At 38.1% G+C, this 64,277-nt stretch overlaps 1 pseudogene; it reads right to left on the bottom strand.

Moving 5' to 3' along the window:
- Positions 1 to 33,243: 33,243 nt before the first annotated feature.
- Positions 33,244 to 60,145, bottom strand: LOC129147563 (ribosomal protein L18-like; annotated as a pseudogene).
- Positions 60,146 to 64,277: the final 4,132 nt, after the last annotated feature.

The following is a 64,277-nucleotide window of genomic DNA, read 5'->3' on the forward strand; positions in this document are numbered from 1 at the left end:
AAAAATGGTGGGCTATAATAAGGAATCATTCTTTTGATTTCAGGAGCATAATGGCCTGTGAATTATGTTTAAAATTAATGAAAGAGAAGATAGAGAATGATTTGAATCTCATCATTACTATTTTTCTCTTGCTCCAAGGCAGCAATGAGGCATTTTCTAAGGGATTTGAACTTTTGTGAGCAAGACCCTCTAAGCTTCTAAAAGGTCTTAATTTGAAGTTAAACCTTTTTAATGATGATTTGTTTCCCTTGAAAGAACAAGCAAATAAGCAGTTGGACTTCCTGAGAGGTTTTCATTGTACGAAGACAATTTCTTTGCAAATCTAAGGAAGTGTTCAACATTTGGAAGGACATGTATATTGTAGCATATCCTTTTGCCATGAAAGAGCCCTTCCTCCTTCAATTTTGCAAACAGCCATAAAAAGAAAGGTTATTTTCCCACAAAAAGCAATATGGGTTTAAAAAGGGAGAAAAAAAGGTGATTTTTAAACATTTCTTTTCCTCTAATAGCTTCCTCTAACACTAAACAAAGTTGATTTATTTAAATACAGTTATATCAAATCTAGAACTATTGCTTTACACTGTAGATTTATTTGTATAGTCTTCTATTGCAACATGCTTTCATTTCTTGTCAAGAAGGACTTTTCAAGAAGACAAATCTTCCAGTAGTGATGAAAAATTATTAGAAAACTGACTACATAAAATGCTAAATTCAACATCACCTTTGATAGGAGAAAGTTACCATCTCTCAGATGTTCTTATGCAAATATTCAATTCCAGTTTAAGCATCAGTAAGTACTCAGTTCTTGTAACTCAAAGGTAGATCCTCCATCTTTAATCCTTACAGTGCACTTCAAGGATAAGCCATTATATCCAGTCTGCTCAAAAAATACCAGTTGTCTTTTCTCCCCCCAAACTCAATTCCTTTAAGTATTTATTTTATACTAGAGGCCCAGTGCATGAATCGTGCACAGGTGGGGTCCCCTGGCTTAGCTGGCAATTGGGGCCGATTGGGGTTGTCTCGCCCAGTCCCGATCAGGGCCGATCAGGGCCAGCCAGCCGGGGGGAGGGACCACGGGAGGTTGACTTGCAGCAGAAGGTTGGCTGTGGGAGAGCACTGACCACCAGGGGCAGCTCCTGTATTGAGCGTCTGCCCTCTGGTGGTCAGTGGGCATCATAGCAACCAGTTGACTAGTCATTCAGTTGTTCAGTCATTCAGTCATTTAGGCTTTTATATAGATAGATAGATACAGAGTGGCTTTTCCTAGTTCTGTATTTCCCAGAATGGAGTGCATGAATCACTGATTGTATAAAATTCCATTTTCAGTGATATGTAGCATTCTCTTATTTAGTATTCATAGTTTTCTATTTATTTAATACCTACCTTATATTTATGGTATTTCTATTTACAATAGGAACACATGGCTATTTAAAAATAAGATTAAATGAAGGAATCAACTCAAAATATTAATAACATAATGTGACATATTTATGAAGCAATTTATGCAAAATACTGCTCAGTATTGTTTAAATACAACAACGACTATGATTCTTAGGTGATATAAAAAATAACATCCAAATCATTGGTAGAATTTCTTCTATTGGTCATTTAGAATTTTGCATTAGGTTCTGGGTACTAATAGAAACTAATGGGCATCTGGAGGAAGGCATTTGAGAGTTGCTCTTAAATTACAGAGAAATAAAGTTTGAGAGATTATAAAATGACAAAATAAACTGCACAAAATTTTCAGGCTGTATCAGAAATGAAGCAGTAATGTAGTGTAAATATTTTATATCCAGCTCTCCAGAAAAGGAGAGATAAAGCCCCAATTTCTATTATTTGTTAATTTTTATCATGCAAATACTTCCAGTATGGCTAATTTCAAGCTACCAATATGGTAGCACTATATTCAGGATTTAGAAGAGATATGCAACAGTACAACAATATATAGTGTTTCTATCATGCAGCTCTTACTCTAATTAATTTTAATCATAGATAATAGCAAAATAATTAGGAAGTGATTAGCTTTTATTATATTTTTAAACAATTTAATAATCCTATATAATAAAAGCCTAATATGCAAATCAACCGAACTGCGGAATGACCAGTGGAATGACCAGTCACTATGATGTGCACTGACCACCAGAGACACATTTTACTGAAAATGTCCCAAAAGAGGCTGATGACCTTACATAATGATTTTGTGGAATGTATACAGAATGTCTATGGTTAGACCAAAATGATGCCTTCCAATTCTAGAATTTAATAACTAGTATTTTAAATCAGGTATTTGCTTTTATATGTTCTTGATTTATAATTTCAAATCATGTATGCTGTGGGTGGGGGTTAGGGAAACAGTGTGAGGTGAACAAGAAGCCATATTTACAGATTTCTCTATTTTCAGAGATTTCTAAAATAGACACCAGAAATGAGGGGGAAATTGCCAGGTTTCATGGCTCTGTGTATCTAGGTTTTGATAAAAAAAAACTGAGAGGCGTTCATAAATGATAATTAACTAAAAATAAAGTTGTCTCTTGAGTGATTTGAATATGCATGCACTTTATATCAACCTTCTTTGTGATTTCCGGAGTATTTTAATGCCATTTAGAAATTCAGCTTTGAAAAACTTGTGGTAACTTAGAAATGCAAAATGCATTTTAACTCTACATGTCTTTGGAGACCAAAAAAATAAACCCAAACCATTTAATTTGTAAAAAGACACTTGCACCAAGGGCCATAGTTATATCCTACATGACAGTAATAATTTTATTAGAATGTCTAAAGAACACACATGCAATTGAGAACGAAATTAAAACATCAGTTCAATTTTCTGGTATATTTGAAGCTTAATATTTAACCTTAAATATTCTTCTTTTAGGTTGCCAAGTTAGATTGAGATTTTTATCTTACTAAGATTAAGCTATTTTTAAAACTGAAACTAAAGATATGCTATGCTAATAGGTTAAATAAGCATAAAGGTAAAAACAGATCTACTATTTTTATGGGTGTGGAGAGATAAAGAAAATCTGCTCTGTGTTTGTAGAAAAGGAGTGTTAGCTCTGCATTGGCAAAGCTGTGTCTGTATTTCTTTATCACCTAGTACCTAAGAATTTCAAATATTTGACCAATGAAGGAATGATGCTTACAATGATTTTCATACATGCCAGTGATCACTGGGCTGATGAAGCAGGCAATGAAAGTGGAAGTGTTCCTTCAAGATGCAGACAATAATTTAAAATGAGAATAATCAGCATAGTCAGTATTATTCGTGAAGCCATCACAAACATAAAATAAAAAGAGGCAAAAAGATAGTTTAGAATTTTAAAAGCATAACTATCAATATTTAATTCCCAGAATAAGAGCAAAGTAGGCATGGGCATGCAAAAGGACGCAGAGAAGAAATATGAAAGAAATAGTTAAGGAAAGATTCCCATAGATACAGATTTAAAGCAAAGATTGGTGTTTTATTTTATCCTTCGCAATATAAATTGAAATTTAATTGCATGTTATTTAGATTTGAGTTGTTTTAAAAAATAAATCTCTTTCTAATGTGTAAAAACTGAGAATATTAATTCCAGTCTTCATTTAAATAGGCAAAATATATGACTTCCTATTATCATCCAAAAGTAACAGTTACATGTCAGTAGCTTTCATATAATGATTTTCTTCTTTGGACTTCACAAATATCTTAAAAGGTAGGTATTACTGTTAGAATAAGCAGTTAGTTAGATATTAACAAAAGAGGAGAGAGCAAATGAAACAATCTGATTAAACCTAATTAGGAAAAAAAAACAGCTTTACATCCCTCCCAAGGAGTAACCAGTAACTGACATCGTTTTGCCAAATAGAACAAAACACCTGACCAGGCAGGAAAGATGGCTTTTCGTTTTACTGAGCTCATTCACAATGGAAACCGAATGACAAAGTGGCAGTAGGAGCCAAAGTGGCCACCATAAAAGGGGGAGGGCAGTAGCCTGGGGAAATCTGGAAAAAGGATTCGATTGGAGAAGGACACAAATCCCAGAAAATCCAGGAAAGATATTGGATAGGGGGAGAGCATAAGGATATGAAAACACAGGAAAGAGATTGGATAGTTTGAAAGAAAGCCTGTTCCTTCCCAAACCCAAGGAAATATAAGGAAGTGTAACAAAGACCTCAGGGCAGCCACTACCCTCTCGCCTGCCCACTCTCTGACTCTCTGAGAGTATCCTGTTGCTTTTCACTCTAATAAATCTTGTTGCTATCACTTAAAACTCTTCCTACATGAGTGTCCCTGAAATTATTTTCCCAAAATACCACAGAAAAACCTATTTCTTCCAGTTACATTACTATATCCACTTTATGTATGAGAAAACGGAAGCTGGAGAGGTTTGTAAATTGTAGAGATCACAGAGCAATGAAGTAGCCTTTAAGATTTGAATCCAAGATTTATCCAATACTTAAGCTGTTTCTCTAATACACTCATATACTTCAGGTATTACTAAGAGGAATATAAAAATACCATCAAAATATTCATACAGCTTTAGTTTAAGCTGTAATAATAAAATTATAGATTAAAAATTCCATGAAGGAAGCAAATTAATATCCAGTTATATATTAAATATGAAGCTGAGAAGTATATAGCTAATGTTCTCTGAACCTGTGGACACAAATACTTTTTTTTTGTTTTGCTTGTTTGTTTATTTTAAGTATCTGATGTACTAAATATCATAATGTTTAACTTATTTTAAAATGTCATTTATAATAGATTAATTTTAAGAATCAGACAGAAAAGTTCTTTAGAACACAAATTAGTAAAATACAGGTCCAGATTACTATCTAGTGTTACATCTAGATTTTAACAGCTTACTTTTGAACAGCACATTAGAGGATAGAGTAGCATTTCCCAAAATATGTTTGTTCCAGAAATATCTTCCCAACAAGAATGCTGGCTGGGGGTCAGATAAGTTTAGGAAACACGGTGACATATGTCTTCTTAGAGAATCACAAAACATATTAGCATTTTATAGATAAAGAGGTCTTTCAATGAAGAAACCTATTTCCTGGTATAACTTAACACTTCTCAAATGGAAGCAACACAGGAACCCCTGCTCCACCATCCCCTGTGACATCTATTAACATCCACCAAAATAGTGTTGGAAAAATTTGGTTATCTTTGGTCCTCAAACAAATCCTTTGAAAGGGACAACCTCTTCCCTACTTTCCTTCCTTCCTTCCTTCCTTCCTTCCTTCCTTCCTTCCTTCCTTCCTTCCTTCCTTCCTTCCTTCCTTCCTTCCTTTCTTCCTTTCTTTTTGAGACCTATATAGAGCACTAAGCTAACAAGTAGCAGAGCAAGAATTTGCACTCAGATCTTCAGACTATATCCAGAGATCTTTTTTTTTTCCTCTTTTCACTTAGCTACATTTCTTTATCCTCAGCAGTACCTTTGTGCTCCATTTATTTTTAATTCAAGTGTCCCATGCTGAAGGAAATTGCTTGTGTTGCTACTTTATGCAGTACTTTAGGATTCCGTTCCAATTTTAAGAGCGAAGTCTTGATAACAGAATTGCTGTGTTAAATATTTGTTTAAAGCTAAAGCAGAAAACCACTCATGAGTAACACAGGCAGTTAAATGGTACCATCTGGAGCAAGAGGCATCTGCAAGTATCCTTATTTAAGAACCAGTTTACAAATAATAACAGACCCCCTAGAATTAAGCAGTTAGCTCCTTTGTCATGTTTAACAGCATTCAAGAGAAATAATTTGCTTCATTGCCTTTGAATCTTCAGATACAAATAACAAAACATTTTGGCTCTTTCCTTAGAAGTACCAAAATGAGGACCTCTTAAGTCAATAATATTAAAAGTAACTTATAACCCAGTTCCTGCTCTCCAGTTCCATAGACACAGACAAGAAATAAAGTTTCATATTTAGAAGAAGAGCAAGGAAATTAAATTGATCTAGGTTATGACTCAAGAAAGAAAGAAGAGATGCATTTTTGGAAAAAAAAGAATCAAAGGAATCACCTTAAAACAAATAGAAATAATATATAAGTTAGACAAAGTTTCTAGTCATTATTTGTTGTAAATTATGTTTTCACTCTATATTTGTGTCTTCATAGCTTCATCAAAATCAGATTTTAATTATTTTATACTGTGTATAGCATATCATGTGTGCTCAATAAATATTTGTAGAATAAATCCCAATAAAAATAAAGATAGAGACATAGGAGTACAATACGAGAGTCTTTATATCTTTATGGAAAGAAATGCAAAGCAATTCTCAGAACAATGGAGCACAGCTCCTTAGGGCAATGTTTTCCTGTTGTAAAATGGTCATATTGGTACTGAGCACTGCACTCTGAGGTAAACAGACAGCTACTGCTAAGACCAAAGAAGGTTGTCATCCAGGGGCGGTTGGTGGGGACTGCTCTGACCACTGAAGTGGACTGCTAGGCCATACCCAGGCCTGGGAGGGTCAACATCTCTGCAAGCTGTGTACGAGAAACCAAAACATTTTTCTTTCATTTAGATCTAGCCTTTAATTGGATAGGCCCCATTGAAAGCAATTTTTTGTGTGTCAATTTATTTGTACTTCTCCCTTAAGTTAGCACTGTACAAGTGTATTAATATGAAGGACTCTAGGCTTATTTATAGAACCTAAATAACACCTATGTCTATTATCATCACAAAATACTTTTTGTTCCTCTGTAGACAAAAACAACTTTTTTAGGGCCAAATTATATTAAAAAAAAACACATTTGTAACATTTTTATGAATTTATATTTTTTACTATCACATTATCCTCAAGTGTAATGTAAATCTCATGTTCTAAATCTCACACTCTTCTAAAAAAAGGAAGTCGTCAGTCAGTGTCTCTGAGAATTGAAGGAAGTGAGGTAATGAGGAGAGGTACAATGAGAACTATAAGACAGTAAAGAACTGTAAATATTGTAGAGCAAATGAACAAACCACCCAAGAACATATATTTTCATACATGAATATGAAAAATAATATTAGAGTACTCTTCAGTCTCCTCACCTTCATGGATAAATAGTCAACGTTTCTCTTCTTTTTTTTCTCTTAATCGTTAATTTATAATACTTAATCATAAAAATGTAATAGTAAATAATTAGCTAGAAGTACATTTTGTTTTAATATCAGCTATCTGATATTGCATCTTAAGTGTTTTCTCATAAATATTTTCTGTTTCTGCATGGTGTGGGTATATCTGGTGTGTGTATATTTGAGGAGGTATTCACTGTACCAATATATCTCAAAAGAACAATTCTCTAGAATTGATACCAATCTAAATCCATTTTCTTAGAGGAAAGCATTTTTTTCTTTACCACACTCAGCTCCGTTTTTGTTTCCTCCCTGATCCCTTTGCCCCTTGAAAACCTCCAGTCCTTATGCATAAATAGCATAGAGGCCTTTCCAAGTCTTTTTTAAAAATATGTTTCTATTGATTCTATAGAGAGAGGGAGAGATAGAAATATTGATTCATTTATGGGCTGCCTCCTGTATGCTCCCTACTGGGGAGTGAGCCACAACCCTGCCATGTGTCCTGACTGGGAATCAAACCAATGATCTCTTGGTGCATGGGAAGAGGCTCAACCAGCTAAGCCACACCAGGAGGGCCTCAAGTATTATTATTAGTATTAGTATTAGTATTATTATTATTGTTGTTGTTGTTGTAATCCTCACCAGAGGATGTTTTATTGCTTTTAGAGAGAGTGTGGGAGAGAAAGAGAAACATCCATCGGCCACCTCCTGCATGCAACCCAACTGAGGATCATACACACAACCTGGGTATGTGTCCTGACTGGGAATCAAACCCACAACCTTTCAGTGTATAGGACGTCATTCCAACCAACTGAACCACATTGGCCAGGGCTTTCATTATTTTACTAGTAATTTTCTATTTGCTAAAGATAATGACTAAAAACTAGATAAACAGATGCAGGGACATCTTTGCTATGTAAATTTCATCTTTTCTTCTCAGGTCCTATCCTATCACTGGAATTTTATGCTGTCCCATGTAAATACAATTATTTAAATCTAGTTAATAGAATGAAAGGGACACAGGAGGAAGAGTTAATAGGTCAGTCGCAGTTCAAAATACAGTGACAGAATAGTCAGGAATAGCTAAACAGCTCAGATTTACCCCATTTCCTCTGCTCTGTCCCATCAAATCTCTTGCCCAACTTAGAGGACATGAGGGAATCTGAAATGCTGAAAGTTACTTTGGGAGCAAGAAAAGGGTGGGATTGTGAAAAATTCCCCAAAGTCTAGTTTCATCAAACATCCTTCTTGTTCAGAAGTGGTGCTTCAGTAATTAGGTGCCTGTAGGTGATTTATCTATGATACCATTATTGTACTTGTAGCTTTATCAGAGTGCTTTCACTTTTTTTTTTTTCCATCTCATAGTTTCACATCTCTTTGGGTACCCGGAGTGACTATACCATTTATTATGCTTATAGCTTACACAAAACTTTCTATTTTGGTTGCATTTAAGATGTCCTTTGTATGTTGTAACAGATTTAGGCAATTTGAGCAAAGAGAAATATATTTGCAAATAGGTACAATAAGCTAGCTTTGGATAAGCTAATAGGAATCAAAAGTTTTCATGTATAGAATGAATAACTGCATAATGCAGTATTTAAATATTGAGAGGAAAAGCTCTCTAAATATGCAAAGCAACTTGGGCACCATTTTTTTTTCTTTTTTTGCACAAATCCCTTAGAAGCTTTCATAGACTAATCTTTCTTCCTCAAGGTAATTGCATTTAAAGAAACTTGCAAAAAGTTAAATAATTGATTTGTATGGTCTTACATGAAAACAACTTATACTTGTTCATCATGGTGGAAGGGAGGTTGTAAATATGAAGCATTTATTACACCTGGATGGTCTTAATGAGCAGACTTTCTGATATTCATGCAATTTGCTTTTGTAGAACAATATATACATTAAATTTTTCAATTTTTAATCGTGGAGGTTGACTGAGTTGGACTTGATATTTTTAGGTCCAACACATTTTTAGTGACACATTTTTTGTATTAAGTTGTAAAACAGAGTTCTAAATTGTAATGTGGAAATTAACTTCATCAGAATAAAAGTAATGTCATGATCAGGATCTGATTCCTCTAGTGACTATATACTTTCCACAGATATGGTAAAATATGCAAATACACACAACTCACCTGCCTTATAAGTTCTTATGTAATTGTGTGAGTAGGGAAGGGGTTAAGTCAGACCATTTAGTTTCTAAATTATGTCTGGCCCTAATCGGTTTGGCTCAGTGGATAGAGTGTCGGCCTCCAGACTGAAAGGTCCCAGGTTTTATTGCAATCAAGAGCATATACCTTGGTTGCAGGCACATCCCCAGTAGGAGGTGTGCAGGAGGCAACTGATCAATGTTTCTCTCTCATCAGAGTTCCTAACTCTCTATCCCTCTCCCTTCCTTTCTGTAAAAAAAAAACACAATAAAATATATTGTTAAAAAATAAAAATAAATTGTCTGGTTTAAACTAAAATTAAAATTTATTTGAAAAAACCTGAATCTTTTCAATTTATATGAAGAAGTTATACTCATCCTATATAATAAAAGCCGAGGTGGTGTCACACCCTGCACAACATAATCACAAGATGACTACCACAAGATGGCCGCCTCAAGATGGCCGGCAGGGGATGGCAGTTGGGGGTAACCAGGCCTGCAAGGGAGGGCAGTTGGGGGTGACCAGGCCTGCAGGAAAAGACAGTTGGGGGCTTTCAGGCCAGCAGGGAAGGGCAGTTGGGGGTGAGATTAGGCTGGCAGGGGAGGGCAGTTGGGGTGATGAGGCTGGCAGGAGAGCAGTTAGGCATTAATTAGGCCAGCAGGGGAGCTGTTAGGGGTAATCAGGCAGGCAAGCAGGCAGGCAAGCAGTTAGGAGCCAGCAGTCCCAGATTGTGAGGGGGATGTCCGACTGCTGGTTTAGGCCCGATCCCTGTGGTGTGGGATCAGGCCTAAATCGACAGTCAGACATCCCCCAAGGGGTCCCATATTGGAGAGGGTGCAGGCCAGGGTGAGGAACACACCCCATGCACAAATTTCGTGCACCAAGCCTCTAGTATTACTTAATAGAAATCACTTATTTAACACTTAATGCCAGGCTCTGCACTAAGAATTTTACATGTGGCCAAAACCAGTTTGGCTCAGTGGATAGAGCGTCGGTCTGTGGACTGGAAGGTCCCAGGTTCGATTCCGGTCAAGGGCATGTACATTGGTTGCGGGCACATCCCCCGGTGGGGGGTGTGCAGGAGGCAGCTGGTTGATGTCTCTCTCTCATCGATGTTTCTAGCTCTCTATCCCTCTCCCTTCCTCTCTGTGAAAAATCAATAAATATATATTTTAAAAAAAGAATTTTACATGTGAAAGTTCATTTAATTACATCAAGAACTAAATGAGATATGTTCTATCATTGTGCTCATTGTACAGATGAAAAAACAAGACCCAGAGTTTAAGGGATCAAACCTTGTCAGGCTCAGAGACTGCACCCTGAACACACCCTATACATACTGTCTCTAAGAAAAACCTTAGAGGCATGTTTTATGCTACACATATTTCATGTACTTGAAATATAGAAAACATGCCTGATTATAATACATGGTATATGAAGACCAGAGTAGGACCTAGGGGGGCTGAGATGTTGTCTTATTCACTCACTGTTTTTCTCTATCACCTAGATCTCTATCACCTAGTGAACTAAGTAGGCATTTAATCAATTGGGTGAATGAATATACCTCACCAAATAATCATTGGTGCCTCTTGTTGGAGTGAAAGATCCAAATTTCTAATTATGACCATGTTAGTTCCATTGGTGATAAAAACAGAAATTTTCAGTTCATTTTATAAATATAAATACCTGGGCAAACTAAATGAAAAAAGAACAGGAAGGACAAAGAAAAATTGCAAAGGGTATGATTTTGCTTCAATACACTGTTCAAAGCTTCCCTCTAACTCTAAAATTCTACAATTCTATGGGGGATAAAATAAGATCAGCCTTTCTCTAGATTCACTCTCTCCTCTCCCTTTTATCCTTTTTTTGGAATAAATAACTCAGATCAACTGCTTTTTCCTCTCTTTTTGTTTTTGTTGTTGTTTTCCCTAGAAGTGGAAAGCAATAGAAATTCCAACAGTGTTCCATTTATTTAGACATGCAACAAAAATATCTTTCATCTTTTTTCAATCCTCCTACATCCCCATCTTTAACTCATAAGCCATTTTATTGAGAAATAAATGTAATCAGACAACACCACCTCATTTTTACAGATTCACCAGTCTAACTGCCAATGTTCCCCATGTATTTGGCCTCCTCTCTGTCTTTCCTCCTACTGAGGAATAGCATCACCTTGTCATTTGAATTCATCCCTCTTGCCTATTTAAAGACAATTGTCCTGAAATTATCCTTTCGATCTCCTGCACCATTAATTTCTGCCTCACTCTAAAACCATTTTCATCAACATATAAACAGGGTTTAAGTGTATCCATTTTAAAAGAGAAAAAAACTCACTTGATCCTATATCTACTCCTCTATCACAACAAGTATATCAAGAAGTCTCAACACTTTCACCTCCCATTCTTATCTCACATCACTAACATATTTAACAAGGTTTTAAAACTCCTATTGCACTTAGAAAAAAATCATTCCAATTCCTTACTGTGACCTACAATATTTTAAAGAATCTGGCTCCTACATACCTTTCCACCCTTCCTTCTCACACAATCCCACTCATAATGCTCTGCACACTTCCTTCTGCCCCTTAAAAAGCCAAGTTCTCCCCTGCTTTAGGGCCATTTACTGCTTCTGTTTTTCATGGAGCACTTAACTCTGTATCTGTTCAATAGCTAGTTACTCCTTGTTCTAGTCATATTAAATATCTTCTCTTTAGAGAGCTTTACGTGCCCTGACCTCACTATAGAAGAGGCTTGTGTTAGTTATTGATAGCTGTGTAACAAAATGCCCCCAAAGGTAGTGGTTTACAACATCAATGATGTGCATCAATAATCATAAGTTTCTCTTATTTCAATTAGAAAAGGCTGGGTTGGCTCTTCTAACGCAGGATCTTGAAGTTGCAGTTACACGTCAGCTGGGGCTACAGTCATCTGACGTTGGCCATCCCCCTCCACGGTGGCTCAAACACATGGCTACCAAATTGATGTGGGCAAGTTGGTTCCTCTCCAGTAGGATTTCTCCAAAAAACTGTTTGTGTGTCTTCACAATGTGGAGGATGGTTTTCCCCAGAACAAGCAGTCCAAGAGATCAAGGCTGAAACTGCAATGACTGACATGGCCTCAGATATTACACCATTTTCTAGTGATCTTATTGATTAGCCCTAATAAAATATGGAGAGGTGTATACAATGATGTGAGTACTGAGAGGTCACTTTGGAGCTTGCTGTGTTTTGTTGTTGTCTTTTTACTTAAATCTTGTCATCCTCTCATTTTGAGCAAGAATTCTTTGGTAGTCTACTAAGTTCACTAGTGGCAGAATAGAACAGTGTGTCTTATTCAACACTTGTTCTGATTACTAGCATGCAGAGGCTGGGAGAACAGGACAAAGAAGTATTCCCAGATTCACTTGTAGCTAAGTTTCTAAATATGATTTAGGTTTACATATTCAGGTATACTGGCATAAATTCCTATTTTGGAACCTAGTCACGTGTAAAAACAGGCAGATAAGATCAATATTACTGATCTGCCATATTACTGTTCTGGTTTCTGACAGATGTGGCTATTGTGAAACAAGTAGTTATAAGAGCAGTTCCTGATTCAGCAAAATTCTGATTATAGGAGAAGCAACAGCTCTCTGGATACCCGCTTCTACAGTATGATTTTTGGAGTTGTCATAGCATTCACATTGAGTCCCTTTTTTCAGCTTTACCAGTGATTTAAAAGCTACCAGTGTCTTTAATTAATCACTTTTTGCTCTCATTAGCTACGGTTCTGTTTTCTGTAATTAAAAACCCTGACCATCTTGAGTTGCATTAACTGAATCAGCCAAAATAATACCTTGGCAGTCTCAGATGCGCGCGCGCAGTGTGTGTGTGTGTGTGTGTGTGTGTGTGTGTGTGTGCATGTCTTACATAAAAATGATTATAACACCTATCTTACCTCTAAAGATCAGTGCCTACAGGAACATTCAAACCCTCCTTTTCTCTCTGTGTGGCTTCGAGATTTCTCTCTTGATTTCCTTTTCTGCTCCATTCAACTGATACTACTTCCCATGACTCTCTTTGATGCCCAGTTTTATTTTCCTGTTCCACTTAACTAATAATTCATCTTTCTCTCCTCCTATGCCCAAGTTAACCCATAATAGAAAAGTTAATAGTAGCAAGGAAGACAATGATTAAAAACTGTGTTCATTTAACACAGTCCGGTCCTTCAGTTCCAATGCCGTTTTTATCTGGAAAGCAAGGACACCCCAAGCTCAGACACTTGTCCCACTTTTCTTTTCTTGAATCTAAGCTACTTAATTTTTGTCTCTGCTGTAATAATATTTTCAGGAAGGGGTCAGTAATAATTTGTTTTGAAATATAAACTCATTTAACGTCAGTACTCAAAAGTCATCAGCAGCATTCATATGCTTATAAATAGATTTAAATAGAGAAAAATATATCTAAAATTTAAGCATCTATGGGTTTTCAGGGAGAGGTGTACATAAAAAAGAATACTGTAAATAGCAATGCAGGAAATTTTTTTACCCAATTTTCACTTCCTTCTTTCTTGTACTTATTAGCTATTAAAGGTCCTAGAAAAATCTCAGAAGTCCCATGTGCTTGTGGAACCCACATGAAATTGGGACTATGTTAAGGAATTAAACAGGAACACCTGGAATGACTGTTATAATGTGCTCCATAGGAAATGCCATGGCCTCCTTGTTTCTGCCCAGTGGGGCAGCTGTTTTCAGTTGGACTTTTTCCAACAAAGAGACCTTAAAACACTGCTCCTACAGCCTCAATGCACATAAAGAAAGCAGACAAAGATTTCCAGGGATGTGATGACAGAGAATTGTAGCATCACACAACTCCAGCCAGCATTTGGCAGAGCATAATGGAGAAGCGTAAAATTGCCCATAGAACTCAACCGATAAAGACTCGTACTTAGAGACTGCTTTGAAGGTGTGTGTAATAAAATAGCAGTGTAATGGGGTGCCCGGAATGCCTGGTGAGGCAGAGCTTTCATTTGTTTCACTGAGCTGAGTACCAGCGGCTTCTCTGTGTAGGTAGAGGTAAAAAAGTCATTTCAACGCAGTTTTTCTCTCCTCTGTGTAGCTACACCAAGCATGTCAAACTCAAAGGCTAACCAGGGCCAAATAAACAAGGTTTACTAGGTGTACCAGTTAATAATGGCGGATTTTGTAATAAAAGAAAACACGATAATTTCAAGAGAAACATCAAAAGTGCTTTATTCAAAGTAATGTTCATCGCTAGCTACACATTTCCCCATCTTTCAGGTAATTTGTGGATACCATCCCAATAGAACTTTTCTTGTTTTGAGGCAAACCATTCAGAGACCCAATTTTCCACTTCTTCGTACATTTTGAAGTGCTGCTCAGAAAGTGTGTGTGCCATCGATCGGAACAAGTGGTAATCTGAAGAAGCAAGGTCTGGTGAATATAGTGAGTGGGTTAATACTTCCCAGGCAAAATCTTTAACGTGTCTTTAACTGGTTTTGAAGTGTGTGATGGTGCGTCATCATGAAGCAAAATTACTTTGCCATGTCTTCTGGCACATTCTAGTCCTTTCACGATCAAAGCGTGGTTCAAATTGACTATTTGTTGTAGGTAGCAATCAGTATTAACAGTTTCACCTGGTTTTAGAAGCTCATAATACACCACACCTTCCTGATCCCACCAAACACAGAGCATTGTCTTCTTTCTGAAGCGATTTGGCCTTGCAGTTGATGTTGATAGTTGACCTGGATCAACCCATGATTTTGTGCATTTGGGATTCTCAAAATAAATCCACTTTTCATTGCCAGTCACAATTCTAAGCAAAAAAGACTTTCTTTCATGTTGTTGAAGCAACATTTTACTGATGACTTTTCAGTTTTCCATTTGTCTTTCATTCAGTTGATGTAGCACCCATTTTCCTTCCTTTAAAATCTTTCCCATTGCTTGTAAACAATCAGAAATTATTTGCTGAGCAATGTTTAATCTTTCTGGAAGTTAGTTTTGAGTGTGACATGCATCTTCATCCAATAATGCTGGTAATTGTTGGCCTTCAAACTTTTTCAGTTGAGCAGGACGTTCTTGTCTTTCACATCGAAATCATCACTTTTAAAGCATTTAAACCAGCGTTCACAGGTATCTTGAGATGGAGCATGTTCACCATAAGCTTCCTGAAGTATATGATAACTTTTTCTTCATAATAAAGTAATGAGTTAAAACTTCCCGCAAATGCTCTTTTTTTGGCATGAAATTCGACATTTTTAAGCGTAAAAATATTTATGATGTTAACACCTTCAGCAAATTTCACATATGAAGTTTTGAAGCTTGCTGTATACAACAAAATAGCATACATATCAAATCGCATATATGTCCACATATGTGTAACTCCATCTATTGAAAAAAATATGCATTATTAACTGGTACATCTACTAAGTTTATATGGGCTGCAAAAAAACAAAAGCTTCAATTTTCATAGAAACGTAGGTTTATTTCGATAGAGACATGCTAAATACAAAGGGCTGAAATAAATGAGTAATCGTTAACATAAAATAATAGAACATTTTCATGAAAATTAATATTTTTCTTGAACATTAACTTACCAGACACTGAATGACTGCACAAATTAATCCTTTGCACTCGCTTGCTTTTTTCTCGATTCCTTTATTCTACTCGGGATTTAATTTTTTCAATACCCCAGATTTTACAAAGCACGGCAGTAGAATAAAAAACTGGAGTTTCTTTTCATACAAACTTATTTATTTGGATTTTTTATATTTCAAATTATTGATACATTCAATAACCATCACACTCGACATCCGAGTGCAAAAGGTTAATAAGCGTAACATAAATAAACCTATTTTTCTTGTTCTCTGAAAGCGAAATATTTCCTGTTGTGCACACTAAACAAGTCAGTACAGACTAATGACGTGGCCATCGGCTGCTAAAATATTCACTGCTAGTATTAGTGGAGAGAAATGGTGCACCTGCGCATAAGGTGTGTAAGGGAAATGAATGCACCACGATTATAGTAATCAGTCATTAGCAAACGTTGTAGTTCATTATTAGTAATTATGCATAATAGGATATTATAAAAATTAAGTTATGAAAATTTTATGAAAACATTTCTTACATACCGTTATGTTGGCTGGGCAGCAAAATTATTCATTTTTGGCCACTAGTTTGACAGGCTTGAGCTACACAGTTATGCAAATGTAAAGGCATAAAGTCATTCCTAACTGAATAAATTTTCTGAAGATTTAGCAAGGCTGCACCTAATTCTTTGTAATCAGAACCTCAGAAGTAGGTGCACTAATTTGCACAAGGAACCCTTGGTGAATGAAGGAGGCAAACACTCAACTACTTTTCTATGGGAGTGGAAATTAAGTAAAACTATGTAATGGAGTAAGGTAGCCCCCTAAGTTCTGCTGACACACAGGCCCCTTAGGGGAATTCACTTACAGGGAAGAGAAAGAACATATGATTGACCCAGGCTCAATGGGGTTCCTTAAGGAGGGAAGGCTAAAATTGTTCTGGTTTATGACTGTAGAAAGAGTGACAAAAAGCTATAAACTTGGGGCTCAAGTATAAAGCACAAGAACAAGCATAATTTTCATGAAGATCTGAACCATCTAATGGACCATCACTAGGGAACCAATAACATTCAATAGTAACTATGGTATAAAGATGCAATGAACCTGGTCGGTGTGGCTCAGTGGTTGAGCATCAAGAGGTCGCTGGTTCAATTCCCAATCAGGGCACATGCTGGGGTTGTGGGCTCTATCCCCAGTATGGGGCATGCAGGAGGCAGCCAACCCATGTCTCTCTTGTCGATGTTTCTATCTCTGTATCCTTCTCACTTCCTCTCTTTCTAAAATTAATAAAAACATGTTTTAAAGTTGCAATGAACTGACTGGACCTTTCTGGTATCTCTTCTCTCCACCTTCCTTCAGAGTCAGGTCTGACTTGTGGGCCCTGACAACACCTTTCATGTCCAATGTCTTCCTAGCATGGCTTGTGTTTGTATCCAGACTATTTTGCATTATATTATAGAAATATGATGGTGCAGATGACATAAAGAAACTGAACCCAAAACCTAATGACATAAAGAAACTGAACCCAAAACCTAGATCTAAAAATTTCTAAAGACAGTTTTTACAGACTTAAGGCAATTACTTCAGAATTTTAGGGTATGGTTAGGATTTAAGAAACTTGGTGTGGTGAACAAACCCTAACATGACCCCTAATAATTTCCACCTCCTGATGTCTCCTTGTGTCCATGTCTTTATGTAATCTCCCTTCCCTGAATGTGTGTAGGATCTGTGACTTGCTTCTAACCAAGAGAATATGGCAATGGTTATAAGATGTCAGTCTCATGATTATATTACACTAGAGGCCCGATGCACGAAATTCGTGCAAGAGTAGGCCTTCCCCCAGCTGCCAGTAACAGCTTCCCTCTGGCACCTGGGACCTGGGCTTCCCTCGCAGCCCCGGCTTTGTCTGGAAGGTCATCCGAAAAGATGTCTGGTCTAATTAGCATATTATGCTTTTATTATTGTAGACTAGAGGCCCATTGCATGAAGAGATTCGTGCAATAGGCCTTTCTTCCCTTGGCTTCCAGCACTGGTTTTCCTCCGGCACCCGGGACCCAGGCCTTCACTCCGGCCAGAGTCTGTCACCTTTGCTGCAGACTTCGGCCAGAGTCTGCCATCTTCGTCTTCACTGCAGACTTCGACCAGAGTCTGTTGTCTTTGCTGCATACTCAGGCCGGAGTCTGCCATCTTCGTCTTTGCTGCTTCGCTGCAGACTCCAGCCAGAGTCTGCTGTCTTCATCTTTGCTGCAGACTCTGGCCAGAGTCTGTCATCTTCGCTGCAGACTGCCATCTTCGTCTTCACTGTAGACTCCGGAGTCTGCAGTCTTCCTCTTTGCTGCAGCCGGAGTGCTGCTCCTATAGATCCCTTCAGCCCCCACCCTCCTTCTCATAGCAGACGTCCTGCCTGACCCAGCCACTCCATGCCTGGAGCAGCTGGGCAGCCGCCATCTTTGTCCTTCTAATTTGCATATTCCCTCCTTATTGGCTGGTGGGCATAGCAGAGGTATGGTAAATTTACATGTTTGTCTATTATTAGGTAAGGTTACACAAGACTCAGGGTTGGAGAGTGGAGACAGACTCTCCTTCTGGCTTGATGAAGCAGCCATGTTAAGGAAGTCTATGTAGCAAGGAACTGGAGGTGGCCACTAGTGACTGCATGTGTCCTCTAGGACCTGAGGGTGGCCTCCAAAAGACAGCCAGCAAAGTCAGCCTCAGTCATACAGGTATAAGGAAATGAATTCTGCCAAAAAGCTAAAGGAGTGGATTCTTCCCCAAGTAAGAGCACAGCTTAGTGGATGCCTCAATTGCTGCCTTGTCAAGCCCTAAGCAGAGGACCCAATACACCTTGCCCAGACTCCTTACCTACAGAAACTGTGAAATAAGAAATGTGTGTTCTTATAAGGCACCAAGTTTAAAATAAATTGTTACACAACAATAGAAATCATTACACTTGTGAAACCTCCACTGAGGACATCTCTGACCTAAGGCTGTGCCCCTGCCTGGCAGGGCTTGACAGGGGACCTGAGGCTGTGTCCCTTGCCTGGCGCCGAACTGGGGGACCTGAGGCTGTGCTCCCTGCCCAGAAGGGTTTGACAGTGGTGGGGCTGATGGAGTTTGGGTCTCACCCAAAGAGGGTGGGGCTGGCCGGGTCTGGGTCTTCTGTGTTTTTGAAGCGTGGGCAGGGACTTGACTCTAGGTCCCACAGTGTGCCCCAGACTCTGACAGGAGGGAGATTTTCATATACATTTTATTAATTTTCTTTCATCTCTGACACTTCTATTATAGAGAAAGGGCAAATAGCAATATTAAAATATTTCCTCTAATTAATTCCCTTTTAATGTGCACGAATTTTGTGCACCGGGCCACTAGTAAATCTATAATAGTCAGAGTGCTATATTTTATCACTTTTCAGAACTCCAAGGAACTGATCTGTGTCTCTTTCTTTGGTGGAAGAAAACACACAGCTCCTGGAGTTAGAGTACAAAGTATTATACACTGAATATTATCCTATATAATAAAGATGTAATATGCAAATGGTCATTACGCCATGAAGCATAACGACCAACTGAGTAACGACCAGATCACGGATCAGTGGGAGGGTGGGGCAGCAAGCTACAAGCAGGCAGCAGAGAGCTACAGGAGGGGGCAGGGCAGCAAGCTATAAGGGGAACGGGGGGGGGGTGTGGAGGGAGCTACAGGAGGGCGGGGCATCGGGCAGAGAGCTACTGGAGGGCATCAGAGAGCTACTGGCGAGCTACTGGCGCACGGATTCGTGTGCAGGGCTACTAGTATATTATATACTGTGTGCCCCCAAATTCATATGTTGAAAGTATACCCTCCAATGTGATGGTATTAGAGGTGGGGCCTTGGAAAGTAATTGGTATTCAGTGAGAACAGGTGGAGCCCTAATGAATGGGATAAGTGCTCTTATAAGAGTCATGAGAGACCTTCCTTTCTCTGTTCTGTCCTCCATCAGGTAGGGATGAAATGAGAAGTTGGTAGCCTGCAACCCAGAAAAGGGCTCTAGCTAGAACTTGGCCATGCTGGCATCCTAATCTTGGGCTTCTAGCCTCCAGAACTGTGATAAACACATTTCTGTTGTTTATAAGCCACTTAGCCTATGATGTTTTTATTATAGTAACCTTAATAAACTGAAAAACAGGTAATAGAAATAAAGCTCTAAGTAAAGGGAAAAAATGCTGAAATAGCAAAAGAGGAACCTTTGCCTAAGCCCCATTTGCTCCACTTTGTGGTTATCATCTGTTAAAAATCCCTAAAAATCCTCAAAGGAGTGGTGTGCATAAGAAATCCACATGACTGGCATGGAAACCATGCCATCTTGAAGGGAAGAGCAGCTGTGGCTAGGAGCACAGCCTCACCACCACCCAGACTGGCCTTGGATATTCCCCCAAACCACACAGTGAGCCACAGAGTTATGCCACCCCTGGACCCCAGCCACCCTGCTCTCTCCCTCTCCCAGCTGTAGTGAGTCGCAGAGTTGCGTGCCACTAAGGCAGCAGTCTCTGGGACCACGCAGAGAGTTGCACACCTGTGTGACTTCACAGGTGACCCTTGCAATGGGAGCCAAGACTCCAAGCAAATCCACAACGGCTTGCACGACAAGGTCGAGGGTAAGCCACATACTCAGACAACCACATGAGGAGACTCCATCCACCAATGGGACAATAGCATTCAAGACCCAACTACATCAGGAGAATCCAAATAACTCAAGTAAGGGGCTTAGAACACCCAGCTCAGGAGATCTGAGAGACTGCACCACTTGGTCCCACAAAACATCTACTACATTGGACCACTCCCCAAAATCTGGGTGGTATAGCAGTTTGATCTAAGACAAGTGTTGGCAACGATGTGGAGAAAAGGGAATCCTCATACACTGCTGGTGGGAATGCAGATTAGTGCAGCCTCTGTGGAAAACAGTATGGAGTTTCCTCAAAAAATAAAAAATTGAACTCCCATTTGACCCAGTGATCCCACTTCTAGAAACATATCCTAAGAAATCAGAACCACCAATCAGAAAGAATATATGCACCCCTATGTTCATAGCAGTGTAATTTACAATAGCCAAGATTTGGAAATATCCTAAGTGATCATCAGCAGATGAGTGGATTAAAAAACTGTGATGCATCTATATAATGGAATACTACCCAGCTATAAAAAGGAAAGAACTCTTACCATTTGCAACAGCCATGGATGAACCTTAGCATTATGCTAAGTGAAACAAGCCAGTCAGAGAAAGGTAAGTATCACATGATCTCACTCATAGTGGAATTTAATGAACAACATAAACTGATGAACAAAAATAGACCCAGAGACATAGAAGCATCAAACAGACTGTCCAACCTTAGAGGGAAGGCAGGGGAGAGTTGGGGAGGGGGGGTAGGAAGAGTTCAACCAATGAACTCATATGCATATACTAGTATGCATAACCCATGGACACAGACAATAGGGTGTTGAAGGCCTGGGGATGGGGGGGAAGGTAGGAGAGGTCAAGGGGGGAAAAGGAGGACAGATGTAACTTTCAACAATAAATTTTTTAAAAAAAAAACCTACATTATATTGGATTATGCATAAAGGAGACTTTAAGTGTGATATAATAGAAGTCCTACTCATATTCACAAGGACTCAGTGATTAATTGGAGAAATCCTCAGGCATTATCAGATAAATACCCTTCATATGTAATTTATATGTGGTCAGAGGTATATATTTTCATTATAATCATTTCAATAATTTTTATTGCCTATAAGAAGAAGTCATCCCTATCCCCAACATCCCAGTATCACCCTATAGGAGATCTTGGTTCATGGTAGGAATAGGCCTCAGATTTTCATCATTCCATTAAAGCCCCCCAAATTCTCACTTACTTCCTAAGTTTCTGAGAAAAATTTTGGGAAGTCTCTCTCCTCCCCAGTTTCTCTGCTTTCCCCCTCCACAAGTTTAAGCTTAAAGAGAAAGCAAACCCCAAGAGAGTAGAGTGAGAGCAGGAGTTGTCTTTTGGGGTCCTAACGACCTTAGCAGTTGGCACATAAATGTGGCCAAGAGCTCCACAAGGCAAGGAATTCAGAACTCAGAAGACAATAACTAGCAACCTCATTGAGTTTCAGCAAGAAGTGAGCAGTGTCTTCCAACATCACCGGTGACAACACAGCACAAATTAATCTAGTATCAGTGGAATGTCTTGCCACTTCATCCAATGTTAAATACTTCCTCCCCATAGCTAGTTTAATATATAGATTCCTTAACTAGTGGTCAATGTCTCACTGTTAGCATCAAGAACCTAGTGTTCAGGGTGAACAAAACCAGGTAGGCAGTGATATTAACAAAACACTGTTGGTTCGGTCTGAATGTGCCACAAGTTTTGAATGCTGCAGGGAAAAGAGAGGAAGATAACTGTTTTAGTAGAAATAGTAGGTAGTGGTATAGAAAAATAAACAGGCAGGTAAACTCCTGAAACTAGGGGGGCGAGGTACTTAATCCTGCCCCTTGAAAGCTTCTATTCTGCTTCTGGATCACTGCCTAGCTTCTGACCTCTCTCAGACAGACCCCCTGGCAACAGGTATTGCCACTGCTTTTTGGGATATGGGTCAATAAGAGTTCCCACTTCCCAGTCCTTCAGGGGAGGAAAATCCTCAGTTTTATTGCTATTGGGGTGATGATTTTCTGTTTTGCCAAGCTGGATCTCTGAATTCATTTTTTCCCCTGAATTCATTTTTGTCTCAAAGGAAACATTGGTTTTCAAGGTGATTCAGTTCTACTAGACTGTACAGATTTTGTGACATTATTGGATTAAATAGGCCTTGTGGGTTTACCTTTGGAACCTGGACATCATTTATAACTTTTCTATGGGGAAAATGCATTTCAAGCTCTAAATTACCAGATCTACAAAAAGTTCATTAGTAAACCAGTAATGCCTTTTCTTTTCTTTGCCCGAGAGAGAAGCAACTACACCAATATGAATTGCATTCTCATAACTAAATTCTTTTATCAGTTGGAATGCTTTCTGTAAGTAACAGAAGATCCTGCTAACTGCAGCTTAAACAATAAGGACATTTATTATGACATTCAGCAAGAAGTCCACAGAGAAACAGGTCTAAGAATTGGCTCAGCAACCTAACAATGCCTTAAAGTACCTAAGCTCTTTCTAACCTTCGGCTTTGCCATGCTCTGCATGTCATCAATCTCTCTCATCCCCAGCCCCAAGGCAGCTGCAAATCTATGCATTAAATCCCCATAACAACATCCAAGGGCCTGAAAGGAAAGGGGATTGAGGTGTTTTCTCCTCATACATATTTATTTTACCAGGAAGAAACCTTTCCCAGAAGCCTTGCAACAACAGACTTTCTTTTAAGTCCTGTTGACCAGAACTCACTTACATCCAAACTCCTGGTGAAAGGGGAATGAGATGATGACCTACCTCCTTCATGTTTCATGCCCTGGGCTAGGAGTGGGCTTGTCTCCCTGAGCACATTCTCCCCAAAGTTCAACAAAATTATGGTTTCAGCAGGAAAGAAGAGGGGACTGGTTGTTCATAGGTAACCAATACCATATATCACTCCAATTTTACTCCATTTTATTTCCTCTTGCTTAAGAGGTTTACTCTAGATTAGTAACATATGGCACTGGGCTACAAAGATGAGACTTTGATGGGAGACAAAGCACATTAACAAAATGTGTGCTAAATTGCAATGCTATGGTTGTGCTGCATACTCGATGCTGTGAAATCATATTCCTGAATAGACAGTATACATAATAGTGCCACTTCGGATGTTAGAGTAATTCACTGAGCTTAAAGACATACAGTGTGGAAAGCTCCCTAGTGCTAATTATGCTCATTTTCATTGACCAATGTCCAATGAGCCAAAAGATAATTCCATGTGGAATTCACACATAAACAAGAATGTTAGTTAATATGTGACTTACCATACATTGAAATTGTGGTAGCTTTTCAATGATTAGTGACCCAGAAAATATTTTTCCAGGGCCTGTTTATAATGTTGTTGTTTTTTCCTCAAAATAATACCCCTTGAATTAAAGTTAATATAAAACCAACAACACAATCACCAAAGACACACTTCTCCAGTAATACTCCCAGATATACTATTTAGTAAAGATCATTATTACTCTTTTTGTAAAGATAAGATTTTCTATCACAAGGGTATGTAAAAGTAATTCACAATGTAGAAAACATATCTGAAGTCACCTTCTTTGTCTCGATGTGGCATTATAACTCCAACCATAGGCCCCAAAGATAAGAGAGCTAGGTTCCAATATCTACTCAACACAAGTGAAATAATCTAATATAGGCTGGGTTATAGCCAGTCTCAATTATGTATGTCTAAAGCAAAGCTATAACACTTAAATATTTAGAACTGCACAGTCAATGTTCTACTAGGAATTTTCCCACAAATACAAGGTGGTCCATAGAAGAATGAATATCCTTTCCCTAAACCATATTCCAATTTGGAACTTTATGATAAGATCAAGGTCTGAGAGAAGGTATTCCCTCTGTGTCACCTCTCTCCCTTAACTTTGAAATAGCATCTATTAATGAAAAATGTGTGCTATTATGCCTTTCTTTGATTTACCTCTCTTCTTGTGTGGGGCAAGTCAAAGAAAATCATAATAACACACATTTCAATAGTTCTTTCTTCCTAAACTTTAGTTGGAGAGTAAAGAGAAAAAAGATTGTCAAAAAAGGTCATCTTCTCATTTCATTGGATTTTAATGTGTTTCTGACAGTGAAGAAAGCAATTATTAAAGAATAGTTAATATAACTTTTCTTTGTGCACAAAATCAAAGGAAGAGGAGAAGACAATAAAGAGAAGTGCACTGAACACTTAAATGGGAAAGACATATTTTTAAAGTATAGTGAAAATTGTCTGACAAGTTTCAGTCAATGGCAAGTAAAGCAATCTTAAAATTAGGAATAAACAATATTGAGGTGACCTAAAGCTGTCCATATCACCTCAGTTTGAACCCCTATGTTTGTGTTGTTTGCAATAAAGGTTCTAACATTGCACTGTCTTAAACTGACTAAGACCATAATTTGAATTATGGTCTTAATCGGTTTATCAGTAATTTTTAATTTGGTGGTCAGCACTAGGCTTGGCTCTGTGTTAAGAAATAAAAAGCCTGCTTAAAATGGTTTACACCATAGTTGAGGAAATGACTATCATACTTGAAACAATACAGCACAATGCAGGTACTATATAAATTAAATGCTAAATTTACATGTGATCTAAAATGTATATACATTTCTAACATTTTATTTCTCAGCTGATTTCCTATTTTGACTTTCTGTATGTATAGTTCCTCTCCATTACCTTGGCTATTGATTATTTTTTAATGTGGGTGAAGGCCTAATGTACTGTGGATTTTGTCTAAAGCTGGTGTGTGTGACATTCTCTGCCTGCCTTTACAAAGCCAAAATAAAAGTGAGCTAGAGTATTCCTAAACTTTTTATAATGTAACTAACTTTCTGCTTGCTTAAGAATTGTTTGGAATCACTTCTCAGGAAAGAACAGACGTTACTAAAGCTGACAAACTAATTGGGCTTTGCACCGTTCTGTCAATACATGGGAAGACTTCTGTCTATCCAGACACCTGCCAGAAAAGAACAAAAGGTTTTCACTCACATGCAAAGCAAGAGTTCATTTAGGTTTTTTTTGAATTCTATTTTTCAACTCTATGTTCATTAATCTTCATCTATTTGTCACAATTATGTTCTTTTAGGTGCTTTACTTTTTAAAGATATGTGTAATTACAAAATTAAATAAATATTTGTGCTTAATTAGATGTGGATACAGGTAGCTTATTATAATCTTGCAAAAAGAAAACCCAAAGTAACTCAATGTTCAGATTCCAAGAATACTATATATGCTTAACAGAGTGAAATATTTAGCTGTAATTGTTTCCTTTCCCATCCAAGAACTAACCAACTAACTAAATATAAGTTTTATTAAATCAGTACTACATCATACCTCAACTTTAATGTTGAAATCTTATCAAACAAAAATCTTTCACTAAGAACCTATTCAAAATATTTTCAAAAGTATTTTCTTCCTGAAACTGAGAAATTTGAATTAAAGATACATAATAAGAAATCTCTACTTAGTGAGTCTATTATGAATTAATAGACAAATATGTAGAAAATTGTTTAGTCTCATTGAAAATAAATGTTCTTAATATTCTTTATTTCTTCCCATCTTATTGTGAAATCATATTTTAATTGTTCAATAATTGCTATCTTTCCTATAAAAGAAAACTGCCTTTTTTAAAAAGTAGGCCAAATAAAATAGGCCAACTTGTTTATGAAGCAAAGTATTTTCATCCACTTACTCATAGTTCTTGGCTTTTAACAAGATGTCTGTGACATCTGAAATGGAAATATTCACTCTATAATTACACAACTTTATATATATATATATTCATCCCTACATTTTTTTAGGTGAGCTTATTTGAATAGTGTAGGCTCTCCATTGAATTGAGGAATATATTCAGTTGGGTCTATGATTCATAAGAATATCCTCATATGACATTGGAACTTTTTCCTGGCAAATATTTGTACATAGTTTTAAAGTTGCAATACTTTTGTGTATAGTTAACACCTTTTGGCCATTTATTTTAAGTAAGTTCCCATTTGAAGAACAAAAGTAATTCATGCCCTTCATCATGGTCCCTAATAACTAAATTATAAAGAGTCTACACTGTACAGGTGATAAATGATCTGTATAAATAATAAATTTTTAATGCTGTGCTATAAGGTAAGAAGGTGAAATTTATAAAATTTTAGTTTGAGAAGTAGAAAATTTCAAATGATTTACAGCTTTTCTATGAAAACTGTTTAGCCTAATCTCCTTTCAGTTTGACCTTTCTTGTGGCCCTAATGAAACTAAAAATGGTTTCCAAAGAAGATTATATTTTTAGTTAACAAAACCCTATTACCATTATGAGACATATTTATATTAGGGCATTTAATTACCATTTAATTTATTACAATAAATATCATGGGTTTACCACTCTATTTTTTGCATTTCTTGCATTGTTTGGGAAACATAGCTATCAAAATACAAAATAATACCTGTAATAGTTGGTGACAGCTACAGTAATCCTAGTTAATAAGCAACCCCAAAATCTTAGTGACTTACAAAACAAACACGATTTTTTTTCCTCACTCATCAATCTATGTATGTAAAGCAGGTCACATGGTCAAGCCCCCATTTACATGGTGGGAAAATATACTCTACCTACCATAGTAGGAGATAATAAAATTTATTTGGCAAAGCTTTTTAGTGTATAATTTTCTTTATTTTAATATATTTTTTATTTATTTCAGAGAGGAAGAGAGAGGGAGAGAGAGATAGAAACATCAATGATGAGAGAGAATCATGGTCAGCTCCCTCCTGCATGCCCCCCACTGAGGATTGAGCCCACAACCTGGGCATGTGCCCTGACCTGGAATTGAACCATGACCTCCTGGTTCGTGGGTAGATGCTCAACCACTGAACCATGCTGGCTGGGTAAGTGTATACTTTTCTAATAGGAAAGGAATAAAGAATTGGGTATAATAATATTCCATAATCCTACCTTATAATAGACAAATATGCAAATTGACCGCACCTTCGCTATGCCCAAGCCACTCCCACCAACCAAGCCACGCCCACCAACCAATCAGGACGCATATGCAAATTACCCCAACAAAGATGGTGGCTAATTTGCATATCAAGACAGCATAGAAAGAAGCCAAGAGATGCTGATGGGAGCAAAGCTGCGGAGAAGCAAGCTGGGGGGGGGGGGGGGGGGAGAAGGGCGGAGCGGAGGCGGGGCCGGGGGAGAAGGAAGGAGAGCGGGGCAGGCTGGCGGAGAAGGCGGGCTGGGGGACAAGGGAGGAGCGGAGGCGGGGCGGGGTAGAGTGCAGCAGGAAACCCTATTGCAGGATTTTTCCTGCAACGGGAACGCTAGTATCTTCATAATATTTTATAATAGAGACTAGAGGCCCTGTGCACAAATTCGTGCATGGGTAGGGTCCGGCTGGCCCGAGCCCAATTGGGGCGGATTAGGGCCAAGCCTGTCAAGAGGAGGAGATGGCAGGAGGTTGGCTGGCTGGCCCGCCCTAATTGGGTCGATCAGGGCTGGGCTGGCTGTGGGGAGGGGTTGTGGAAGATTGACCTGTGGGCCCCACCCCCGAATGGGGTGGGAGGGAATTGGGGGTCAATGTCTAGGGGAGGGACCATGGGAGGTTGGCCAGCCAGCCCCACTCCTGATTGGTGTGTGTGGGGCTGATCAGGGGTGGGGCCAGCTTGGGGGAGGGTCCATGGGCCAATCAGGGTCTTGTAGGCCCATTGGGGCTGGGACCAGCCAGGGGAAGGGGCTGCAGGCGGTTGGCCAGCTGGCCTTGGCCCTGATGGGGTAGGGGGGCGATCTGGGGCAGGCAGGTGGGAGGAGGAGCTGCAGGAGGTTGGCTGGCTGGCCCCACCCCCAATCTGGCCAGTTTGCTGGCTGCAGTGGGCATCAAAGTGACCGGTTGTTCTGGTCATTACGGCATTCTGGTTGCTGGCTTTTTATGTATAGAGATTTCTTACTTTAAAATTAATAGCTGTATTTACACAGCTCTTGAGACTAAACTCTTGATCTGTAAGGTAGAATGATCCTCTTATAAAAATAAGAATTTAGAATTGAAAATTTAGGCAGTATTTATGTCAGTTAGAAGAGTTTAGGTTAAACACACATTTAACATGTAATTAAATTGTTAACATATGAGTGCATTTAGATTATATCTCTCAGAACCAAATGAATATGATAACATCTAGCATCATTTAAAAATTAAATTATTTAATTACATTGTTTGAAAAATATATCTTTACCTGTTGGTGATTTGAAATAACATTTTTTTTCTAGCATAATGTTAGGGAAAGAAGCAGCCATTATTAAAAATTTAATATTTCTCTTATGTGTTAAGGAAAAATACTTCTTTCTGTACTATGATTTATGTGATGCTCTATTGTAAATATGTCACATAGGCCTGATTTTTTAAAAATATTGTTTCTCGATTTCAGAGAGAAAGGGAGAGGGAGAGAGAGATAGAAACATCAGTGATGAGAGAGAATCATGGATCCGCTGCCTGTGTCCCCACACTGGGGATAAAGCCTGCTATTCAGGCATGCGCCCTGACCAGGAAACAAACCATAACCTCCTGGTTCACAGGTCGATGCTCAACCACTGAGCCATGCCAGCCAGGCTAAGCCTGATTTTTTTTTGATGATAGTAAAATCTAATGTCACATGCAATTCCTGACTATTTAGTCAGGAGCACTGACCTCTTTTCCCTTAGATTTTCGAAAAAAAATATGACAACAGCTGTCCAGTGTGAATGAATCAAAATTATACCTATTTTTGGTCAGATTGGTAAAAAATATAAAATACTTTTGGTATGCCTCAGAAATTTAGTAATAAGTTAATGTGTGCCATGAGATGAAAAACGTTGAAAATCACTGAATTTGACTATTAAACTATACATACACACATACCTAGAAATACCTGTTGCCTGGCCAGCGTGACTCAGTGGTTAAGCGTTGATCTGTGAACCAGGAGGTCATGATTCAATTCCTGGTCAGGGCACATGCCCAGGTTGTAGGCTTGATCCCCCGTGTGGGGTGTGCAGGAGGCAGCCAATCAATGATTCTCTTTTGTCATTGATGTTTCTATCTCTCTCTCCCTCTCCCTTCCTCTCTGAAATCAATAAAAAATATATTAACAAAATAAATAATTACCATGTGAATATGAAAACAAACACTCTAAATCTTCTGTGAATATGATTCAATATATTTATATGACTTAGGGACACTGTACCAAGTGTAAACAGACTTGATTCTAGGCTGAGTTTTACCCCTTAAGAACAGAGTGACTGGAGAAGTTAGAAATAGCCCTGGGCCTCAGTTTTTTTTTTTAGCTGTAAAGTGAAGGACTTGGGATGGATGGTTTCTAAAGTCCTTTCCAGCTATATGATTATATATGATTCTTAGACAAGAGGGTGAGAAAATCTATGTGACTGGATTGAATTGCCTTTGTCCTTGGTCCCGAGCAGCTTCAGACTTTAAGGCTGATTCATTACCACCAGGAAGGAACATTTCCATTTCAGTTTTTGAGGTAATCACGGCCAGGTTTAACCCTTTCAGACTAAATGTTAATTTTCTTATTTTTCTCACAGTTCTATAGTTGTTAGTCCAGGACTTTTCAGTAATTAGATGTCAGTCTTTGATTAATTCTGTATTTGCTTCAGGAATTGCCTACTTTTAGCACCTAGACCATTTCTAACGCATGTGCTTCCTGCCCTATGTATACTTACTTATGTTTTATGCCTTTTCTTGCACCTAAACAGCACTTTTTTTTAGCTGATAATTCTCTTTAAGAGCCCAAGCTTTCCCTTTAAGATTCAACAGTTCTGTCCCAATAATACACAGAATGATGCACTTCTAGCTCTTTCTATCTGTTTTAAACCAGAATCATTTTATGTTAAATATAGAAAATTATATTGTTATTGTACATTCTTGTTCCAAAACATTGCTTTAATTTTCCCTAAAATAATATTAATTAGAATTCCTATCATAAAATACATAATACAGTTTTAATTATTGGATAGGCAAAATAGGCATATTTCACTTACATAAGTTAAAGATTATATTATACCTCATAACTAAAAATTATAAAAATATAGAAAAATAACTAGTATGCACATACTAGTTATTTAAACAAACTGTAAATTCAATAATGAAGTAACCAAATTCAACAATGAAGCAACTAAATTCAAAGTTTCAAATGGCTTACTCAGATGGTAATTTATTAATGTGCTTTACCGCTCAAACACACAGGATATATGAATTGTTTTAAGCAGTAAAAGGGATATACAAATGAGAAAGAATACTTTATCTCTTTCTTATTCTTTTTTTTTTTTGTTCTATAAGTTGTCTCCAGATTGAAGGGGGGAACAGAGGGATGGAATAGTAAATCTTTGTTGTATAAAAACTTAAATAAAAAATAATTTTCCTAAGTAAAATCTTTGAATTCTGCACTGTTTCATTTAAAATGATATATTTTTTAAACCCTACCTTTAATGTCCTCCATAATGTTGAAGGCAGAGTCCCAAGATACTGGCACTAGACAAGAACTCAAGTAGCGAGTAAAGGATAAGAAACCAACTGTCAGGAATGCTTAAATAAACAAAATCACATCACCAGTACATAAACACCAATTATTGACAGGACAGAAGAATATGACTGTGCCGATATATTTCTGCTTTCTACACAACTTCTGAAGAAGTAGTTTTAGGTTTTTGGTGTTTTTTGGTGTTATTACCCTACAAGCAGTTCTGAGGAAGTGTAGAGGTACAAAGAAAAATTTAACAACATTGAGAGACTGCTTCAGAGTCTCTCAATGAAAACCTTTGATGATGGTCTTAAATATCACACACCTCAACTGTTAATTCTATAAAAATTGTCCCAAATTTTAGTGCTTTTGTAAAGTACAGTCAATAATTCTAAATATTACTACTTGCTATATAAGAAATTGATGGTAAATTATAAACTTTCCTGGATAGCATTTTAAAGTGATATAAACAATCAAAATCACTTCCTACTCCCAGTATTCTTTAAGCAAATTATCAGTTGCATAGTGTAATTTTTTTAAATCTTCTCCTAAAGACATCTTTTTTTTAAATTGATTTTAGAGAAGAGATGAGAGAGAGAGAGAGAGAGAGAGAAGAGAGAGAGAGAGAGAGAGAGAGAGAGAGAGAGATCGGTTGCCTCCAGTACTAGTACATGCCACAACCAGGAATGGAACCTGCAACCTGGGTATGTGCCCTGTCAGAGCAGCCAGAGCACAGCTTGAGCACTGGTGCTTTGAGTCCATATATTCTTCTGAATTCTGCTTGACTACGCCAACTGTCAGGGCAGGTTCCTGCTCAAACTCTGACCATTGCATTAACTGTCAGGGCCAAACCCCTCTGCCAGGGGATGGACCTTCTTGGACACCAGGTGGTAGATGGAGAAGCCATGAGAAGTTGTTGGTGTATACAAAAGCGTTTATTGTAGAAGCCAGTGGCCAAATAGCCATCAGACAAAACAGTCCTTCACAGCAAAGTCCCATTTAGGCATCTGCACATGGGCTGATAACCAAATACATCTTTCCTATAAAGCAGTAGTAGTTTTTGTACCAACAGCTATTATCTGGGCAGCTGCACACTGCCCCTAGACTCACTGCCTCATAGAGCAGTGGCAGCTGAGCTCTCTGCTCTTGCCTCTCTGGCCTCTCCCCTCTCTCCAGCCTTTCCTGCACTTCTCTTGCAGCAGGAGCAGCACCTGAGCTCTCCTAGGCAGCCTCAGCAGCTTCTCTAGCCTCACATAGTAGCTGCATCCTCTGTGCCTGCCTTTTCCCCCCAGCACACTGGCTGGTCAGTACCACATTATACCACTTAGACAAAAGAGGCCAGTTGCCAACAGTGACATCCATCATTTGGGTACAGAAGGGCACAGTGTACCATGAGATTGCTGTGGCTTTGCAGCTGTGTAGTCCTCAGATTAAGATTCCCACGTTCAGAGTGGCCTTGGCCGTCCAGCGTATTAAGAACAAGGCTTTTCACACTCTGAGTTGACTTGACTATCCGGCATGGTTCCCACATGCCCTGATAGAGAATGAGACCTGCCACCTTTCTGTGTACGAGACAATGCTCCAACCAACTGAGACCCACTAGCCAGGGTATGTAGTGTAAGTAGCTAATATTGTGCAATATATTAAATTTATATGTAGAGTTGTGATTTTTATTTTACATACAGTTTACTGCACATTGAATTGTTTTAAAATAAATACTGTTTACAGTAAATATATTTCTAATCATACTATGCCTTTTGTAACAAAATTACATTTAAAATTTCCACAGTTTCATGAGGACTTTGTGTAAAATTTTAATTTACTGAAAATATTTATTGAGAACCTGGTATATGTCAGGTACCTTCAATGTGCCAGTAATGTAGCTTTGGACAAATCCTGATTTGAATACTTATTGTTAGGAAGTAATATTCATGCTACATTTGAAATATTATTTTCTTTAATACAGGATATAGAAATGTGCTGCAATAAAACACAGAGACTTTTTGTAATTTAATTATGGTAAAGCAATTTTTAAAATAGAAAACCACTTACTAATCCTGAACATTCTCATGACCAATTACCTTTGCATCATCCTGTCAGTTAGCTGCATTGAAAATCCAGTTTTCTCCTTACTAATAATGCTTTAATTTTATTGCTCTCATTTTATGCATGATAGCAGTTTAAAATTCTTCACAAGTTGTTGATCAGTTCCACAAAACATTTTGTCTTTCCAGTTTACTGTGGCTGAATAATATCCTCTCTGTACACGATGTGCTTGCTCTTTTAGCTCATCTCTTTCTATTTTATTCGCTCTCCTCCCACTTGAGTTTGCTATTATTCTTCTCTACCCACACTCCGTAACACACTTTCCCACCAAACTGGATGCCAGGGCCCTTTTGTACAATCCTGAAAAAAAGAACAGTATGTGAAGTACACTTTAATAGCATGCCTTTGCTGAGTACATAAAGGAACTCGGTAGATAGAATTATGTTGCATTTTTCTATGATATATTGGCATATTGTGATTATGACATCATTTTCAGGGGACTATATTATATTTTTCAATGCCTTCACACAAATTATTTAATAGCAAATTTTTCTATGAGCATATCAACTGAAAAAAGGTTTATATTCTTGATGAATTCGACATTTCCCTGTTATTAAACACTGAACATTGTGTGATTAAATTTTTCCTTGACTGCCAAAAAAACTTGGGGAAAATAAACAATTCAAGCTTTTCATAGAACCTTAGGTTTTATAATTTTGAGATACCTGTTTTAGAAAAAGGAATTAAAAATTATAACTACAGCCCTAGCCGGTTTGGCTCAGTGGCTAGAGCGTCGGCCTGCAGATTGAAGGGTACCAGGTTTGATTCCGGTCAAGGGCATGTACCTTGGTTGCAGGCACCTCCCCAGTAGGGGGTGTGCAGGAGGCAGTTGATCGATGTTTCTCTCTCATCGATGTTTCTAACTCTCTATCCCTCTCTCTTCCTCTCTGTAAAAAGTCAATAAAATATATTTTTAAAAAATAAAAATTATAACTACAAATGTAGGTGGAGAGCTGTGGAAGAGCCTTACCCAAGTTAGGGCTTTGAAGCTTAAGCTTTATTTAGCTACCTGGAAAGTCCACGTCTGCTTGCAACAAAGTTTTATGCCAAACTGCTTCTATTTCTCTCGATCATTATATCTTAATGCATTAGAAAACCTCTTATCCTAACTAATAAAGAGAGAATATGCTAATTGACCATCACACCCTCACAAAGATGGTGGTGCCCACAGCCAATAAGGAGGGAATATGGTAATTGACTGTCACGCCCTCAAAGATGGCGGCGCCCACAGCCACAAGATTGCGGTGCCCAGTCCCCTCAGCCCTGCTGGTGTGGCAGGCACGGCAAGGCCAGGCCCACCCTCAGGCGGGTCCAGCCACTCTGCGCGCCTGCCTCCAGAGTCCCCCAGTCCCCTCTGCCCCCCAGCCACCCAGAGCCGGCTTGAGATGAAGGCAAGCCTCGGATGGGGGCTGCCCAGCCAATGCCCAAGGTGCAGGCAAGCCTCGGATGGCAAGTGCCCAACTGCCCAGGGTTGCCTGAGGCTCAGGTAACTAGGGCCATCTAAGGCTTGCGCTGCCGGCAGTGGCAGCAGCAGAGGTGTGATGGGGGCGTTGCCTTCCACTGATAGCCAAGTCACCTCCCGCCCCTGAGGGCTCCCGGACTGTGAGAGGGGGCAGGCCAGGCTAAGGAACACCCCCTCCAGTGCATGAATTTTCATGCACTGGGCCTCTAGTCCTTACATAATTGGATCAAATTGGTTGGTTAATTGATTTCTGGAAAATATGGAAATTATTAAAAAATTACATGCACATAAACAAACATTCTTTAAACTTAAAGCATGTGAATACACATTAATTTGTCACTCTTTTGGTTGATATGCAAAGCTTTTTATTCAGTTAAAAAAAATAAGTGGAAGTTAGTTAAAAGGGGTTTTTCTGTTTAATATCCCACATCCTCACCTTTTATATTTCCATTTTGGAATAATAGTTTTACATTTCCTATAACTTTTATTATGAGCTACCTCAAAATTGCGTCAAAATAAGTGAATTAAAGTTATCACTCATGACTATTTGTAAGAAGATTCTCTGTTTTATAGATTATTCATAGTAATATTGTAATATATGGCTGATTACCTTGGACCTTTCTGACTTGCTTCCTTTTGTTACATATGGGATATGCTATGTAAATAAAATATAATTTATTCTACTCAAACCATATGATAAAGTTTTTATTTATATAATTTCAGACTATGTTGTTCCAACTTTCCAAAATTCTAGACAGTTGACAATTGAATATACTTTAGGTGTTTTTCTTATACACATGGATTATTTAAGTATAGTGTACTGAAAAATAGTGGAGGCATATAGATATGGGTTATTGTTTTAATCAGCAGGCAAAACTAGAAATGAGCCCTGGCCAACTTGGCTCAGTAGATAAAGCGTCAGCTTGCAGACTGAAGGATCCCAGGTTCGATTCCGGCCAAGGGCACATGCTGGGGTTGCAGACTCAATCCCCAGTAGGGGGCGTTCAGGAGGCAGCTGGTCCATGATTCTCTCTCATCATTGATGTTCCTATCTCTCTCTCCTCTTCCCTTCCTCTCTGAAATCAACAAAGAAATATATCTTTAAAAATAAAAATAAAATGAATTTTTAAAAAACTAGAAATGAGTCATTGTTTTAACATAACTTTTGTGTTGCAATTAATACATGCTTTTAAATTTATTTAGAAACAAATTATAGAAATATTAACTTTGCCAATCTGTTTTGTCACACAACAATGAACAGCAAATGGTCACAGGTGTTTTCATGCAACCTTGCAGTGTGAAGTTTTAAGAAGCTGCATTAATGCACACATGTGTACTATCCTTTGAAATCTGCATCCAATCTTCAGGACTCAGTTTCAGAATCCAGTGTTATCATTTAAAATAAAAATAGTTTGTTCTTTCATTTGTGCAGCATAACAGAAGAATTCTAATCAGTCATATGGTGAAGGAACTCATGTCTGCCTTTTGATGAAAGAACTAAATTTCATTACCTTAGTTCAAATTTTAGTTGTTCAATAAATTACTTTCCCATATCTTATGTTGAATCACCCAATATGGAATGATTTCATTTCTTAACAACCAAAATATTTTTTGTTTCAAAGTGTGTGCTTTGCTATGAGTTATAGTCATTGTTAAAACCCATTACTACAAGAAATTTTACTTTTATACCATTTTGCAGGAAAAATATAGCATGGCATTGCAAGAATGATAAAGAACAATTAAATGCTTTAAAAATATTTTCTGAATTAAAGTATTAGTTTAGGTCCGTGGTTGGCAAACTGCTGCTTGCAAGCCACATGCGGCTATTTGGCCCCTTGAGTGTGGCTCTTCCACAAAATACCACGGCCTGGGCAGAGTCTATTTTGAAGAAGTAGCGTAAGAAGAAGTTTAAGTTTAAAAATTTTGGCTGTCAAAAGAAATTTCAATGATTGTACTGTTGATATTTGGCTCTGTTGACTAATGAGTTTGCCGACCACTGGTTTAGGTTATTGTGAAAATAGTGCCTAAATTAATAGGCCTTATAAAACTATTAAATTAGTCCTAGCCAGTTTGGCTCAGTGGATAGAGTGTCAGCCTATGGACCAAAGAGTCCCAGGTTTGGTTCCGGTCAAGGGTACTACCTTGGTTGCAGGCTCCTCCCTGGCCCAGGCCCTGGCCAGGGCTCATGCAGGAAGCAACTAATCGATGTGTCTCTCTCACATGGATGTTTCTCTCTTTCTCTCCCTCTCCCTTCCACTCTCTCTAAGTCAACGGGAAAAAAATTATACTCAGGTGGGGATTAAAAAAAGAAAGAAAGAAATACTTTTTAAGCACTGCTTTTCATAGTGGTTTTGAACAAAGGCAACTCATCACCCATATGAGGTTATAGAAAACAATTCATACAAGATCTCTGTATGTCACAATTGGCTTATTATAGGAAATGAAGTTTAAGAGAAGTATTTCTGAGCAAAGCAAAGAGAGCAACCATAGCTTGGTGCCCCTGTGCAACAGAATATTGTATAGCTGGATAGCAATTTTTTTTTAAATTATTATGTCTTATTTTTCATTTTGAGAATATAATAGATTTTATAATATGGGCTATCATGAAGAATATTCAAAATATTGCATAAATTCATTGTGAGTGGTTGCTTCATAATGATTATTCAGGATTTAGGTATTGACTTAATAAATCATGGATCCAATTTCAGGATCTAGGTTTGTATGAAACAAAATTATTGCTATATATTAAAGACTATAAATGTAACTTTCTAAAAATGCCAGCTTGCCTTTTACAGTTTGCTATTTGAATGGCCAAAAATTTTCTTTTGCAATTCTTGTTGTGTGTCTGTCAGGATAGGCTTGCCGATGCTGTCCTAACTAAACAACCCTAATTGTTTCAGTGACTAACACAACATAGTTTATTGTTTTCCTCACTCTGGACAACCCGTGCAGATCAGTTGGGGGTTCTACATTTCATTATCTTTCAGAGATCAAGCTAATGGATGTTCCAGCCATTATCTCGAATGGTGCCTATCACAGAGGCAGCAGGAAAGATCATTCATTAGGGTCTCACTCTGGCAATTATGTGCTCTGGCCCGAAAGTGATCCATGCTGCTTCTTTCTGTTCATGGCTCCTTTAGCCATAGCTAGTCACATGGATTCACCTGAGGAAGCCAAATAAATAGAAAATAAAGAAAATCCCACTAGGTAGCCAGAGATCAGAAATAGTGAACAGCACTAATGATTTCTATACTGTACTTATTGCACCAACCTTATTGTTTTAAAGGCAAGATTTGGAAACAGCCTAAGTGCCCAACAACAGCAAATGAGTGGATAAAAAAATTATACATTGTGTAAATGTACACAATGGAATACTATGCGGCAATAAAAAAGAAATAACTCTTACCATTTGCAACAGCACGGATGGACCTGGAGAGCATTAGGCTGAGTGAAATAAGCCAGTCAGAGAAAGTTAAGTATCACATGATCTCACTCATTTGTGGAATCTAATGAACCAAATAAACAGATGATCCAAAATAGACTCAGAGATATAGAAGCATGAATAGACTGTTGAACCTCAGAGGGAGGGGAGAGGAGGGTAGGTGGGAAAAGCTCAACCAATTAACTTGTATGCATATGCATAACCCATGGACACAGACAATGGGGTGGTGAGGGCCTGGGGGAGGGGACGGGAACTGGCTGGAAGAAGTTAATGGGGGAAAAGGAGGACCTATGTAATACTTGCAGCAATAAAGATTTTTTTTAAAAAGTCAACTATTATTCAACTATAGGATAACTTATTTAAGTGTCTTTGAAACACAATCATGACTAAAAAGCTATATTAACCAGCCACTTTTTTTGGCCTAGCAGAGAGTAAAACAATCTTTAAGAGCCAACTCCTGCTGGGATGACTTTCTAAGGTTTCCTTGCACTTCAAACGCCTTTTACTAATTGTAAGCTAGGATAAAACTGCTATTTTTGAGAGCTTGAGTGATGTCAGTTACAAAAACACTTCAGCAAAAGTGGTCATTCTTGGCAAGTAATCTACCCCACTGGGAAACAAAGATCTGGAGAAGGGAATAACAAGTACTAAACTGAGAATGATGTCAGCTTTAAAAGTGTTTCATCAATGCTTTGTTGAAAACTCAGCCATTTTAAAAACAGGTGTCCCACCAAAATGCCTTTTGACTGGCTCCTACCAGATAATGTGTAATAAATTGAGAAACAGAGTAAAGACTCAAATACAAGAGCATTTTTCCCAGTCCATTAAGAAAAGGATTTGGATGCCTTGGCTAGGTATCTCAAGTGGTTAGAGTGTTGTCCTGATATGCCAAGGTTGCAGGTTTGATCTACAGTCAGGGCACATACAAGAGTCAACCAATGAATATACAAATAAGTAGAACAACAAATTGTTGTTTCTCTCTCTCTCTCTCTCTCTCTAATCAATAAATTAAGAAAAAAAAAGATTTGGGGAATGGTTTAAAAATTACAGCAGTGTCTGGACCTCTGAACATTATCTTCATGGTGAGAACTAAAAGCACAGTTTTAACCAATGCCTTATAGTTAAGTTCTCATCTTGTATGGGATAAAAAAAAAAAATTTAAAAAATGAAATAGTGTTTTGAGGATCTAATAGTAAAGCTTTTTAGTAGATGTTGCTTCTCAAATATCCTTATCTGTGACATGCTGATTTTATAGAATAAGTCATAGATCCCCAAAATACTAAATTAAATAATAATTTGCATAAATATTTCACATTTTGCTATTTTTAAATTATTGAGTAGTTAGAATGAAAAATAAACTTTTTTATTTTAGTGCTTTTAATTATAATAGTAAGATAAGATCAAAATATAAAGAAAAGATCACTATCTTTTGGAATATAACAATCTTTAATTATTTTTACTGTTTATTTAATTTTTTAAAAATTGATTTGAGAGAGAGAGATACATCAATCTATTGTTCCACTTATTTATGCATTTATTGGTTGTTTCTTGTATGTGCCCTGACGGGAGAATCAAACCCACAACCTTGGCATATTGGGATGATGCTCTAACCAACTGAGCTACAGAGCCAGGGTTATAAATATTTTTATCCTATCTAATAAAGCCTATCTAATATAGAGTAATATGCAAATTGACCATCACTCCGATACACAAGATGGCCACCCTCATGTGGTCAAAGATGGCTGCCCCATGTGGACACAAGATGGCCACCAGAAGATGGCCTGCAGGGGAGGGCAGTTGGGGGGGACCAAGGGAGGGCAGTTGGGGGAAACCAGGCCTGCAGGGGAGGGCAGTTAGGGGCGACCAGGCTGTCAGGGGAGGGCAGTTAGTGGTGACCAGGCCAGCAGGGGAGGGCAGTTAGGTGTAATCAGGCCAGCAGGGGAGCAGTTAGGCGATGATCAGGCTGGCAGGGGAGTGGTTAGGGGGTGATCAGGCTGTCAGGTAGAAGCAGTTAGGGGCAATCAGACAGGCAGGTAGGCGAGCGGTTGGGAGCCAGCAGTCCTGGATTGTGAGAGGGATGTCTGACTGCCCGTTTAGGCCCGATCCCTAGGATCAGGCCTAAATGGGCAGTTGGACATCCCTCAAGGCATCCCAGATTGGAGAGGGTGCAGTCTGGGCTAAGGGACAACCCCCGCCCCATGCATGAATTTCATGCACCAGGCCTCTAGTCATTAAATAAAAAGCACCACTTTTTCTTGAATGTTTATAGTGTGTCAGGCACTATCATTATAAGAACTTCATGCTGAAACCGGTTTGGCTCTGTGGATAGAGCGTCGGCCTGCGGACTCAAGGGTCCCAGGTTCGATTACGGTCAAGGGCATGTACCTTGGTTGCGGGCACATCCCCAGTAGGGGGTGTGCAAGAGACAGCTGATCGATGTTTCTCTCTCATCGATGTTTCTAACTCTCTATCCCTCTCTCTTCCTCTCTGTAAAAAATCAATAAAATATATTTTTTAAAAAAACAAAGAACTTCATGTGTTTTCACTAATTTTATTCTCACAACCATCCTCTGAGGTAAGTGTTATTGGCACCTCTCACAGACACCAGAGAGGTGTTACCAGACAGCCCCTTGAGCTAGTGGGAGAGGGTTGTCCCCAACCTCGATCTTTGTCTTCTCATATAAATGAATTTATATGAGACAGCTTGACTGCGTCATGAAAAGCCAATTTATTAAAGTAATTAAAGCATGCATCTTTATTGAATAAAGCAAAAAAAAAAAAAAAGGTAAGCAAACCTATACATCTGGCTTATGAAACACAGACAGGCCCTCAGCTAATCTGAATAGCAAGTCGGGTGAGAAACCCTCCTTTCTATAGGGCTCAAAATTCCTCTGCTGACTATTTTGGTACAGATTAATTCTCAAGGTCCTTTTTTACTTTGTTGTGGCCTTCCCAGAATTCATGAGCAGCACCTGGCAACTTTATCTTGCCAAGCATTGAGAACTGCTGGCTTCTCTGCTTAGGGAGTAAAACAGCCCTTTTTTTCTTCCCCCTTCCCCCCACCCCCTTTCTGCATTCTCTCATGAGAGAAGTTTTTTGAACCGTTTGCTCTGTGTGCTGGCTGGGGAAGATCAATGGCTTGTTAGTTACAAACTGGCTGCAAATTGTCCACATTGATTGGCCTTCTTTTAACTTTCCTATTTCCCTATTCCTCCTGCCCTGGAATCCTATAACGTAAGTATTATTATTACCATAAATGAAAATATCAAGGCAAAGTTTGATTCCAAAACCTTTCTACTGACATTCTTCTGAGAATATGGCCTTTGGAGACAAAAAATGGAGATTAGAATCTTGCTCTGCCATTTAGTTAAAGTAGCAGCCATTTTCAACAATTTGTGGAACATCTGTAAGCATCCATTTATTTATTTGCAAAACTCACTAACTTGATGGTAAAAAGTATAATGTAAGAATGGAAACTACTTAGCAAACCATCTTTCCCCTAGTAAGTGTCCAAAAAACATTAGCTCATTTTATTATTTTGTATTATTTTTATTTAATTATTAGATTTAAAGGGAAACATCTAGCACAATCTCAGGAAAGAGTAAATATTTAACAAATATTAGTTACCTTTATTATATATCTTTAAAAGTACTTATGGGCTGAAAAAAATAAGACTGCCCCACATGTGAAATGGAATCCAACTGGGATGGAATCCCACAGGACTAAGAGAACACATCTCTAAATGACCTTGAAATAAAAACCCATGGACTGTTTGTAATCTCTTTTCTAAATTTAACTGGTCATAGTCTCCTATTAGTTCTTTCATTGCCAGGAAGTTTGGTATTCATTTAATATACACTGGATACATTTTTCAGAGTACTGGCTTTCAAATCCTGGCATAGAACCAGTTTCAATGACTATTCACATTTCCTACAGAGGCATAGTGGAATTTAATAAAAGATCTGTGGATTGGAGGGAGAGTAGGGTATCAGGGTATGAAAGATTTGTGATGGCTCTGATATATTTTTTTCCTCTTTTCAAAAGCGAAAATCACAAAGCACTATAAATTACTGAGAAAATTACAACTGAATGTTAGCACGATTCAAATCCAAGCATCACCACTGACTATTAAAATGAATGTAGTGCTAAAGCACATTTGAGGTTCAGTGCTCTAAGAAAAACTTCTCTGGGAACCAAAGGTAACTTCTGTACTGTCTGATTAAGGATACCTGTCTGCAAAACTAAATGATGCATCAACATTGCAAGCACAAATCAATGTAATTGATTTGTGTGTATCATTAGCCTATCTGTTATGTTTATGTTTTCAATTGTCAAAAGTTGACTTTGCCGATTAAGGGCTGTGTTTACAGACATAGTTAGAGGATGGAGAATTCAATCATTAGTCTATATCAGAAAGAGCTGGCCAAGAACATTACTCTTCAAAATGGAAAAATACCAGCTTAAGGAATAGGTGTATTGACACATTAGCTCAACAAATGCAGGAGACTAATGTGGAAGGGGTACTACACATAAAGGTCTAGTTTGGTAAATGTTCCAAAAGTTGATTGAAGATCAACGTGGCCCTATTATGTTAACACAGCAAGTTAAAAACTGATGTGACAAGAATTCTATTCTAAATAAGTTTATTTCAAAAGTAAAGTTTTTTACTAATAATTACCATTAAAAGTAGTTTTTGAAAACACTAAAATATGATCTTGCTTATTTCTAATAAAAATAGTCACACATTAAATAATTTTTATTCAATAATAGAGGCCCGGTGCACAAAATTCGTGCATGGAGGGGGTTTGTCCCTCAGCCCAGCCTGTACCCTCTCCAATCTGGGATCCCTCTCACAATCCAGGACTGCTGGCTCCCAACTTCTTGCCTGCCTGCCTTCCTGATTGCCCCTAACCACTTCTGCCTGCCAGCCTGATCACCCCCTTACCACTCTGCTGCCAGCCTGTTTGCCCCCAACTTCCCTCCTCTGCCAGCCTGGTCACCCCTAACTGCCCTCTCCTGCAGGGTTGATCACCTCCAACTGCCCTCCCTTGCAGGCTTGGTCCCTCTCAACTGCTCTCCCTTGCAGGCCGGATGCCTCCCAACTGCCCTCTCCTGCTGGCCATCTTGTGGTGGCCATCTTGTGTCCACATAGGGGCAGGTTCTTTGACCACATGAGGGCAGCTATATTGTGTGTTGCAGTGATGAGAAATCTGCATATTACTCTTTTATGAGATAGGATAGAGGCCTGGTACAGGGGTGGGGGCCAGCTGGTTTGCCCTGGAGGGCGTCCCGGATCAGGTGGGGCTTCCCTTGGGGTGTGGGGCAGCCTGAGCGAGGGGCCTGTGGTGGTTTGCAGGCCGGCCATGCCCCTGGCAACCCAAGCAGAGGCCCTGGTATCTAGAATTTATTTTTCTTCTACAATTGAAACTTTGTAGCCTGGAGCAGAGCCAAGCCTGGGGCTCCTTCCTCGGCGGCAGCCATTTGTGTTGGGGTTATAATTGAAACTTTGTTGCCTTAAGCGGGTGGGCCCGGCCAGGGTGTATGGAAAGTTTGCTTCCCCAGTTGCCGGCGGCAACCCTGGCCTGCTCTCTCAAGCTCCATTCTGCCGCCATTTGTTTGAATTTGTTTACCTTCTGTAATTGAAACTTTGTAGCTTGAGTGGAGGCTTAGGCCTGGCAAGGGCAGGCAGAAAGCTTGGCTTCCTCTGTTACCTAGGAAACCTTGCTCTCTGTGGCTGTAGCCATCTTGGTTTGGGTTAATTTGCAAACTCACTCTGATTGGATGATGGGCGTGGCTTGTGGGCATGGCTTGTGGGTGTGTTGGAGGTATGGTCAATTTGCATATTTGTCTATTATTAGATAGGATAGCATTCCTACTAAGGTTTTTGTGAGAATAAAAATATGACAATACTTAATCTCTTTATTAATGCTAGCAGATATGAAATTGAAAATTTCCATCTGAGTAGTATTTTTAAAACTTCTTATTTGCGCCGAAACCAGTTTGGCTCAGTGGATAGAGCATCGGCATGCGGACTCAAGGGTCCCTGGTTCGATTCCGGTCAAGGGCATGTACCTTGTTTGCGGGCACAACCCCAATAGGGGGTGTGCAGGAGGCAGCTGATCGGTGTTTCTCTCTCATCGATGTTTCTAACTCTCTATCCCTTTCTCTCTTCTTCTCTGTAAAAAAATCAATAAAATATATTTTAAAAAAAAACAAAACTTCTTATTTGCTATTATCTTATTAATAGAGATGAGGGAGGAAAAGAAAAAATATATATCAAGTCACAATGGATTAAAATAATCTACACTAATAAAAGAGAAATATGCAAATTGATCATACCTCCACGATGCCCACCAGCCAATCAGCAGTGAGTATGCAAATTAACCCAGCAAAATGGTGGGTTGATTTGCATATGCAGGCACAGAGTGAAGACTGAAGGCTCCGGCCCAAGTGAAAACTAAAGACTGAAGACTTTAAAGACTTGCCTTCTCCGCTGTGGCTAGAGCAGAGAAGCCTCGAGGCTTGGCTTCTCCGCTGTAGCGTTATTGAAGGCCTGGGTCCTGGATGCCAGAGGAAAACCGGTGCCAGCAGCCAGGGGAAGGAAGGCCTATTGCACAAATCTTCATACAATGGGCTTCTAGTTTTGAATAAAAAGAAAACAAAGTAATAATCTTGTATTGGTTGGCAACTGCTGATTACAAAATAAATATTTCCTACTATTGTTAAATTTTGTTTCACTGAGCAAAATAAATCAGTTGAGGCAACAAATAAATTAAAGACTCCATTTAGAGCATATGCTCTTTAGGATACAAACGTCAACGACAAATTCCCTCTTCTACCATTTCTAACTAAAAGGTTCCAGGAGAAGAGCAGTTCACTCTTCCAATGAGAAAAATTAGGGTTAAAACTACATAAAAAATTGAGTTCTGCTAGCCTGGTCATGAAGTAGTATTCCTACAGGGTGAACCTACCAGGACATATTTATAAGCAAATACTGTATTTCATCAATCTAAGGCAGTGGTTCTCAATCTTTCTAATGCTGCAACCCTTTAATACAGTTCCTCATGTTGTGGTGACCCCCAACCATAAAATTATTTTTGTTTCTACTTCATAACTGTAATTTTGCTACTGTTATGAGTCATAATGTAAATATCTGTGTTTTCTGATGGTCTTAAGCGACCCTGCTAGCAGTTTTCAACCTGTGACCCACAGGTTGAGAACCACTGCTGTAGAGCCTAAGACCATTGGAAAACACAGATATTTACATTACGATTCATTAACAGTAGCAAATTACAGTTATGAAGTAGCAACGAAAATAATTTTATGGTTGGGGGTCACCAACATGAGGAACTATATTAAAGGGTCGCGGCATTAGAAAGGTTGAGAACCACTGGTCTAAGGTGACCATGATTATGAGGCACACCATTACATGCACCACTAAGAAAGAAATATATTGTAATTAAATATAACACATCTTCAATTGTAAGCTACATCCCCATTTTGTAGAAGGGGCACCATAGAATTAATGAAATGTAGTAAGCTTATGTATGTTGATATGTCTTTTTCCCTTGTACTACTTCCAGTATCAAATACCAAGGATGTTATATATTTTACTTACATGACTTCTTTCACAGTTCTTTCATCAACTCAAAATTATGTGCAAGTAATTTTGTTGATTTGGCCTTAATTTTAGAACACAGTTTAAGGCCTGTGCTTGGGTTCCCTCCAATCTATGTCATGCAACTTGGCACCATTTACTCCTCTGGAGTTCATTTTCTTTATTGTGCCTTTGGTTGGCCAGTGATATCAGAGAGAGCTGGCACAGGGGTCCAATTCCTGAGCACTACTCTATTGTCTGAGATTAAAATAATTATTCCAAAATACATATCAATTTTAAAGGCATTTAGGCTAGTTCCACAAAATTGTTATGGAGGATAGGTTAGTTTTCAGTGTCATCCTTCTTTCTGATGTCAAAATTTCTTACTTAGTATTCCCAAACATAAATGTCAGAGGGTGCCCTATTACTTTTGGGTTAAGCTCATAGTCCCTAATAGCTGTATGTTATTTCTCTTACTAGAGGCCCAGTGGATGAAATTCATGCATGAGGGGGGGGGATCCCCTCAGCCCAGCCTGCACCCTCTCCAATCCCGGACCCCTTGGGGGATGTCTGACTGCCGGTTTAGGCCCGATCCCAGGAATTGGGCCTAAAGTGGCAGTCAGATATCCCTCTCAAAATCCAGGATCTCTGGCTCCTAATTGCACACCTGCATGCCTGCCTGATCGCTCCTAACTGGCCCCCCCTGCCTGCCTGATTGCCCCTAACCACCTCTGCCTACTGGCCTGATCACTCCTAACTGACCCCTTCTGCCGGCCTGGTCACTCCCAACTGCCCCTCCCCACTGGCTTGGTTGCCCTCAACTGCCCCCCCTGCTAGCCTGGTTGCCCCACGCAACCTGCTGTTCAGTCATTTGGTCATCCCTCACTAACCCCCCTGCTGGCCTGGCCTCCCCATGCAGCCTACTGTTCAGTCGTTTGGTCATCCCTCACTAACCCCCTGCTGGCCTGATCACCCCATGCAGCCTGCTGTTCGGTCATCAGTCTGGTTGTTTAGGTTGTGATGGCCCCTGGCTTTTTATCTATTAGGATATCTTCAGGGATAAGTTTAGCAATTAGCAAATCTAATAATCCTTCCAATGGGCCAAAGAAAGGGAAGTGGCATTCTGCCCCCAAGAAAAAAATATATATATGCATTTAACACAGACTTTTTAGAAATCAAGTAATATTTTTATTCTATAATTAGGGATTCCAAATAAGTGTGGGTAGAAGCAGTGCAGTTTTACTACAAATAGCAAGGGAGAGAAGTTATGAGAGATTACCAGGTAAGATATTTTGGGACAAGTAGACCTTCTATCTATCCATAGCAAATAGTTAGCAAATTAATAATATAATTTATCATAATATTATAATACAACATAATATAGCTTATAAATAGTCACACAGTAGACTCTGGAGAAAAGACATTCATTCATTTACTCATTCATTTATTTATTTTTTTATTTTTTTTAGCATTTGTTATCAACCTGGCCTGGACTAGGTGTTAGGGATGTAGCAAAAGAATAGATATGGCTTTTGCCCTCATGGAGTTTATAATATAGCAACAAATGGAGACATAAAATAAGTAATTATTTGTGTAACAAATATTATAAAACAGATTGAAATATGTTATGAGGTCCAACCTAGTGTCTGGTAAGGGTGAAGGAGATGACATCTTATTTGAGACATCAAAGATGGATACACATTAACTTGGTAGGGAATGGGATAGGGCTCCCAGGCTTGGAGAGAGTCAGTTTATTTGAGAACCCATAGGCTAGAGCACTAATAGTTCCTTTCTAAAGCACAAAAACAAAACAAAACAAAACAAAAAAACTAAGTGTGAATGAAACATACAGAAGGAATCATGTAAAGGATAAAGTTAAAGATAATAATTGGAGACCATCCACACTGTGGGAAGCCCTGAAAGCCATTTAAAAAGTCTAGGCTTTATTCTAAAAGAAATGGAAAGCCATTAAAGGGTCTCAAGCAAGAATTAACTCATTGAATACTTTTATTTAAAAAAAAATTTAACACTCTAGCTGAGAGTAAAGAATAGTTTAGAGAAGGGATTGATTGAATGCAGGAGACTGATTTGAAGGCCACTCTAGTACTCCAGGTGAGGCCATGTGCTGGGAATTAAATCAGGGTGGTGGCAATAGAGCTGGGGGGATGTGGATAAACCTGAAAACAATGTGAAGATAAACTCTTTAGGATTTATTGAGGTGGTGAAGAAAAAAAAAGCCATCAAGAAGGATGGCAAGAGTCCCAATAATCTCTCTTAAGTAACTGGGTACATGGTGATACCATTTCGGGGGCAGAGGGAGGGGAATAATACTGGAGGAAAACATAAAACAGAAATGGGGGTGAAATTCCAGAGGAACTCTAATATTTAAGGATCAGGCAGGAAAGAAAGAGGTGACAGAACAGATCAAAATGGCACTGTGATATCAGTAGAAGAAAAACCTAGAACTTTTTTTATTAAAGAAAACAAGGAAGAAGTTTCCAGTGTAAGGAGCAACAGTGTCAAATACTGCTGAAAAATCATACTATATAAAAACTGGAATTTTATTGACATGGAACTCACTGGCAACTGTGGTAAGGTAAGTTTTGGCAGTGTAGTATTAAGAAAATCTAAAAAGAGGGTAATGAGGCAAGGTACCAAGATGGTGGCGTAGATAAACACCTGTACTTGCCACATCCCATAACCACATCAAAATTCCAACTAAAATACAGAATATACATAATCCAGATTCCTGAAAGCTGGTTCAATGGAAGTCCTACAACTAGGGAAGTAAAGAAGAAAGCACATTGAGACTGGTAAGAGGGGCAGAGGCATGAACAGGCTAGTCTGACACCTATGTGTGCCATTTTTTCAATTGTGAGGGCTATCTTAGCTGCAAAAGCCTACTGTGAGAAACAAGGGGTCCCAGCTCCACAGCACATCTTCAGCCTAGGGTTCTAGAGCTGGTAAGAGAAGTCCCTATAACTCTGGGCTGTAAAAGCCAGCAGGGATTATGGCTGAGTGATACAGAGGTGGGTGGAGACCCAGGTGTTCCTTCTAAAGGGCTTAGTCCTACTTGCTCTGAGCTCCAGCACTGGGTGGCTTTGGGGGACCCAGACTCATACAGGAAGGAACTGGATTGCCACACATCAGGACAGGAACTTGTGGGCAGGAACTCAGGGTTGGCTTTCTCTCAGACAGAGGTGCTCACAGGGGTCATTGTTCCTGTGCTGGGACCTCCCCTAGCAGCCATATTTAAGTTTCCACCAGCATGGCCCACACTGTTTGCTCCACCCTCATTATTCCCTGAGAACCCACACCATCCAATTCACATCCCCACCCAAGCTATTTGCAGCACATTTTTCATATGAATGGCCTGTCCTGGCTCAGGCTTCAGACTTTGCTAATCTCTCAAACAAGCTGCAAGCTGGTGTCAGTGTACCCTAATCCTACCAATAAAAGGCCCAAGATCCAGCACTAACACCAGCCTGCCTTGATTAACAGCTGGACCTGGCATGGGCACTTACAAGCCCAATACAAATAGCAGCCATCTGCAGATCCCTCTGTAGCTCCTGCTGGGTGGCCCTAGGCAGTGACTGACTTTGCACCTCCCTGGAGGCTCTAGAGCCAGTGCATTCGGTAGACAGCCTCAGATCATAGGAGATTACAACTCCACATTCATAAGCAACACACTCAAGAGGCAGACTCAGTGAGTACCACAGCCCCACTGAAGCAAATCCTGCTCCAAATCCTGCACAGCAGCTCTCCCACTATAGTCACAGCTAGTCCTCACAGTCAATTGGCCTGGAGGTCAATTCCTCCCAGTAATGCCAACTGCAGTCAAGGCTCAACTACAACAATACTGTGGCGTATCTAAAATGCCCAGCTCAGGTGACTGGGGAGGCCCTTCTTGTTCATGACATATTATTCTTTTCAAATACTGCTGGAATTGATTTTCTAATTTTCTAAAAATTACCAGTTTTATCAATCTCTTAAATGAATTAGGTTTTGGATTCTTTGAGTCCTCTATTAACTTTTGTTCTTTATTTCATTGACTTCTGTTTTGATATTTTAATTCCTGCTATTTACTTTGGTTTAATTAGCTTTTCTTTTTCTAATTTCTTAAAGTGGAACTGAAGTTACTGATTCTTCTTCTCTAATACAGGTGCTTAGTGCTATTTAATTTCTCCTCAGTACTGCTTTAGTGGCATCCCAGATATCTGTTGTATTGTGTTTTTATTTTTATTTGGTACAAAATATTTTCTAATTCTATTTTGATTTCTTCTTTGATCTATGTGTTATTTAGAAATGTATTATTTATTATCAAATATTTGGGGATTTTTCCAGATATGTTATTCTTTTTGTTTTTCATTTAATTCCATGTGGTCATAGAGCACACTCTTTTTAACTTTAATCACTTTAAAGTTGTTGAGACTTTATTCTATTGTCCATAATATAGTCTATCTTGGTAAATTTCCCTTATTCCCTGAAAGAGTGTGCATTCTACTTTTGTTGGACAGAGGTTATAGCAATTTCCATTAGGTTAAGTGTGTTGGTAATGTTGTTCAACTATTCTATACTGTTATTGATTTTCTATTTATTATATCATATATTGAGAGAAGAGTATTGAAATATCCAACTATAATAGTGAATTTGTCTATTTCTTCTGTCAGTTCTATCACTTTTTGACTTATGTATTTTGAAAATATGTTATTGGATACACGATTTAGGATTATTATGTCTTTTTGATAACTAGATCCTTTTAAAATTATGAAATGACCTCCTTTGCCTCTGGCAATATATTTGCCTTGAAATATATTTTGTCTGATATTAGTGTGGCTGTTCCAGCTTCCTTTTGAATAGTGTCAGCATAGCATATCTTTAGTATACTATTATTATAGGCAATATTAAATTGGGTCTTCTCATTTTATACAATTTGATTTATCTATTTTTAATTTGAATGTCTGGATCTATTATATTTAATATGATTGCCAACATAGTGAGGTTTAAGTCTATCATTTCATATTTGTTTTCTTGTCCTTTCTGTTTTCCTCCATCTTCTGTCTTCTTTTTGACTGAGTAATTTTTTAGTGATTCCATTTCATCTTTTTTGTTAGATTATCAGTTATACCTCTTTGTTATTTTTTAATTGTATTAAGGTTTATTGTATTCATCTTTAACTTATCACATTCTGCCTTCAAGTGTGTATATATATATAGACAGTAGTTCACTTTCAGTTATACTTCTAATTTTTTTACTATCTTTTCATTCATTTTAATTATACATGTTATAAACATACAAAATATTGCAATTATCTTGTTTAAACAGTCAATTATCTTCTGAAGAAATATAAGTTACAAGAATAAAATTTTATTTTTTAAGCATGTAGTTATCTTTCCTGGTGTTTTCATTAATTTAGATGCATATTTTCATTTGGTATCATTTTTTATCTGCTTGCCAAATGTCTAGTATTGCAGGTTTCCTCAAAATGAATTCTTTCAGCTTTTTGTATGTCTAAACTATTTTTTTGCATTCTTTTTGAACAATATGATCACTGAGTATTAAAGTCTAGGTTGTTGATATTTTCTCTCTCTCTCTCTCTCTCTCTCTCTCTCTCTCTTTCAGTATCCAAAATCTTGTGTGTGTGTTTTTTTTGTTTTTGTTTTTTTTATTAATAACAAGGTAGCCGTGGCTGGCCTGAGCCTCTTGCGAGCTTGAGCTTCCAGCCCTTGGATCATACGTAGGTTTGGTGTGCCGGTGAGGGGTTCCTAGGGCCTTGCAAAAAAAATGCCTGGACACCTCTGGGCCCTTGTGAGCACCAAGGTGCCACAGCCCTTGGGGGAATCCAGGATCAACTGGTGGAAGGTGAGGATTTCAGCATCCTGCCACCAGCTTTGAGTATGTGGCTCCAACTCCGCTGCTCGCACAAAGTGCACCCACCTTCAGTTTGAGCACCTCTTGGACATGCGTCATTGGTTATAGTCCCACAACCACAGACATTTTGTCTTCCCGGCCAGGAAGCTTCATCTTCCGGATCATCCGGGAAAGGGACAGAGATGGCCATTTGGTGCGCTCATGAACAACCTCTTCAGCACCACTTGGTTGAGGTGGAGTTGGTTCCTCCGGCCAGAAACTTGTACAGTTTGACCAACAGCCTGAGGTAGATGTCCTGGTTCTTGGGCTCCTTGCGCAGAACCTTTTGGTCTTTGTTGTGACAGATGGATGTTGACTCCCAGGATGGTGCCTCCTATTCCACCAGGTGCTTCAATATTTCTGCTTAACCAATTGTCGACATTTTCTTTCACAACATCTTTAACAATGTTGCTCCACTGTCTGAATTTTTCCAATAAGAAGACTGTTGTCTTCCTTATTTTTGTTTCCTATATACAATATGTCCTTTTTCCTTTGATGCTTTTAACACATTTCTCTTTATATCATTTTAAGCAATTTCATTATGAAGTGTGTTATGCAGTTTTCTTCACATTTTTTGTGTGCTTAAAGCTCATGTAGTTTCTTGCAATGTGGGTGCTTAATCTTCAAAAAATTTGGAAATTTTTTGCCACTGTGTCTTCAAATTTACAGGAGTTGGCAGAAGTAGGTTTACAGTTGTGAATACAGGAAACAGTTAATAAATCTACACTAATAAAAGAGTAAGATGCAAATTGACCATACCTTCATGACACTCACCAGCCAATCAGGAGTGAGTATGCAAATTAACCCAACAAAGATGGCGGGTTGATTTGCATACACAGGCACCAAGCGGCCGGGGAATCCAGGCCACCCCAGCCACTCCAGGCCTCTCCTCTGGGCAGCATGGGAAGGTGGAAAGGTGGCTCCGGTCCAGAGCGAAAAGACGGCTCCTGCCGGAGCGAAGGCAGTGCCGGCAGCCAGGGGAAGGAAGGCCCATTCTTGTACGAATCTTCGTGCATCGGGCCTCTAGTCTATTATAATCATAAACTGCATGTCTTTTTCCAAACAACCAATTGTAAACCTACTTTTGCCTCACCCCTCTATTTGTATGCCTCTTCTCCATTATTTTAGGGATCCAATTTCATAAAAAGTTCATTGAAGTTGTTCCATAGTTCACTGGTGTTCTTTGCATTGGTAAGAAATTATTTTTTTTCTGTTTTAAATTGTAGATAGTTCCTATTACTATTTTTTCAATACCCTCAATTTTCATTTCAGATATTTTAGTTAATAGCAGTTTGATGTGGGTGTTTTTCATATCTTCAATATTTCTACTTAACTTTTTAGACATATGTATTCCAGGAATAACTGTATTTATGTCCTTGGTTCTCCTAATCCTAACACGTATGTCAGTTTTAAGTCAGTTTGATTGATTAATTATTCTTCTCAATATAGGTATTGTTTTCCTGCTTTGTTATTTGCATGTCTTCAAATCTTTGATTGGATGCCAGAACTTGTGGATTTTACTTGCTTAGTGGATGTTTTCCTATTCCTATAAATGTCCTTAAGGTTTGTTCTTATATGCAGTTAAATTACATGGAAACAAATTCTTTTGGATCTTGCTTTTACAATTTGTGGCTCCATAAAAGTACCCAGCATACAGCTAATTATCCTCCCACTAATGAGACAAGACCTTTCTGAGTACTCTACCTAATGCTGCAGGAATGATTAGTGCTTTAAATCTGGTTGTAGGCAATAGGTACTTTTTCTGGCCCTGTGTGAATGTCAAACACTGTTCCTAATTCTTTTGAGTGGTTTTTTCAGTCTTTGAAATTTTCTCAAATGCAAACATAAATCGGTACTCTGGAATACTTAATATGAAACTTCTGCTTGAATCTAGGTTATTTCTCTGTGCAGTTCTCTCCTCTATCATGTTGTCATGTGAACTCTAGCTTGTTTGTTCTCTCTGGAACTCAGCTTCCCCTTCCTCTGCCTGTGTTCTGCCTGTGTTCCTCTTCCCTTAACTGTGGCTTGGAAATTCTCTCATGGCAGTAAGCTAGGACATTCACAGGGCTCACCTCATTTGTTTCCCATCTCTCAGGGATCTCTATTTTTGGTTGCCTGATGCACCTTGATTTGATATTTTTATTGTTGATGTTTCTTGCAGAAGGGTAAATCCAGTTCTTGTTACTTCATTTGACCTGATGCTGAAGTGCCAGCTGATCTTTTTTTTTTTAAATATATTTTATTGATTTTTTACAGAGAGGAAGAGAGAGGGATAAAGAGTTAGAAATATCGATGAGAGAGAAACATTGACCAGCTGCCTCCTGCACACCCCGCACCGGGGATGTGCCCGCAACCAAGGTACATGCCCTTGACCGGAATCGAACCTGGGACCTTTCAGTCCGCAGACCGACGCTCTATCCACTGAGCCAAACCGGTTTCGGCAGCCAGCTGATCTTAATAATGAAGATGGGGCATAAGAAGATTAAGAAACTCTATACATAATGCTTCTGTAGAAAATTCAGCTTATGGTAAATTATTAAATAAAAATTTCTATATACACATATGTATGTAATTTAAACTATATTCCCCTACTTTAGAGATGTATCATTTTAATGAGAAATAAATTATATTCCAAATACTGTTCACTTTAAAAAGAGAGAGAGAGAAGAAAAAGAAAAGAAAAACAAATTTGGATACAGCAAGAGCACCTATCATTTAATACGTGGTGATAATTTCACAGGAATTAGTATCTCAGATCCAGCCTCTACAAATCCTTTTATATTGGAACTATTCTTAGATCTTAAAAGAATTTTCTGACCTTATCCTACTAAGGAAAAGTTTCAACTTTTCTCTGTCCAGAAATTTTTTAGACCAGATGTATAGTATAACTGATAGAATATTGAGTCAGGTGAAGTGATAAACTTTCTCATAAAATAATTTAATATAGTTGGCCCAGGAAATGTAGAGTTAATTTAAATTAGAGTTAATTTAGGAGGTGTTCTTGAATGTGGGGCATACAGGGATATCTACAAGATTCATTATCTATGAAAAAGTTCTCAAAAACAGTTTTGATATAGTTTACACCTAGATTGCTAATTTTTTGTAAGGACATAATTTTTTTTTTAAATCCTTTAGTTGATAAATAACTTAGGTTTCACTGCATTATGTATGAACACTGTGAATCTTTTCAAGTTAAAAAGACATTATTACAAATGCTAATAAAAAGAGAAGAAAAATATCTTGAAAAATAGGAAACTCTTCTAGAAAAGATGGAAACATTTGAATAAAAATAAATGGAAGCAAATAGTGGAAGAACTAACTCAGATCAGAAAGCAACTGTTCAATGGCTTAAGTGACTCAGATCAGAAAGCAAGTGTTCATTGGCTTAAGTGACTCAATGTTATTAAAATTTGTATTAGTTACTAAAATGAAATGATACAGCTAGTTAGAAAGATAAGCAGAATGAGGAGTTTCCATTAAAATTGTTTTAAAATTCAAATGGTTTAGAGAAAATTTTATCAAAATGAGAAAAAGAAATTCTTCAAATCTAGGCCATTTACCTGTGATTTCCTGCAATTCTGTGCTTTAAACTTTTATCTAGACAGTCCTTTTTCATTGAAGATCAGGTTATCAGCAAAGTACAAAATGGTAATTAAAAATTTCTAGTTCAGTGCCAGGCACACATTGTTCTTTTAATGATCAGATTATCTCAACTTTGTAAGGATTAATTAGGTACTTGTAGCATTTCCTTTAAATTTCTCAGAATTCTATGCCACCATATAACTAAGTGGCAGCCTGGTAAATTCAAAGAATGAATAGAAGCCAGAAAACCCATTACACTGAATTCCACTAGAAGTTAGAAATGTTTAATTAACTATGATATTATTAAAATATTATCATATATTTTCATTTACATTAACTAAGGTCTGTGTAAATCACTAAATACCATTGGGAGAAAGGGAGAAATCAAATATTACAATATTTTTTCTCTTAGAAAAAAATTAAAATGAAAGAAAAATCATTTTTGAAACTTACATTTTCTACCTAAAATAAAAAATATTAAGATTTTATCATAGTTCATATTGTAAATTTGAAAACAATTATTTTGGAATAATTTTAGATTCATAGAAAAGTTGCAGAGACAGTACAGAGTTCCCATATACTTTTACTCAATTTCCTCTACTGCCGATATCATATACAAGGACATTTATCAAAACTAAAAAAATTAGATTGGTATAATACTATTAAACAAACTGCAGATTTTACTAATATTTTATCTTGTTTTATATTCCAAAATTCATTCTAGGACACCACTTCACTTTTATTCATCATGTATGCTAGTCTCTTTCAATTGGTGAGTTTTCCAGTCTTTCATTGTTGTTTACAACCTTGAAAAATTTAATAGTATTGATCTTTTGATTTGGTTTTATCTGATATTTATTCACAGTTAGGAATTCTCAATTGATTTTTGGAAAGAATATTTCAAGGCAAGGTGTGCTTCTTATCACATCATATCAAGGGACATATCAAATCAACATATCTTGTTATTGGTGGTGTCAACTTTGATCACTTGGTTAACGTGGAGTCTGACTGTAAAGTTACTGTTTTTCTCTTTTCATATTCTATTATTTGGAAGCAAATAACTAAAGTCCAGCCCACATTCCAGTTGAGAATTAAGCTCCACCTCCTGAAGGAAGGAGGCTCTACATAATTTAGAATTTTCATGAAGGAAGATTATTTCTTTCTCCCCCATTTGTTTATTGGTTCAATTAATTATGTATATTAGGAGGTACTCATGGATGTTTACTTTGCTCTTTGGCATTATAAATACTATTACTTCTAAGTATTATAAATACTATTACTTCTAATTATGTATATTAGGAGGTACTCATGGATGTTTACTTTGCTCTTTGGCATTATAAATACTATTACTTCTAAGAGTCTAATACTACTGCTATTTATTTTGTTGCTTAAATGATTCCTGCCTTGACCATTTGGGGTACTTTCTGGTTGGCTCCTGTGCCCTTTTGAGATAACTCCATATTCTTCTCCTTTTTCTTAAACACTACCTTACCTTATGGCACTATACAATGTTCCAGGCTCATCTTGCATTTTCCTTATCCAGCCCTAGAATTAGTCATTCTTTCGAGGAGCCTTGGTTCTTATTATGGGAGAATGGTGTTTAGAAACTAAAATCTGGGCACTAGATATCCTATTGTCACTGCTTCTCTATCCTCCCAGCAGACAGAGCTAAGAAATATATGTATTATACAAACCCATGTATACACATTTTTAAAATTGTGTGTGTGTGTGTGTATGTGTGTGTGTGTACCTAAGTTCATATTGCTATCTCTGACTCTAATTCAGCACCACAGGGTTTATTCTATCTACCCCACACTCATTTGTAACTTTCATCACTGATAGTGAGAAACCTGGTTCCCATTATCTACAATTTATTTACTTATTTGAACAACTGTAGCATACATGTAGAGCAGCCTCAGAATTCCTAGTTCATAACTCTGTAAAAATTAACTTTACCAAAGAGAGTATAGTGTGTATATACAGTTCATTTTGTTTTTAGCCTTACAGTATCCAATCAAAACAGTGTTTTTTGAAGTTAAGTTAGCTTATTTTTTTCCTCCAATAATGCAATTTAAAAGAGAGTTATTTTGAGCAAAAAGCACTACTATAGACTATATGGAATTTAGAAATGTAATGTTGCAGAGGTTCATTTTGAAGATGTTTGTCATTAATTTTAACAAGAAGCAGTATTCTAAACCATTATAATTTATCATAATTATAACTCACCCCAATATTATCAGAACTTTATGTCCTTTGACTGAGCAATTAGAGCACTACACCAAGTCTTCCTATTGGGGTGGAGGCAGAATTGGGGAAGGTTACCTGATGAAACTTTTATTAGATTCAGCCATTATAGCACAACTGCTTCCTCCTCCCATAATTGAGCTGCTTTGGGCTGGTCCCCTTCTTGTGCTAGTTTTGATATTATCATATTTTAATGTCACATATTCCCAATGCATGTTTTATTATATCTACTAGTGTATTATAGAAGATGAAATTGCAATCTTGAAAGTGACTTGCCCAAGGTCATATGGCTTGCAAGTAACAGAGCTGAGTCTAGAATTCAGCTCTATTCAAAGTCTGAAATATGAAAAATTGTTATATTCAGGTTAGAACTCAATGTCCTATAGAGGAATACAGTGTGGCTGGGTTTATGGTTAAAGTAGCTAGATTATTTTGCATTAGTCAATGAACATTTTTATAGTCTTTTTAGTTATATTTTGCCTATTTACTTATTGTCAGTGGGTTCAACCAATGCAGCTCTAAAGCTATTTAGACCTAAAGAATATGAAGTAGGTTCTTATCTAGCCAAATTCCCCATATTTGACAATTTGTCTTTAAATAATTTGGCATAGTTATCTCATAATTTAATTTTAATAGATAGGATCTACTTGAATATTTTGCTATAACCTTGAACATGTAAACTATAAATTGTCATTTTATTACTAAAATATTTTAAGTCACTATTCTTTTTTTAAAAAAAAAATAAGAATTTGAGAGTAACTAGTATGTGCTCATTGGGGCACTTGCATGAATAAAGAATTTTCTGAAAATAATTCTGGTTCTAACTAGGGCAAAGTTTATCAAATTATTGGTGATAATAGAAAAGCTTCTTTTCCTCCCCTACAACCAGTCATGGATTGATAACTCTAAAAAATAATTTTCTAGAGAAATAAAATTTTAATAATAACAATACAAGCTCCATTTTTATTATATTTTTCAAACATAAAATTACACAGTCAAATTGACATTAAAGTTTCTAAACATGTTTTCTCAATTTCTATATCTTTCTCTTTGTGGATTGGTAATAAACATTTGTTTACTAGCATTGATCTATGGAACACATTGGTACCCGAGTAGAGGATTTTTTTTAGCAAACCTCAGCTCAATGTTAGTGTCCACCAGAATCAAAGTCAGATTTCACTGGCATAATAGCACTTTTTTTTCCCTCAACATCTTAACACCTACTTACTTTTGTACCAATCTAGATTATTAGAAAGCATTGTATATGAAACACATCACTCTTCTTTGCTATAGTATTGCCTTTGCAGAAATATAAATGCTAGTGTCATATTGAGCAATAATTATATGCTAAGTACAGTTCTAAGTGTCTTATGTATAGTAATTTAATACTCTCAATATTAAATAGGTACTATTATCATTCCCACTTTACAGAAACAAAAATTGAGGTACAAAGAGATTGACTTGCAGTGATCACACAGCAAGTGAGTGGCAAAGTTGAGATTCAAACCCACCAGCCTGGCTCCAAGGTCTGTGTCCTTAACAACAACATCATACTACTATCCATACAAAACAAAACAAACAAACAAAACCCCCCACAAAACTATCTTGAAAGGTCTTTGTTGTTTATTTAAAATTGACTTCCAGGTACATGATTCAAAATGTTATTCAATATGTATCATTTATAGAGCCATTTTTAACTAGAAGGGACAATTAAACATTTATAGAATTATAAACACTATTTTTCCTTCTTTGTTTTTGCTGCTAGATACCTGAGAACTCTGGTCTAGGCTCAAAATCATGGATTTTCTCTAGTGTATGATTTTTTTTTCTTTTCTTAAGTAGTGTTAACATAGTGCAGGTATTTTTATTAGCCACCTCAAATTCCTTTTGCTTGACTAAGTAAGCCAATTAATGTTCTAAGGTACTTCTGTCATGTGATTTGCAGCTTCCAATCTGAAATCATTGAGAATAATTTTTAAAAGACTGAACAGATGTATTAGTATTCTAAGGATGCCGTACAAATCACAAACTGGTTGGTCTGAAAGCAAGGTAGATATCTGCAGGGTCATGTTTCCTCTGGAGGATCTAGAGGAGAATCCATTCTTTGCTTCTTTCAGCTTCATGTGTTTAATGATGTTCTTTTTAAAAAATATTCTTTTATTGATTTCAGTGTGGAAAGGAGAGAGAGATAGGTTTATCAATGATGAGAAAGAATCAATGATCGGCTGCCTCCTGTATGCCCCACTCTGGGGATTGAGCCATAACCTGGGCATGTGCCCAGACTGGAAATCAAACCGTGACCTCTTAGTTCATAGGTTGACGCTCAATCACTGAATGACACCAGCCAGACTGATGATGTTCTTAACTTGTGGCTATCATTGCAGTCTCTGCCTTCATGATCTTCTCTGTGTCTGTCACCTCTGCATGTCTCTTCTAAGGACATTGTCATTGGATTTAGGACCAATCCAGATAATCCAGAATGTTCTGATCACAAGAGCTTTAACTTAATTACATTTGCAGACACCCTTTTCCCAAATAAGGTAACAGTCATAGGTTTTGGAATTAGGACATTGTCATATCTTTTTGGGGATCACCATTCAAGCTACTGTAATTAGCAGTGGCAGTTGGAGGTGTCTTTCTATAAGTACACTGCATTACATGGGCTTTGTGACTTAAAATGTTGTATGTAAAAAGCCTTTTATTTTTTGCCCATTTCCTGGCTCTTAGCTATGTTCTGAATGCTTAAGTTTGCCAGGGACCTGGATTTCATTCAGGTAAAGTTGATAGATGTACAGTATTTTAAAGTTTCTTTGTCTAATTTTTGTCTTGAAGTTTTATAAAGAAACCTACATTATCCTCCATGTTCATCTTTCTGAGAAGCAATATAAAATAGTTCTTGAAAGCACAGACTATCAAAGGTTTACCTGGATCCAAATACTTACTACTATTAACTACATTATCTTAAGCAATTTTCTTCATCTCTGTGTGCCCTTATCATAAGGTTAACAATCTTACACACACACACAAGGTTAAAACAGTGCCTACACTGTGAGAAACAATGTGTTGTTATTATTAGCTCTTACTCTGAAGAACAGCTTTAGTCTTCTTTCAGAATAACTCCATTATAAGCTCAGGTATCTAACCCTTTCTTAGAAGATTTTGTGCCTAAAAAGGTTTGCAAAATTTTCAAATAGGAGTGATTGCGAAGTACAGAAAATTTCAGACATAAAATAATCACTAGAGAGAATGTAAAGGCATAAAGGAGGCCTGTAATTTTGAGTGAAAGAAAAATGAACATTTTGCTTGGGTAGGTTTGAGACAAAGGGAAATTATGTATGTTCTAATAGAGAGGACCAGATGATTTTTCATAAATCCAGATGATTTTTCATAAAAGTTAGAGCCTTTTATCTTTAGGTCACTGACTCTCATCCAACTTACAACAAAAATAATTGAAAATCATAGTATCTAAAACTATTAAGTACCACCTCTGAAAAAAGTTGTTTGCCTCACTCTGGTTTCCAGGTGGTGACAATCGTTATTACATTGAACACTCACCACTTGGCCACCTACGTAGCAAAGTGAGAGGGAAAATGGGTCTGAAAACAGAATGTCAGTCTCTTTCTCAAGGGTCCTCTGAGAAGCTTGGCAGGTGGTAGAAGGGAAGTTTAGCTTTCTACCTCTGCTGAATTTAATCCAGAAATAAGTGAATGTCAGTTTGGATACTGGGATACCAACACTTTTCAGCCATCAGATCCACCTTTTTAATAGAGATTCGAAGTTACAATTCATGTTAAGAAAAATTGTAAAACTAGTTTCATTAGGTATAATTTGCACAACATAAAATTCAGCTGTTTTAAATGTATAATTCAATGATTTAGGTAAATTGATAGAATTGTGAAATGATTGCCTCATCCAGTTTTAATGGACAAGTTAAAGATGTATTTATATCCTATATCCTATATAATAAAAGGCTAATATGCAAATCAACCGAACAGAGGAATGACCGCTTGCTATGACGCACACTGACCACCAGGGGGCAAACATTCAATGCAGGAGCTGCCCAATGGTGGTCAGTGCACTCCCACAGGGGGCGCACCGCTCAGCCAGAACCCAGGCTTACGGCTGGCGAGTGCAGCAGCGGTGGCAGGAGCCTCTCCCGCCTCGGTGGCAGTGCTAAGGATGTCCCACTGCCATCAGTGGGACATCCTTTGAGGGCTCCCAGACTGCGAGAGGGTACAGGCCAGGCTGAGGGACCCCTGAGTGCACAAATTTTGTGCACTGGGCCTCTAGTATGTGTATGTGTGTGTGTATATATATATATATATATATATATATACATATATATATGTATATATATATATATATATATATATATATATATAATAAAAGCATAATATGCTAATTAGACTAGACAGCCAAATGACCTTCTGGACGTCCTTCTGGACAAAGCCACGGTGGTAGGGGCTGAGACAAAGGTGGTTAGGGGCATGAGGCAGGGAGGCAGGCCAGCAGTTATGAGCCTGTGGGCCTGGATTGCGAGAGGGTGCAGGCCAGGCTGAGGGACCCCCCCCCTTCCCATGCACAAATTTCATGCAACGGGTCTTTAATAAGAATATATATTCTTATTTAAAAGAAGATAATAACTAAATACTGAGGGAGAGAGGTGAGAAAGAGCAGGAGAGAGAAATAGTATTTTAAAATTTGATTAGATTTAAAATATAATGTAATACATTTGTGTAGTATTTTGAGTTGTCATTGTCTAAATTTTTAAACTAGAGTCCCAGTGCACAAAATTCATGCATGGATATAGTCCCTAGGCCTAGCTGCAATCAGGGCCATCTTCTCCAGCTGCCCGCAGCCGGTCCTGCCCCCCGCCACCACCCACCCCAGTTCCCTGTTCGACATCGGGTGATCAGTGCCTGGCAGCTGGGGAAAGGGACCAATAGGTTGGCTATTCCCACCCGCTCCCTGGCCCTGCCCCCGCCCTAGGTGACCATCAGGAACCAAGAGGTGGTCAGTGTGCCTCATAGTGACTGGTCTAGCGGTTGTTCTGGTCATTCTGCCACTAGGGTCAATTTGCACATTACCCTTTTATTATATAAGATGATTATGTGGATATCTTAATGGATTATATCAATGGTCTTTTTGCTATAATAATGCTTTAATATAATGCCTTATGCAAGGTAGGCACTCAAATACTTAGTGTGGAAAAGAAATAAAATTACTCATCCTTATATTTCTTCCATGTCTACTAGTAAGTATTTCATATTCGTTTCAAATAAGTTTAAATACTAACATGGAGAAATTTGAGTGTGTTATGGATATAGGGGCAGAAAAGTCACACCTTCCCTTTTAAAGTGCATTATTTATTAATTATAATAACTAATTACAGTGTTTATGATTGGCACTGTCCGAAGGACGTATTAAATGATTAAATATTCTTATTTAATCCCCACCACTCTTTACAGCTGAGAAAATGAAGGTATATGGAAGTGACGTAACTTGCCAGGGTTACACATGGAGGAGCTCTGATTAGAATTTAGGCAGTCTGTATCTGGAGTAATTATTCTTATCTAACCAAAACTACTTTCTTTTTGCCAACCATTTTTTTTTCATTGTTAAATCAATATCTAGCACTAAGAAAGACCTAATTTCTTTATTGTTTTAACCAGCCACACAAACTAAATTCCATGACTAAGCATTTGGGTGACATGCCATCAGCACAAGTTTCTGGGCCCTACTGACCTTCAACTCATTCTGTAAATCTCCAACTCTAGCTTCATTCAAATATTTACTTTTTTGAGCTCAAACACTCAGCCTATTGAGCAACATCAGATACAAACTAACTGTTGTGCCACGTGGCACTGTTTCAGGTGTTTGCTATCCAACCTCAACTGTGCTCTCACCATTGTTCAGGGGTCTTCTTGTCCTTAATTTCTTTTCTTTATCATATCTCACAGTGGCTATACACCTTTGTTTATTACTTCAAATTCTATTACAACCTCTATCCTTTTCTGTTTCAATAGATGAGAAAGAAATTATTAGAAGTTCCAAATCTTCAGAGATTAGATAGGAAAAGAACTAAAAACTGCCCATTGAGTTTAATAACTAGGTGGTTTGGAGTGTTTTGGAAAGAAGAGTTTCAAAATACAGATGGTCCTCAAAAAGCAAGGGTTTGAATTGTGCAAGTTGACTTATATGTGATTTTTAAAATAAATATTGAAAATGTATTTTATGATTTTCTTAATATTTACTTTCTCTAGCTTACTTTATTGTATGAATACATAATAGATATAAGATGCAAAATATAGGGAGAAACCAAGATGGTGGCATAGGTAAGCACCTAAACTGCTGCCTCGCACAACGATTTTAAAACTACAACTAAAAGACAGAACGGACATCATCCAGAACCACAGGAAAGCTGGCTGAGTGGAAATTCTACAACTAGAAGGAAAGATAAAAGCTCATGGAAAATCAGAGGAGCTGCAAAGGGCTGAGGTACGGAGACGCGCACTAGAGAGGAAGGGCGGCTGAGTGCCTGGCTGGCTTTCTCTGGCGGGAGGGGGGAGGAAGCCCCCGACTGAACTGAACCCCAGTTCCGACTGCACTGAACCCCAGTTCCAACTGCACTGAACCCCAGTTCCGGGCAAAATCCCGTGGACCCAGGCTCATACAGGGTGATTCTGCACTGTCAGGTACAGAGAAAGGCACACAGACTCGGAGACTCGGGAGAGCCGTGGCGGGCAGGGGTCTGGAGGCACACGCACACGCGAGTGCACACAGAGAAGACTGACTGTGGAGGTTGCCGCAGGCTTTCCCTAGTGGAAGGGAGTCAGAAGCTCCTGACTGCACTGAACCCCAGTTCCAACTGCACTGAACCCCAGTTCCGGGCGAGCCCCTGGGGACCCACACTCTTATGGGGGGAATCTGGACTGTCAGGCGGAAACTCAGGGGAGCTGCAGAAGTCGGAGGTCTGGAGGCGCGTGCACAAGGG

This window comes from Eptesicus fuscus, chromosome 3 (assembly GCF_027574615.1).
Source record: "Eptesicus fuscus isolate TK198812 chromosome 3, DD_ASM_mEF_20220401, whole genome shotgun sequence".
Lineage (NCBI taxonomy): Eukaryota > Metazoa > Chordata > Mammalia > Chiroptera > Vespertilionidae > Eptesicus > Eptesicus fuscus.